General features: G+C 38.2%; 2 protein-coding genes and 1 long non-coding RNA gene across 7 annotated transcripts; 1 reads left to right on the top strand and 2 right to left on the bottom strand.

Moving 5' to 3' along the window:
- Positions 1-7,873: 7,873 nt before the first annotated feature.
- Positions 7,874-10,882, bottom strand: LOC148130725 (uncharacterized). The gene is made up of 2 exons (XR_015749251.1): positions 9,305-10,882; positions 7,874-8,570 (listed from the first exon to the last, which is right to left on the bottom strand). It is a non-coding gene; the product is annotated as an uncharacterized LOC148130725 (long non-coding RNA).
- Positions 10,883-21,619: 10,737 nt separating this feature from the next.
- On the bottom strand, positions 21,620-43,708 carry FBXO8 (F-box protein 8). The gene is made up of 6 exons (XM_026667209.2): positions 43,444-43,708; positions 31,819-32,152; positions 26,861-26,987; positions 25,400-25,518; positions 24,595-24,791; positions 21,620-23,961 (listed from the first exon to the last, which is right to left on the bottom strand). The coding sequence occupies exons 2-6, from the start codon at positions 32,142-32,144 to the stop codon at positions 23,774-23,776; spliced, it is 957 nt and encodes a 318-aa protein (XP_026522994.1). The 5' UTR covers positions 32,145-32,152; positions 43,444-43,708; the 3' UTR covers positions 21,620-23,773.
- Positions 43,709-43,805: 97 nt separating this feature from the next.
- CEP44 (centrosomal protein 44) lies at positions 43,806-56,298 on the top strand. Of its 5 annotated transcripts, none has more exons than XM_087963301.1 (11): positions 43,806-44,091; positions 47,118-47,248; positions 48,954-49,024; positions 49,465-49,611; positions 50,245-50,352; positions 51,511-51,665; positions 52,328-52,535; positions 53,638-53,707; positions 54,510-54,634; positions 54,748-54,785; positions 55,555-56,298. In XM_087963301.1, exons 2-11 carry the CDS (start codon positions 47,233-47,235, stop codon positions 55,628-55,630), a joined length of 1,014 nt encoding a protein of 337 aa, XP_087819427.1. In that variant the 5' UTR covers positions 43,806-44,091; positions 47,118-47,232; the 3' UTR covers positions 55,631-56,298. The 5 variants fall into 5 exon arrangements, with proteins under 5 accessions (XP_087819427.1, XP_087819426.1, XP_087819425.1 ...); XM_087963300.1 differs by having other exon boundaries at positions 48,877-49,024; positions 51,511-51,663; positions 52,338-52,535; XM_087963299.1 differs by having other exon boundaries at positions 48,877-49,024; positions 51,511-51,663; positions 52,335-52,535.
- The last annotated feature ends 15,791 nt before the right edge of the window (positions 56,299-72,089 follow it).

Below are 72,089 nucleotides of genomic sequence, written 5' to 3'. Positions count from 1 at the left end.
TTCTGCTTTGGTGAGAAGGGAGACTTTGGAGTCACAGTCTGAGTCTAGGGTTTGGAAGGCTCTCCTGTGCCGTCTCTGTAAGGATGGCATAAGCATGGTTAACCTTCCCAAGGTGCAAGGGCCGTTGGTGGCACTTGCAGGAAGGTATGAGTAGGCTTTTAAGCCATAAAGGAAAAACCACCCTGGTGGGAACTTCAGGTAACTATATGCGAATGATATGGTCTCTGTGTAGTTGCATTTTAGTTGTGTGTTGCTAAGGCTGGTGCATTCTGTGACCCTAGGTGTGCTGCACCCAGTGACATTAAAGCATCTCTCAGAGGTGGTTACTGCAACAATGTGTAGGGTGTACATGGTGTGGTCTTTGGTTTTTTGTAGAGTGGCCCCAGCTAAAAATGCTTTCATAGGAGTCAGGAAGGTTTCTAAATGTGGTGTAGTTAATGATGTTATGTGGTCTAGTTGCCACTCCCATTAGGTATGTAGTTAAGATGTCCTTGACTGGTTTCCCTCCTGCTAAGCAAAAGTTAGTGGTGTTGAGTATTTCCCTTGCTAAATATTCCCATACGTTTCCTTTCTCTGGGATAAGTTTTGGTTCCAGGAACGCAGTTGCTTGTGTTACAAGTGTTACAATTGTTACAGATAATAATACATAGTATATATTGCATTTCATGTTTCCCATTGCTAGATTCCTCCCCCCCACTTTTTAGTACAATGTAAAAAAAAGGTAACAATAAAATGTAAAAAAAAAAAAAGGTATAGGTCAAGTCTCAAAAATTACTAAAAGGTATGGCTGAAGACTTTTCCTTGTTAAAAAAAATACGAAGAAAAAAGGGAAAAAAGAAAAAAATGGAGAAGGTGAGAGAAAAAAATAAAAAATAGAGTTTTATAACTCAGCGCCTGGGAGTCCAGTTTTGTGAAATTCAACGTTTGCACTTGGTTCCTCACAGTTGTGTGGTTCAATGGTGTTGAAGAATGCTGCAAGCGTCCATTGATCTGTGTCCAGATTTTTCTTGAGTTTGATGGGTGAGATTGATTGTGGTAGAGTTTGGCTATGGTCTATGACTGCTGGCTTTGCATGTGTCCAATGTATCCAAGAGTCTCGTTTTGCAACCTTTATGGCGGTGTGTGTAGTTAGTAAGACTTGGTAGGGTCCTTTCCACCTGGGTTGTAAAGGTGAGGTTCTGGTGAAGAACTTGATCCACACCCAATCTCCTGGCTCATATGGATGCACGGCTTCTTCCAGGGGTAAGGTCTGTGTCAGCGCACTCTGGGTCCAGAGGGTCTGTAGTCTCTTTTACTGGGCTGTAAGATAAGAAGAGAGAACCCTATCCCCCCTATCTAAGCAAAGGGAATGAGGATCTAGGCCTTGTAGGGTATCGGGGGGGGTGACCAAAAAGCATCTCAAAGGGGGAAATACCTATATCTTGTCTTGGTCTAGTTCTGATATAAAAGAGGGCACTTGGGAGCACTTGTGGTCAGGAGAGGTGTGTCTCCTGACAGAGTTTGCCCAGTAGGGTCTTCACCTCTTTGTTTACTCTCTCCATGGCTCCTGATGGTGTCAGAGAATAGGGCACATGGAGGTTTTGGGTAATGCCCAGGTCCTGGAATATATGTGTGAGGACTTGTGCTATGAAGTGTTTTCCCCTATCCATGTCCAGAATGGTGGGGACCCCGAACCTAGGCACAATGTCTTTGAGGAGATGTCTGGCTGTTTCTAGGGCAGTAGCATGGTGGCATGGGAAGGCCTCTACCCAGTGGGTTAGTTGGTCCTTGCAGACAAGAGCATATTGATACCCATTTGCCTTAGGTAGCTGTATATAATCCATTTGGATCTTTTCAAATGGTTTCTGTGCCCAGGGTCTTCCTCCTTCATGAATTGCTTTTCTGGAGGTGGTATTATTTGCTTGGCAGGTTTGGCATATCGTGGCTATTCTTGTAGCCTCACTATAGGCTCCAGGTGCATACCATACCCTCCTGATGGCATCTACCATAGCTTGTTGTGCCACAATGTCCCTTTGTATGTAGTCTTTGGCAAATTAACCTAAGGAGATGTCGTGGGGCTATGGGTCTGCCATCTGGGACTCTCCAAAATCCTTGCTCAAAAACTGTTGAAAATTTTTTTCCTCATTGTTCAGATTCCCCTTTATCTAGAAATTGTTTGTATGGTAGTTCTGGTTTAATTGTTAAGGCTGGTGTCATGATGGTGTGAGGTAGATGTTTGGTTGCCACCCATTTGGCTGTTGCATCTGCATATTGGTTTCCTTTTGTTATTGTAGAGTCATCTGTTTGGTGGGCTTTACAATTGATTGACAGCTAGCGCTTGTGGTAATTGGATGCCTTCTAATAGTTTGGCTACTAATGGTGCATGTACTATCTGTTGTCCCGCTGAAGTTAAAAAAACCCGTTGTTTCCATAGAGCTCCTGTTGCATGGCAGACTCCAAAAGCGTATTTGGAATCTGTATAGATCTTAGTAGATTGGTTCCTTGCAGCTTCACAAGCTTTAGTTAAAGCTATAAGCTCAGCTGCTTGGGCGCTGTGGGAGGGGGGAAGGGGGGAAGCCCAGATGATTTCTTGTAGGGAGACTACAGCTGCTCCTGTTACTCTTTTGTTCTCATGCATGTAGGAGGAACCATCTGTGAAGAGTTCAATGTCGGGGTTTTGTAGCGGGGTATCTGTTAAATCGGAGCGGGGTAGTTCAGCGTCATGCACTAAATGGAGGCAATCATGGAGATTACCTTCCTCCTGTTCTGTGGGGAGCAGGGTAGCTTGGTTTAGAGTATTACATCTCTCAAACATAATGTGATCAGAGGTAAAAAGTTCAGCTTCATATTGAGCCAAACGCTGCTGAGTGAAGGCTTGTGTCTGGCTCTTTAAGAGAATCGCAAAAACTTCATGGGGGACTTTCAGCAATAGTGGATGTCCTAGTACTAAATCCTTAGATCGTTTCACAAGTTCGACTGTAGCTGCCATGGCTCTTAAGCAGGGGACAGCCCCTTGAGCCCCCCGTGAAAGGTCCTAGTTCTACTGTTATGTTGTGGGTAAATTCTACAGGGATTATTTCCCCCCCCACTCCCATTATGGTATCCCGAACCCCTTCAGCCACTGAAGCTTTTTATGGTGGTTCAGTAATTAATGAGGAGGTGGCTCCAGTGTCAACTAAGCAATTGTATTTTTTTCCTCCTATAAGAATGGTGACAATGGGTTCCCCTTCAGGGCCGTTTTTTTTTTTTTTTTTTTTAGGGGAATAGCCAGCCCGTTAAAGGTAGCCATGAATTCAGTGTTTTCATTCTCATGTTCTAGTCAGGAAAGGGGCAGGTCATTTTCCCTTCTTTGCTCCCATTGAAGTCCATTGTTATGATTTATTTGAGGAAAAGGAGCGCTGGATGGTGCATGATGATTAAAGCTTTGTTGTTCAGTGTAATGGACTGGATTATTGCCTGGCTTCATGTTTCTAGGTGGTGGGTGATACCGATTGCGGGAAAGGTGTTGCCTACATTGCCTGCTGAAATGCCTTTCCTGTCTGCACCTATAGCAATGCTGGCATTTGCCTTGCGACCATCCTGCTTTATCACAATGCCAGCATTTCCTTGAATTATAGGGGATTTTATCTGGCGTTTGTCTGGCATCATGTTGCATTACAGCAAACATTTTTAAGTCCTCATGTCTTTCTATCCTCCTTTTCCTATCTTTCTCCTTCTCTTTCAGTTTGTCTCTTTGATCATAGACAAAGTTAGCGATCCTGCGCAACTCTGCTATTTCTAAGGTTGGCCAGTTAGAGACGAAGCGGTGGAATTGCTCTTTGATATCCACGGTGGACTGGTCCATGAAGGCTGAAGCTAAAATCCTTTGGTCCTTCAGGCAGCTACGGTCTACATGGGCATATGCAATAGCTGCTTCTGACAGGCGGACCCAAAAGGCATCAGGGTTTTCCTTTTCTCTTTGTGTTGTTTTTTAAAATTCTGACCAGTTTAAAGGCTTTTTACCTATTCCCTCTAAAGCTTCTAGTAAGTTATTTTTTGCTCTTGTGTATTCATCCCAGTGATTGGTATCATTGTAGTCCCAGTCAGGGCGATGTACTGGCCATGCGATGCGGGCTGGGGCTGCCTGTCCAGGGATAGTTGGTAGTTTAGCTATTTAGTCTGTTTTTTCAAATGGTTTTAATAGTTCATCTTTAGTCAGAAAGACTTGTAGCAGCTGGGTCATATCACCCCAGGGTGGATTATGGCTGTCTATGATAGATTTCAGGGTTTGAATTACTGTTTGAGGATCAGCCCTGAAAGCTGGGGTATCCTTTTTCCAGATGACCAAGTCAGAGGCAGAGAAGGGAGTGTGGGTTAAAACATATTCTAATTGTCCCTTATTTCTGCCTGGCACTGGTTTGCTTAAAAGGGGAGTCATAATCCGTGCCTCAGTCTTTCCTTCCAGGGAATGGGTTTCAGGTTTTTCCTGATCTTTTCCCTCGGTCAGGTCTTTGGTCCTAGCCATTTCAGCCCAGCAGTACCAATAGGGTATTTGGCTGGGTTTAATGCGTGTTCTAAGTGCTTTCAGGGTTTTATAATCTAAAGTACCGCTATCAGGCCAAATTTGTCTACCCGTGTCATCTCGCAATAAAGCCCACTTTTTGCAAATTCTTTTTGCTTCTTTTTTATGCATTCCAGTCAGGACAGGCACTTGCCTTTCGTCCCAAGCCTCAAGTAATTTATCCAAGGGGGTCTCTTCCATTGCCCTCGAGCTACAACTTCCCATATTCCCTGCCTGATGTGGGGGTTCTTTTGGTTTAGCCAGGCTACAGCCGTCAGTTTTCAGACAAAAAAGGTTTCCCTACACACGGAGTACGGGCCCCTTTCTTTTAGGGAAACTCAGCCGTCCGTTTTAAGACACCCCCCCCCTAAAAAACAGGGATCTCGGAGGACCGTCTGTCCCCTAGCAGCTCCGGTACGGGCCCCTCCCTACACTCAGCAGTAAGTTTTCAGATCTCCCTTAAAGGTGGGGATCTGGAAGGACCTTTTCTGCTTCTTTTAGACAAACTATTTCCAATTTTGTTTGCCAGCAGCCGGTACGGGCCCCTTCTAAATGCACAGGGCTTTGCTTGCGGGATGCACCGGGACTATTTTTCCTCTGCTTTTTATTTATTTCCTAACGCCAGTTCCTTTTGGAGCTCACTTGGTTTTTCTCACATCCTTCAGAAGGACTCACACTCTGTGATCACCCCTTGCGTTCCCAAATCCAGCCGGTCACAGCTCGTGTTTGAGCTAGCAGCTGGCTGGGGTGCGGCTGGCAATCACGGAGAAGGTGAGGTCCCGCTGTTTCTGCAGAGAAAACCCACAATCACACACCTGGTCCACTCACGCTTCCACTCCCCTCACTAGTAAGATTATAAATTTGAAACGGTACTCACCTGCTTTCAAGCAGCTGTTGAGTGGAAAAGCCCAAGGACTCCCTTTACTACCCTATACCTTCCGGGCTGGGTCCGTGGATGTTGTCCCTGGACAAAGATGGTCCATGCCAGCTGGGTTTGGATCCGCGGGCCCAGTCCAGTAGCAGGGTTGGCTGGGAAACCTTCGTGGTTGCCAATTGTTGAAAGGTGTCAAAATGCCTTTCTTTCGAGGATTCAATTTTCCCGCTGGGAGAGCTCCGGCGCAAGGATACGGACAACTGCTTGAAAGCTGGATCTTTTTATTTTTCAGGAAGGTGGGGGACAGCAAGAAGTCTGCGTTCCTGGGCTAGCTAGCTTCTTATGGTAAGTCCCTGGTTTTTTATACCCTTTTCTCCCTTTGTAAGTTGATTTTGTGTGAATGTTTGTATTTGTGCTTAATGTTTCAAATCCTGTTTGAGTTTGTCTTTATTCCCGCCGGAGGGCAAACTCTGCGGGGTGCGGAAGGCAAACTCCGCGGGGTGGCTAGATTGTATTATTGGTTTTCTCTAATCTCTTTTAGCTTTAAGATAGTTTTTCATATTTGTTCTGGGGCAATTTCCTGTCTGTCCCTTTTGTAATTTATATTTTGTGTCTTTTGTCTGTTTGTTTTGCTTATTTGGTATGTCCTGTGTTTGTAAGGGTTTTCTAAATTATATTTTTGTTTCCTTTTCTTATTTGTCAAGTTTTCTTAATTACTTAGGCTTTTGTCTATAGGGATTCTTTAATACCTTTTTTTTATTTGATTCCTTTTCCTATGTAAGTTTGTTTTATGGCTGACCTGATGTTCCCCTTGGGCTTTTCCTGTTTTTGTGACACTACTGTCTTCGTGAAGTTCCCTTTCCACAGAAGCTTATATGAATGTGTAAATAAGGTTGATTTAAGGAAGATTTATTTTACCTCCATGAGTTAAATGAGGTGTGATGTTTCTGTAACCATTCTATATCAGGGAGTCAACTCAGTGGGATTTTATTTTGAGTACATGTACATCACCTCTGTTAGCCACAATTATTTCATCTTGATTGTAATAAACAAAATAGATGCAAATTCTTGATTTGCATCTATTTTGTTTATTACAACTTGACTCTGCTTTTCCTCATAAAAAGGATGGTCAAGATAGGTTTCAGAGGAAGGAAATGAAATAAAAATACAACAAAAGAATCCAGAATATAAATCTCCCTCTGTTTTGGATTGTGGACCCTTTTGCAGAAATCACTATTCACAAAAGTGATCTAAATCACAATGCATGTGTCATCTGAAAGAGCTAGAGTACAGAGAGCAGCAAAATAAATATTTTTAAATGATATCCTTAAATTTTACTAGATGTGCAGATTTAACAATAGTAGTAGTATTTTATAAGGGATAGAGCAAAGACTAATGTTCCAAAAACCAACTGGGTGGCTTTGGCCAGTCACTGTCTCTAAGCCCAGCCCACTTTCACAGGGCTGTTGTTTTGGGGGGGAAGAAGAAGAAAGGTGTGTTGGATATTTTTGCTGCCTTGAGTTATTTGTAAAAACAATGCAAGGGGGTGAGGGAGGGAGGAAGGAATGTACATCTGGAATTTATTATATAATGGATGGTTGAAGTAATTTTGTATTGTTTGCAAGCTAAGGGCATCAGCATATGCTTCTCCTCCATCCATCCAGGCCGCCCAGCCTCTCTCTTTTCAGATAAGGCATTTTCTGTTCCTTGGATCGATCCCTGGCTTTCAGAGAGCAGCAAGCAATGCATGTGGGAAACACACGATAGCCTTTTTTTCAGGACCCTCCAAAATCTCGCTCTCTGAGGCATTAATGTACAGCACCCTGGATTGATTTTTCAAGCAAAGTCATGCACAGTCCCCAGATCGCGATACTGTAATTCATATCCGTTCTGTTTTGTGCAGAAATACAGTCGGGGAAATCGAGGAACCACCTTCCCCGCATTAAAAATCCCAGGACGGATTTCCTGCTACAGGGAGCGGGGGCGGGAGGGAGAAGCAGAAGCGGGCCTTTTGTAGAAATCCTTTCGTCCCTTGCTCTGGAAGTCTTTGCAACACAGCGAAGAGGAAAGGAAACTCCGCGACGTTGTCTGCTAGCTGTTTTTCCCGTTCTGAAAGAAGATTGAATCGTCTGCTAGACTCGTTAAGGCTCATCACCTCACCTCATGGGAAACGCCTATCTCCGCTGTTTTAGTAGGACTGGCTTCGTATATTTGAAGAAAATGAGATCACATACTTTGGCATTTGAAGTCGGAAGGGGAAGGGGTAACATTAGTACAGAATTATTCCTCGGCGCCATGGCATCTCTGCGAATATTGGCTGTATGGGTCTTGAACAGCCCAGGGACACACCAATGCATGTTATATTTTGCAAAAGAAATATATCTGGATTAAAACAAACAAACGACGAGGAAGATTAATCAGGCAAAGAATTATCTGTTTTCAATATTTTCGGAATGATGATTCTGCTCCATTTGAAAAAATAATTTAAAAAAATAATTTTATTTGATGAAAAACTAGCCTTTCCTTCAGACAAATGCAGTATATCACAAATTAAACAGCAAGGATATTTATTTATTACAGATATGTTCTCCCCATATCTGAAACATAGCAAAAGGGACTCTGTACAGTGTTTTTTTATTCTCATAACAAGTCTAGTGCAATTGATCTAGCTGAGATACAATAACTGAGATATACGTTGTGAGCCCAAACTGAGTGGAAAAGATAAATTCAGTTCTTCCCCATCTTATTCTGATAGTTTAATCATGATAAGCATTTTTAAAGTTACTTTTTTAAAATAAATTTTCATTCTTAAACATTTTTAATAACATTCATAAACATTCATGAACATTTTTGAATAACAGTGCATTGTCAAGTTCCAACCTAATAATATCTCAACTTCCAAAATACATATGAAACAAATAACCCTGTGGTTAGTTTATAATATTGGCCTTGTTCTCTCAGAGAGTTGAACATTCATATCACCACTAAGCATCAGCAATGGTTGACCTTGAGTTGGCTACTTTCTCCCATCTTACATTTTATTTATTTACAGATTTACACCTCCAATATATGCTTCTGAATAGCTAACAATATTAAACATAATAAAAACATATACATAATTATCATGAGCTTGCTTCTGGAAGACAAAGGAGGGAGAAGGAAGTAAATATATGCCCACTTGAAAAGAATAGACAAAAAAGAATTAATAAATCAAAGATTAACAGCTCTTAATTTATATAGTCTCATAAAACTATCATTATTCTCTGCTAAACTATTCCATCATAAAGTCTAAATTTCACGCAAAAGCACTTCCCTATTAGTGGTTTAAAGTGGTATCTACCCATATTTATTTAGCAAAAAACAAACACATCCACCCACAATGGCATAATATTTGCTATCCTCATTGCGGATTCCTGTCCTGCCTCTATCATTTCTCTTCCTAGTCTCAGCTGAGCCATCTAACTTGCTCTCAAAGTCATGAATGGTATGGCATAGCTTTATATATTTTATAATATTGAGGCTATCATTGGATGGGGTTGGGATAAAGTGGGGGGACTTTTACTGATACAATAATGTTTTAAACCCATTTTAGGGACTAGAGAAATGCAAAATCATTGAATCAAGGGAGAAGATGATAAGTGTCAGGGCATAATTGTGCCATGAATATAAGTGGAGACAGGTCTAAATTCTGAAAACAGAGCTAGTCTAGAGTCACTAAAGTCAGCCTTGTCTGCAAACAATGAACTTAGAAATAACTGGATCCTACTGTTTAATTCTGTTTAATAATTAGAACATGTAAACACAGATGTCTTACAAGCAACAGTAAAGATGGTACTTTTATCGTAAAGATTGTACAGTAAAGATGGCCAATCAATATGTTGTGAAGAGCCCTGTAGATTTTTTATACTTACTAAAATTTTGCTTGACCCCTGCATGCCATATCTTTGATTTTTCGGCACATACTCTACCCACATCTGCAACTAAGTTCAGGCTCAGCTCTGAACTCTACATGCAATAAAGGAAATCTAAGTGGAACCAAATTGTAGAAGAGCTATGTTAATCCATGGACCCCCCCCCCCCAAATCAGAAGGAATCTTGAAGCGACTTTTGAGACATATTTTAATAAAAAGAATGCACATTTGTAAGCTATAATTCATTGTATCATGGTCTAAATAAAATTTCTCCGCTTTCCCTCTAAGCAAGACAACAAATAAAAACTGAAATTCTAGAAAGAATGTGTCCTTGTAACCACAATAAACTGCTCATGTGGTTGTGTGAATATAAGGTAAATAATTGGGGGTGGGGGGAGCCAGAGTTTTGATTGAAATACAATACCAATTGCACATATGAATTAAAAGATCTCTGGATTTTAAGGAATGGTCTTTGCAATTGGATCAGAGTATGAGGAGGGGAGAAAATCCCGTATATAATCCAAGAAATGGCAATCTGGTTGATAAAAGTGACTTCCCAGGGAGTAGCAACAGATAAGATACTGACTCATCAATGAACTCCCTGAGCTAGCATGCATGCCAGGAGCCATTAAAAGTGACATTACCTACTACCGCCTCTATCTCCTTCTCTTCTTCTTCTTCTTCTTCACAGTCAAATGACATTTATCCACAAATAACGCATTTGGCCATCCAGATAACAAGCACTTCCCATTATTAAGCCCAGGAGCACAAATACCTTGCTATAATTCCCTGCATTCAGCCGTGTTTTAATCGGAAGGAATTCAAAATACCGAAAGAAATAGCTTCTCCCCGCACCCCACCCCCCACTGCTCCTTCCCGCAAGTCAAAGGGAGCTCAGCTCAAGCGCTTCCTCCAGCCCGAGATCCGTCCAGAAAAGTCAAGTTACAAGTCCTCTCTGCTGCTCTTTGCCCTGCCGCTTGCGCCAGCAAACTGTAAGGCGTCTTGGAGATGGAATCGAGCCTTTCAGTCAGATTGACTGACTTCCGAGAGATTCTTGCTTTCCTCCAGTGAATCTGGGAGACTGGTGCCAGTCACGGCCAGTTTTTAATCTGGCAGCTGGCTCCTTTCAAGTGAAAGCTGTCCTCCCTCTCAGCTCCGGCAGTTGAATTAAGAAAGCGACCCCGAGAGAATGAGCTGGATTTCAAACAGATTCCCATCTGGCCCGGGCGCGGGAGGTTAAAAACACGAAGGAGGCCTTCCACGCGTGTGTTTTCTCCCCCCACCCCGTTCCCGGTTAACACCCACGCAGACGCGCGCACATCGTCTGTCAAATCCTCGTCCGGACGTGAAGGCTGCCCTGACTGCTGTAATCCGAGCCGAGCCTTTTTCAGGCCTTCTCCAAGCTCTTTGATCTTGTCCTTAGGTACACAAGGCCGGATGTCAAAAAGGGGAAGAATCGGGATCTCCCGGGGCCAAGGACGCAACTTTCTGCGCTTCTCGTTTGTTTCGCCGTTTTCAAACGAACGACGCAGCGGTTTAGTTAGTGTTGTAAAAACAGAGGTCCCCAAACTTGGCAACTTTAAGACTTGTGGACTTCAACTCCCAGAATTCTCCAGCCAGCTGGCTGGAGAATTCTGGGAGTTGAGGTCCACAGGTCTTAAAGTTGCCAAGTTTGGGGACCCCTGAAAAAAGGAGAGCTCGACTGTTCCTTCTCCTGCCTGTTCCCGCTCCGTCGCTTTGTTTATTTATGTATTTGCTTATGTATTTATTTATTATGTATTTGTTTATTAAATTAAGCTGAGAAATCATCCAGCCTGCCTGCCGCGTTTTGCTTCCAGCTATTTAAATTCATTCCCTTCAAACCGCCTCGTCGGCGTATTTACACCCGTATCCTAAATAGCAGCCGACCCACTCCTGAGCGCACAAGCGAAGGAAGCCCTTGAAGCAAAACGGACGGGCGGGGAAGCCGCGAAGACCTGCTTTCTACAATTCGGCCGACCTGGCGACATCCCGGTCGACGCTTCTTCAGTTTGGGGCGAATGGGGGGGGGTCGCCGTGGGGGCTCTTTTCCATCCCCTGAACTCAATGGGCCTGAGGCTGGTACGAAAGACTTTCCAGAGAAACAGCGAAGGTTCTGTTTGGTCGAAAGAAAAAAATCCCACTGAGTCTTATTCCTGGGCAAACCTGTGGTCGGATTGAGGGTCGAGATTCCAACCTATATCCTGAGAAGAAACCAACGTTTGCTGATTGAATAGAAATAAACTGCTAAGAAAACTTGCCCTTCAACCTCACCAGCACATCCCCCAAGGCTCCTCTTGCGCCATTTAAAGCTAACCAAACACTTCTGAGAACGCGAAAACGAGTTTCTTGGATTGTTTGAAAATGCCGCGGGAGCTGGGAATTAATCAAGTTACCTGTTTTAATCGGTTACAAAGTCAAGCTAAGTTTATTTTAAAATGTTGAAAGGCCCAGAAGCATAAAGGCTTATTTTAACACTGTCATCTGCCCTCTTTTATTTTTTTTGAGCCGCATTTTAAGTCAAATCATTTTGATTTATTTTACTCTGTTGTCTTTTTTATTGAAAGATTATTGAAATCCACTGCAAGATACTGGGGAGAGATGAACTATGTGATACTGTACGATAAGATTAGTCTGCTGTCTTGATTTTTGAATATTTTATAATTTCAAGTATTGAATAGACTTATTACATACATTCATATGTGAGGACATATGGGGACTTACATATGAGGACAATAACTGTCTTAAAAATCCCTTTGGGCTTTCAAAGCATCCAAAAATCTTGAATTCCTTTTGGAGAGACTGCACTGAGTCTTTAGGAAAGTTATTTTTAAAATTAGAACAGCAGCTCAGTTTATTGAGGGTGGGTTATAAAAAGATACGTGTGCCCCTTTTTAAACAAATAAATAATATTAGAAGTCCCTTATTTCAAGACTCTAACCAAAGTTCAGATACTGAATAATGTAGACGTGACATAAGCTTTTAAAGACTAGAGTTCCTTTTTCCTCTTTTTCAACCATATCCAGATTCTTCTTACCAAGAAGCTGTTGGGCACCTTGAGAACTTTGCTATTGTATCAAACTGGATATGATTGTGTCAGACCCCAACCTGCTTCAAATAACTAGTATGAGTCAGGGGAAGATCTAACAGTTGTGACTATTCTAAGTGGCCAAACTTGCTAGAAAAAATAGACTTTGAAATGGTGGCCATAAATACCTAAAGACAGAAAGGAGCTTTATTTCCATTTATTTGAATCCGCCTGGGGAATTTAAGATCTGCACAAATCCATCTTGAAGAATAAATTTCATAACCCATAGCTATTCTAAAGAACACATGGGGTGTTTTAGGATAGGTTGATTTTAAATCCACAGGGAGCTGCCTGCTGTCCTTCCTTGTGGTTTTAATTCAGTGATACCACTGGGTTTAGCAATTTCTCTAACGTATATCTAAGTATAGTGGATGGCATTAGGCCTATATGTAAGATTGGCCGAGTTAAGCTTCATTGCTATCTAGCTGAAAGAAGATTGGGATTGGGAGTCTTTTTTCCCCTCTTGCAAATAGCATACTTTGGTATAAATGTCACTTAAAATCATTAACATGAGTGCTCAATTGTTGGGAGTTTATTCAGTGGCAGCAGTCCTTGTAAAATTATGTTCTTTACTGAGACAAAATATGAGAAATGTCCAGTTCTCATAAAATTATGCTCTTTACTCAGACAAACTATGAAAAATGTTTAATAATACAATGGAAATAATTCTGCTTCCAGAGATGATAAATCATTATTTCTAGAAAAGCCTAATGCAGGGTAGAAAAAAGGCCTTTATAACCCTGATATAATTTAACCAGGTTAAAGTATGACTCATATTTGAATTACAAGATAATATACACACATACATACACACAGAGGAGAGCGAGAGAGCGCAAACCCATGTATACTATTTGTCTGGTGCACAGGATTCTGGATAACCAAATCACATTTATTCTAACTAGCCCCTTTCTCCAATTATTCAAATTGGGCAAACATAGTTATAATTCACATACAAATAGTACTTGAAAGATATAAATAAATGCTTTTTAGAACATACACATTTCACAATAGAAATTTTGGACTCAATTGTGGTCTTAAATAGAAGATTACATACAGACCAATACATATGCGCTAGTGATATCACATAAAATAATTTGTGAGCTGAGCTTATGCAAGGACTACAGCTATACAATTCGATTAATTAGACATAAAGTATAATTGACTTAATTCTAACATTTCCTCTAACAAGATAGAAAATGTAACATACGTTGTAGTACAATTTACAATAATCAAGACCACACATCTGTGGCACACAACTGGATACAATTTGAAGGGTATCTAAAATATGAATATATCAGTTGGTCAACTCTTAAGTAGTTACATAAATTTTCTGTATGCAGTTAAAAATACCACAACTATATAAGAGAACAAGATTGGCACATCCTTCAAATGTTATAGATGTACTTGTGGGGAAATCTAAAACAATTGGATGATTTAGAATTCTGGGTAACTACTGAGAGAGAAAGAGAAAAGAAAAAAAAACCTTTCCCTTTCTAGATAAGTCACAGAAAACTGGTTTATTTGTGGCCATTTTCCTCTGAAATAATAACTATGTTGGCATATAGCACATGCACCCTGCCTGGATGCTAAATTGTACATACCACAGGTAGGGAACTAACTAAATCTAATCTAATTTGGATGAGATTTCCTGTGGCCAATGCATGCTTGATGGTTGTATGAATCATTCCTAATTGTGCTGGGGGCCAAAGGCTTCCTCTGTGTGTTGGATTGATCAAAGTTTTAAAGTATCTGCTCTTTCCCACTGGCCTGCAGATAAGGAGTTTTCCTTTCTTCACCAGGGAGCTTCTTAAGTCAGAAGGCCCTTCCCAGGCTTAGAGTCTGTAGAACAGACAGAATGATTAATTTTCCTTGGGGCAGAGTTGCAATCCCTAGAGGCTGCATTGCTTAACTCTGTTTTATGGCAGTAAGGCATGCCCTTGATGCTCCTAGAGATAACTGGAAGCACTCTGAGAAAGGAAAGCAGACAAATGCCCCTTACCACTTTTTTTTAATGGAGACTTCAGGGCAAAAGATCAGTCAGAACACCAAGCATTTAAACCACATGAGAAGGAGGTAGGCAGATAAGGGAAAACTGAATAAATGATTTAATAATTATAAATGAATAAATCCAGCAGTTACTCTTCACAACTTGGCAGACTCATAAAGCTGGAGAAATTGGCTTGATTCCTATGGATTTTGAATTTCAGGATGACATGCCATTCATCGATTCCAGCACTAGCTCTGTGCTGGAGTCTCTCCACCTTGAAATTGCAGGTGTACAAGGACTGAAAAGGCCAACAGTCATGCAACAAAGCCTTGCATTACATCTAATAAAGGCTAACTTATTTAGGATGGGACAAATTTGGAAGTTCTTAAAGTTCACCAGGGAATCGGAGATACGTGTGGATGGCTCCCCTATGGAAGTGGATAAACTCATTCTCTCTGTCTGGGGTTTGTATATTTATTCTTATAAATATTTAACCTTTAATACTATTTTTACATTTTTATGATTATTTATAAATGTGTTGTTTTTATTTGATTCATGTAAACCACCCAATATAACTTTTTGTGAGATGAATGGCCATGTAAATTTGATAAATCAATAAATCAATACATTCCTTTAAGATTATAGTACATAAATAATTTTATTCCATTGGAATATATAAAGACATGTAAACTGATATTTATTATGAAATATAAAAGTTTCATCTTTGACTTTCATCTTAAACAATCTATACATCTTTAGTTCAAATATATTGTTCTTATGAAATGTACATCTGATTTCAGTCTTAGTATAAAGTACTTTGTAGCCCCACCTTTTAATCTCACATCATGTTTGTGAGTTGGATTGCTACTACTTTCTTCATTGTATGTTGCAAGTTGGGCACCCATACACATAATTTAAATAATAATAAAGAATATTGTCATGTTGCAGATACTGAAAATTGTGTGAAAATTAGAAATGCAGTGCATTTATATTTAGGTGTCCATATGAATCTATACCTTGTCATGATATGTCTTAGAGATTATGATTTAAAAATATACATGTACTGTTCTGCTTGCTTGCTTATTAATTTGCTTATGTATTAGAGACTGGCAGATTTTGAAGTCATTGAGTTGATTAATGGATATTACCAATTATATGTTCTGTGCAACAGAGCATTGCACAGTAGAGGTTTTTGTTATAGGCAAGAATGTCTACATAGGAGTGTTTAAGATGTAAGATGCTAAAATGAAGAATAGACTAAGCCTGTGCTGGATTCTGATTCAAATCAAGCTTCCCAGATTGCTTTTTTTGTTTGTGGGCTTTCAGCATATCCAGCTAAGCAGTAAAAACATTTTAACTGACATTAATATTATGAGAAAAGAGACCAATTTGACAATTCTCCCTACGAGAGCTTATGACCAGGTTGCAAAGGAAAGGATAGTGTTATAGAAGTCTGAGGAAATAAATTTTACAAAGTTGAATGTGTATTCTTATGTGTTAAAATCTACATTTATTTGTTTACATCTGTTGTTTTAGAAGAATGAGATGAAGCCAATTAAAGATTCATAATGCTTTAGGGAGCAATTTGGAAGGAACATGGCCAATTTGGGAGTTATGAGATTAATCCATTTTCAAAAAGTTCCTAGGGAGACATGAAAGAAGAAAATTAATGTATTTAGGCATATTGTTAGTCTAAATTATTTTGAAATTCTGGGGGGAAATTATATATGTGATTATATTAGTTCACTGTTGCCAAGTACAGTAAGTCCTCATCTTACAACCACAATTGAGCCCAAAATTTAGGTTGCTAAGCAAGGCAATTATTAAGTGAGTCATGCCCAATTTTATGCAATTATTGAGTGAACCATTGAGTCATTAAGTGAATGTGGCTTCCCCCATTGATTTTGCTTGTCAAAAGCAAGGCAGGGAAGGTCATAAATGATGATCACATGATCCCAGAACACGATGACTGTCCTAAATACATGCTGGTTGCAAAGTAGCCAAATTTGGATCATATGACCATGGGGATGCTGTGACAGTCATGAGAGGAAGAGGAAGTCAGTTTTTGCAGTGCCATTGTAACTTTGAACAGTCACTGAACAAATGATTATAAATTGAGGACTCCCTGTATTCATTTATTTCACTGAATACGAAGAATACTAACTATCCAGGTTGTTGGCTGGAAGTGGCTTGCAGTAGAGGTGGTATTCAGCAGGTTCTGACCAGTTCTGGAGAACCGGTAGTGGAAATTTTGAGTAGTTCAGAAAACCGGCAAATACCATCTCTGACTGGAGATTTTACAGTATCCTTCCCCTGCCACGCCCACCAAGCCATGCCCACAGAACTGGTAGTAAAAAAATTTTGAATCCTACCACTGGCTTGCAGAGATTTGTAACTATGTTGCAGGATAGATACCTTTTTATCTTCTCTTCCTTGCAATGCTTCCATTTCTCAATTTCTGTATTGACTGAAAAAAAAAAGTTCTTCCTCTTAGCTAGAACAACACATTGCAGGATAAAAGAGTTAATTTCTTTGTGCTCTAGGTCAGGTCCCTACATCTGATATTTTTGAGAGGGGGTGGGGCGAGCATGGAAAAGAGACTCTAGCTTCTCATTGGAACAAATTGAAAAAATTTTCCTACTGCAAAAATGCATGCACAAGGGTTTGTTTGGAGCATAATGAGCTACAACTAATTTCAACATACCCAACTCCTTTAAGGCAGAATAAATAACAACAGAAACTCATCTTGTCTACTTCTTAGTCTAATAGCTAGACATTTAAGTCGCCTGCCTCAAATTTCCAAGGCTTTTTTGTTTTTCACTGAATCAAAATATATTAGGAGGTATATGGATATGACTGCACAAATTCGGGCTGAATACATGGAGTAGTGAAGTAAGAACTGGCCTTTTAATTTAAAGTTATGTCTGTTCTTTTCAGAAAAGACAGGAAGATTAACATGAGAACAGAGCATGAACCTGGAATAAAACACTATCCAAATGCCTTGAAGAATTATTAAAGACATTGCTTTGGCCTTATGCCCATGTATGAATGCATGTTTAAATAAGGATTATGTTTTCAATTCTTAATCCAATAAATGTACCCCACTATTTCTTTAGTTATATTTCTCCAGCACTTATATTTATACAGTAAATACCATTAATAGAATCAGGGCCTGCTGATTTCTGTTTGTATGGAAATTGCAGCTCTAGTTATCTTTGTGAATATTTTTTTAACTGAACTAGTGTTTAAGGATAAAAAAAAAGATTTAAATTACAATTATCTGTGCGATAGACATTGTAAAAACAGAACAGTAAAATAATAAAATATAATCCAGTATGTATGCAACCATTATGCAACATATGAATGTATTGTGGGAAATCATACTTCTTTTCTCCCGGAATTATTATCCTCGCTTCCTATTTGTCCTACAGTCTTCCTGGAATGGTTTCCAGAAAAGCCACAATAAGTGTCAGGTATCTGCCAACAGCCCCCAATTGAAGGAGTTACCAACTAACATGGAAGAAGTTACTATCCTAGTAACTTTTCCCCTCCTGATCATTAAATGAGATTGAGTTCTTGTTCAAATACAGCTTAAATAATGATTGGGATTGAATTATACAATTAACAAATTTCAAAGTGCACTTCCTTTTTTTTGCTTTAACTTTTATGATAGACAATCCAAGTGCTGTTAATAATTCCAATGCCTTTGCACTTAAATCATAATATTTAATGAACTATGTTTAAAATTCTTACTGAACAGCTGAGTGCAACTATACTATTCCATCTATAGACTCTAAACCCCGCTTCTTGCCAATTTTTAACTGAGTGAAGTGGTGCATCATAGGGCAACAATTTTTGAACCGAAGACTTTCAGAATGTGTGCAAAATCTGGGACACATGATTACCAAGGGAATAACATTTCGAGATGTAGCTCTTCAGTGCTACTGGCTGCTACTGCAATCACTTTAACTTCATTTTCAACATTCTGTGACAGTTTCTCAGACAATCTTGCAATCTCTCACTCACTCCTATATCCAGCAGCCGCCACTTATCTGCCTGATGGAAAGGAAAGAGAAGTGAGGGAAGAAAAAAACAAAGGGAAGAACAGAGAAAGAACCCCTGCATATCTTTCCCGGCACATGCTGCTTTCTCCCACACTTCCTGATTCATGCTACCCTCTGCAAGCTTTCCCTGACTCATGCATACCCCACACCCTCAATATGCAACACAACCTCACGCTCCTTCCATATCTCATGGCAACTCTTGTGTACCCCTGCATTTCCCCCCTGCCTTTCCTGAGCCATGCAGCAACTCTTGGTTTCCCACCCCACCCCCATGCACTCTATCTGATCCATGATACATCCATACATCTTCCCTGACTTGTGTGGCAGCTGTCACATAGCCCTCCATATTCCACATACCCTTCTTGCGCTATGCTGCCCTCAGGCTGTACTCAACCCACATGGCATCTCTAATGCACACCCATGCACTCTTCCCAACCCATGCAGCGCCTTTTGCATATTGCCATGCACAATTCCTGACCCACACCCCAGTACATCCCCTCATTTCCTTCCCCACTCATCAGCAGATACTTACTTGCCTGGTTGCCTTGGATCTGTAACTTCTTTCTGGCTACCCACTGACTTTTTCCTTGCAAGCGCAGAAGCAAATTAAATGGGGGAAACCGGAAATAATTTGAGGGAGGGAGGATGGATTATCTAGAAATATAAAAGATGCCTTCCCAACCTGGTGTTCTGCTGCTGAAGATGCAATTGCTTCTGTAGACAGTTCCTTTGATCAGAACAAGTGGACATACATTAGTGACTTAATTCATGTTTTGGACTGATGATCAATGCTGAGTAATTTTTAAAATGTAATAAAGTAGTATTTTATATCTGTTTATTTCAACAAATTTTATATTTCTGCAAAAATAAGATTCTCGTGGTTCACAGCATTAAATTAATGATGCAGAAGATAACAGCCAGTGGTTGAGATGAGCTTTGTATAACTTTTCAGATGAAAAATGAGTGATCTGGTTTTAGGCTAAAATATACATCTAAGTATGAGACCTTCATGGTCTCTGCATCATTCAGAATGTGATGTTCTGACCATATAAGTATTGTGATTGAGCCTCTATCAGCAACCCTTGACAAGTACCTGGCAACAGCTATTCAACTCTCTCTCTCTCTCTCTTTTCCTTTTTGAAAAAGCTGTCTGGGGCGACAGAATGGCGTCCGGGTTTCCCAGGTTATTGGGCTGACATACTGCAGTGGCAGTGGAGGGCAGGAGTTTGACAAAAATCTCATTAATCATTTTAAATTAACCCCAACATTCTTCACTCAGTGGGCCAAAGGGAGACTAACTTTTATAAATGAAAATTCTTTTGCAAAAAGATTCAGTGTGAGTCTTGTGGCTTTCCAAATAAACAGATCTGAAAAGCACATATAGAAAGGAAATAATTATTTCTAACTGTACCAGTTAAAATTCTCTCCCAAATTTTATTTAATTATTTTGTGTCCTTAATATATTCCACCAAAGTGGTCAGGAAGGGGAAAAAAAACAAAAAAGTAACATAGGAAAACATTAACTACACTGTCTTTATGTAACTCATGTTTACTTAATCTAAGCTAATTGAGCAGGATTGTCATTCTGCTGCAAATCTTCAAATTTAAATTATTCTGATTCCCAGAAAAAAATTCATAGTTGTAAGAACGTATTATATGTATTCTTATCTCATGAATTTTGAATATACTATGGGCCAAGGGAACGTTGCTGTTTCCAAGATAGTATTTTTTAGGATAAAAACAACAGAATGTTTAATAAAACTTACCTGCTGTTTTTATATTTTCCTTCCTTTTGTATGCTATCTAGTGGAGTTGGGTAGCCAATAAATTTTAATCAATCAGGACTGCCAGATGCAGTAAGAACAGAGAATTAAGGAATCCACAATGACAGAACATTCACATAGACATAACCATATCCAGGCACTAGCAGTATGCTCATTCTAAGGCCTTGGCTGAACACATGGCCACAGCTTCAGAAAAAAAGAGTTCCATTTGAAATCTATTTGGGTCCGTAAGTTACATGGTGCGGGCTGAAGGAACAGGCTCCACTTCCCTGCAGTCATATAGAACTACAGAGCTAAGAAAGAATGCTCTGTCCATGGGAAGGAACTGTTAACTTCCTCCAATCCAGATCATAATGCCACCACTCTAAAATAAAAATTAAATCTAATGTGCAAACTCTATTATGAGTGGGGCCCTTGGACCAGGCCTTTGTTGCTATAGTGGCCATGGACACCCAAGCCACCACTAATTTTGAGTCCAAAGGCAGATTGAAGAACATTAAATCTGTGGAACTCCACTGTCAACTTGGCTACAGAGTTCAGGAGCTTGGGTGGGAATGCTACTACACTTCAGGGAGGAAGGCAGGTAAGCAGCAAATCCAACTGATCCTCCAGTCCAACTTCACATTGTCTCATATCTGCAGCAGAGTCTCAAAAGACACCAAGACTCCTGGATGACAATAGCCACTCCCCCACCTCTATTTTGAAGTTGCAGCTGAAACATCAGAGGGTATAGGACTGAAGAGAATCCCTCTCTCTGTGCCCAATCAGGTATGGTGATGCAAGCCAGGTTGGTCCTTTCATCCACCACCAAAACACACTCCACCCTATTTCTACTACCCAGCCACCTTGCTCTCACCTGGGCCACATCACATCTACAAAGCTGATGGATAAGTGGGCTGAAAAGAATGTGGCTCTTTCCAGTTGTCATAATGTTCATTTAAATATAATGGTTCATTATAAATTGTACAGGGATACAGGCAAATTTCATGTTCTTGTGTTGAGAATCTGGCTCATTCAAATCTTCAGAATGGCCAATCCATGTTCTATAGTTTCAGGGGGGGGAAAAAAACCCCAAGCAGTTGATACTTTATCTCTTATGCATAACATAGCTCCTGTATGCCTTTCAAAAGATGTGTCTACTTTTTATCTGCACATTTAAAATATAATCTTTATTTTCATACTGAAGCCCATCCATTTAAAGAAGCAATTCTAGGCATATTTACCCAGAAGGAAAGGTTAGGAAAAACTAACTTCTGAGTAAATATTTATAAAATTAGGTGGTAGTTGATTATTTACAAGTATTAATGATACAGCCTTTCTTAATGATATTTAGAAAGAAGTATAAAAACAAAAAAACTGATAACTGACTCTAAATTTTATTCAGTGAAATATTTATTTAAAGTAACAATAATATATAAGAAATGAGTTATAATTCACTAATCTGCATTTTAACCTTCATTTGCATTTCACAATAAAGTTAACCAAATAAACCCCAAACCCCCCAATATTTGCAGTGCAATTTTGATTTTTTTCAAAATATAATTATGTCAGCTGAAGAGTAATACCAATTTCAGATTTGTCAACAAATATGCAGAATTCAAAATGGAAAACAAAATATAGACATTCTAGTAATTGGAAAAATAATTGTGATAATTAAGTAACTTTATCCAGCAAATTTAAAGTCATTATTACATTGCATTTCAAATCCATCATTTAAAGCACAAGTTCTTAACCACTTTCAAGTCAACATATTAGTTATCAGATTTTCTTAAGTATTTCTTAAACTTTGAGAAATGTCCTAGTTAACCTTCTTCAAAAGTTACTGATAATTAAATTCAACTTGCTTTAAAAAATATAAATAGATTTGGACTTAGGAACTATGGCTGGAATCTAGTTGTGCACTTCAACTTTGATTCATGGTTTTAGAAAATTTTACTTAGTCCCCTGATATGATGAGAGGAGATGCAGAAGAGACAGAGAAATCCTGGTGCCCAACACCGGATTCTACCACTAGCTTTACTTTGTTTCACTTTGAACATTGGCTATATTATACACTTCTTTACATCTGGACTGCGAGATTTTTTTGACAGATAGTTGAAGCCAATGCAGATAGTCTATAGTCCACAATTAACTTTACTCCTATCAGCTTTTAAATGATACTCCCCCCACTCAAATAAAAGGTGTCTTAATCCAATCATATACCAATTCAGCAATTTAAACAAGGACAATATGTTATTTATATAGAAAAAATATCAGAAGGCATTCCATGGTCTTATAAATTACCATTTCTGTGGGTCTATAGAAACAGACCCAAATATACCTGATAGTGAAACAATGTTGGGGTCAGTGCTACATTTCCCCCACTATTCATTCAAAAGGCTCTGCTTTAGCCATGTCTGCTCAGGCCACTTCTTGTATTGCAAGTGCTGAATTAGAGCATAGCCAAGTTTCACTGCCTGTTAGACAAAAAATTATAGGATTGGCAGGAGAAAATTCTAGTGGGGAAAAAAAAGGGAAAATTATACCTACAGTGAACATTGGGGATATCATGGGAGCAGGAAGAACAGGCTGAAAGAGGTGGGAAGGCTTGTGCAGATAGATCCTTTGTATCCCAGTCTCTTAATCTAATTCACAAAGAATGTTTTCTGCTCTAGATATGACAAAATGAGTATGATTAATGCAAGCAAATAAATCTTGCCAAACCTTGATTGTTAGAAAGCATACCTAGACATTAACAATAATAAAAGCATCCAACCTTGACTTTTAAATATTTTAGGCACTAGATATTGAGGCACAAGGATAGACTGATACCCTGTCTTCCAGTTTGGTGGTTATGAATCAGGGTGGGGAACCTGTAACTCTCTAAGTGCTGCTGTACTATAATGCCTGACAGCCCCACTCGACCAATGGGGAAGACTGTGGGAATCATAGTTCAACAACAAAAAAGAACCATAGGTGTCCAAACCCATAGAATATTATAGTTTATAACTGGTTATGCATCTGTGAAGTAAACTTTTAAAGAGCATGCACCATCTCACTATGTGAAGAAATAAATTATCCAATATATCTTCTAGTAGGAAGAAAAGAGGAAAAAACAATTTTATTTAAAATATTTTACAATAAAATAATTATGGTTATAAATCTCTTTAGTCAAATACAGTATGTACATATTACATTTTTTTTAAAAAAATGAACTGGTTAAAGTGTTCAAGCAAATCAACTGCACAAGTCCACCATCTTGTCAGTTTAAAACTATAATGTCAGTTTAACATTCAGAAATGGTAATATGTCAGACTAATTGCAAAGTTCTGTGCAAACTGTAAGCAAAGTTTAAAAAAAATTTGCAAAAAATTCTTCAGCTTCCATAGTAAATTGCTAAAAAAGTTGCTTGTGTACATTTTGATTGCAGAAAGAGGTTAGAATAACCAGCACTAATTTAACCCTTATACAGTATCTACAACAGATAAAATTCCTTCAGTTGCTGACTTCTTCTAACAGCAGATGGTAAGTCTTAACAAACTGTGCTTTTTAGGCAGCCACGTGGCCTATAAGGTAGATATTGTCATACAGGTGCCCAACAAAATCTTCACTAATGTTCTGAGCAGCACGACGCGTGTTTCGGATAAATTCTCTCTTTGACATTTTATTCTTCACATGAGGGCTAGTAAGATCAATGGAAAGCAGGATCAAAGAGTAACATAATACATAAACAGCATCTAAGCATAAAAAAGAATAAGAAAATATTTTGTGAAGCCTGCTTACAATTTAAGAAACCTGCACAATATTTTACATTAAAAGGATTTAAATTCTTTAGGACAAGACTCTAGGAATCCATGTTCTTTATTTGTAAAATAAAAAAAAGAATACTGTATAAGAGCAAAAGAACTGCATTACTAAATAAGGTTAAAATGTATTTAAATTTTAGCCACATTTCCTTGGGAAAGTCACATGTCAGGATAACATACTATCATTCTAGTATATTATGTCAAAATTCTGTCTGTCTGTCTTCCTTCCCTTTTTTACAGCAATATGGACACTGAATCAATTTTCTCTGGTTTTTAATAAGCATCTATAAGACACATGCCAATTAATAATTCTTTCAAGCTTTACAACAAGAATGTACAACATAGAAGCCTAAGGCTTTTGCTCAACTCAGTGCTGTTATGTACATTGAGAGCTTATGCACCGGAAACAAATTCCTTGTGTGTCTTGGCCAATATAGAACTTAATTCAACTCTACTCTATTAGATTTAAACATGAATATCACATATGTTAAACTTTTAAATTTTACAATACAACATGGCATGTCAACCCATCAAGTAAAATAGATACATGCTGCTCCTCCTTACCTGGGCTAAGGCCAAGCTCTCTCATCAGGTCAGGGTTACAAGCACAAAATCGGTGTGAAAACTTTGTAATGAGAGTTTCAAGATATTCACCACGTTCCTCGGGGGCATGAATGTGTTTGAAAAATTCTCTCAGTGCATTTGGCAAGAACTGATTTCTGAAGTTGTGTAGTGTCACAAGATCATCTAAAACATCTCGCCTAATTTAAAGGAGAAAAATACTTTAAACTGCTTATATTTTAGATACATTGTAAAATATTCTGTTTTTTCTGGCTGTGCTTTTCAAAGTATTTGCTTTCACTGTTATACATGACAGAAACTATTAAACTAGACAAACTGTATGTAATCAGTCATTAATTTAATACAATGTGAACATATGAACAGCAGAACAGTATTATAATCCTTGCCTAACTTATAGTTAACAATAGAAACAATAGTTGAAAAGATGCTAAGGAATACTGTGATACAGATAGATAGATAGATAAATAGATATAGATATAGATAGATAGATAGATAGATAGATGATAGATAGATGAGGGAGGGAGGGAAGGGGAGAGAGAGAGAATATGATTTCAGATACAGATAGGCATGATCAGGTGTCTCCCATTTCAATTCCTTTGGGGATTCAACAAACAGTAGATTTATCCACAATGCGGAGAGTATAATTCTTGATTAATGAATGCTAGAAAAGGTGCTGATGAAGTAATACAGAAATAAGTAACAGTATCTCATTATTTCATAATGTTTTAATAAGAAATCCCCATATATACAAGGGAATGTGATGTTTCTCATTTTATAATCAAGTTACCTTTCATCAAGATATATTCTCAGTTTCTTCCAATTTAAAGTTCTTGTACAGAAGATAAACTTAGCTATTTCCTTTGGTGAATCATCCAATATTCCCTTGGACATAAAGTAGTTAACTCCCTGGGAGAGAGATTTTATATGGAACATTATATTTTTAAATACCCAGAGTATTTCATATGGAACAAATCTTAACAATTACAGAGTAATTCTATCTTATGAGATAGATTTCAACATGTTGAATCTAATTGACATGTAAATAAAACATGCGTTAGTATAATTATAGTTAAGATTTATATATGTTAAAGCAGCAGGGGAACAGAATCTTTCCACAAATAATTCTATTCTTTTAAATTGTGACACAAGGCTGCATATTTATGATGCCTATGGATCCACATATAATTTCCTAATTTGGCCTTCTAGAAAAGAAATTGCCAAAATATGCATCTTTTCAATGTAATTTATGATAGTCATTTTAATGTTTTGTTGTGTAAAGTCATTCTCTAATAAATGGGTGATTTTGCATGTATATGTTCAAATTCTGTTATAAATACATGTACATGTCTTGAAACTGCAAAACCTATTCTCAATGTAAAACCTACGTGCATAGAAATCGCACATTAGAAAGTGTCATACAATGTTATTTGTCTAGTTCTTTTATCATTTCCTTATTATACAAAAATATTTACTTTCTATAAACTTTCATGTTTATTTCAATTAACAAAAAAACCTTTAAATTTTCATGAACCTCACAATTCTATTAAAAAGGTATGGCTATGTAATTTTTCAGATAAAATAATTTTTAAAAAATATTTATGTTTTGAAATATAACTACCACACAAATGCTCATATTTTTTCTATTGTTGTTTTCAATTTTTGTAACTGTTGCATTACTGTATTGTATATTTCTGTATGATTCCTGCCCCTGAGCTAGAGCAAGGGATTCACATTTCAAATGTTTTACAACTTATTGGCTATGTTCCATATGGAAATTATGACTCGTGTGTGTATGTCTGTGTGTGTGTGTGTGTATGTGTATAATTCAACCATATTTATTCTTTATGTCATACAATACAAATTAAATTCTTCAAGCATTATTTTGAGGTTTTGTTTTACTCTCTTTTGATTTTTAGGTACTCTTTTTCTTTTTCTATCAACATAAATCACCCAGAAATTCTCAGACTTTGCATTTCATGCACTGCAGGTCTTTCAATAATGATCTGTCACAAAATAACATTAATTCAAAGTCTCTTTATGCACATACACCCACTAAATTTCAGTTATATTTGTTTGGATTTTAATCAAATTTATTTAAAAAGTTATATGCCATTTTTGTTCTTCAAAAGACATATTTTCCTTAGGTTATCACTTCTGGGATAATTTTGGGTTTGTAAAACAGTTGAAAAATAAACAATAGCATCATCACTATATGTAATAGTATCAATGATATATGAATTCTACTTACCTCTTCAGGATTGGCATTAAAAGTGAGGCTGCCTTCATCTAGTTGCATATACAGTTTTCTAAAAGAAAACCCAAGAGGTGGATTCTTATTGTATATGGAACAGTGACCCCAAGTGGATTTGCACAGTCTACAATGTAAAAAAAGTCTGTTAGCTATAAAAATGTAACGTAAGATTTTAGGATTGGATCCATTTCCTGAATATTACCATCAAGTAATTGCCTTACAAAATATTCTAAAATGCAGTATGTAAAATTCTCAAACAATGTAACCAATAGACTTTAATAGTACTTTTCTAAGATAGTAATTTGAGGAATGTGTTTTGTGTTTTCTTTTCCCTGACAAGCAATGGTATTATATATAATGACTCCTCCACGAGTCAAAAGAGTTGATTGTGTGACACACACACACAGAAAGGAATGCTACTGCACACAAACCAAGTAATTTCAATACCTTCTATTTGTACAAGTATAAAACTAACTATGATGTTTTATTTCAAATATCTTTTTCGGATTTCAGATTTGAAATTATAGAAAAAGACCAGCAGCTCAATATGCAAGAATTAAGAAATGCATGCAAAATAAAATGCCTGAATGGAAGGAAAGGAAGTTGTAACAGTTTGATTATATATGCCAATCTCATCTCATTAATAAGATATGCCATAAGGTTTTTTTAATTGTCAGGGTCTTCAAGCATTCATTAAATTACAAAGAAAAGGGACTAGAGTTTAAACTGTGTAGAATGGATGGATGGACATACAGAAACACAGATGAGGCAACAGAAAAAGCAACCACTGTAATCTTCAAGGCTTGTCTGGCATAAGTATTATAAAGTAGCTAGGTTGTGTCTAAGTCTTCTGCCAAGTGAAGTAAGGGCTTAATATGGGGTTAAATGCCCAGAGTTGTGATTTAATGCAGAACCCTGACCACACAGCTCAAAGTGGAAACAGAAGCAGAAATAAAACCACAAGCTTTTTCATAGTTAGTATAATATGTAGAGCTCCAGTGAGTGCAAATTTTGGCACTTGTATCTGGAAAGGTGGGGGGGGGGGGGGGACAAAGTGGTACCGTGGTACTCAACTGTTTTGAAACTCATTGGATTTGCTGATCAACGCATTTTGACCGAAAATTTTATCTAGGTACTAATCATTTCTTTAGTATTCGACATACAAGCTAGAACCTGTCTGTGTCGGCTGCCTTGTGACTCACTACATCATTCCTTTGGGGAAAAAATTCTTTGCCTCTCAGAGAAAGCCACTGTCAACAGTTGTGGGTGGAGACACATTCTCAGTTAGGCTTTTTAAGTACTATTAAGATAATCCATTAGAGGGTCAGCCACAGTGAAAAAGTACTAATTATCTAAACTTGATACTTATCTACTTTCAATTTTAATTAATTTAATCTCATTTAGATTTTTAGGACATGCAGATAGAATGTAAAGCACTGAGGCACAAACAGCTTCATCTGATTCTGATGCAATAGAAATACAGATACAGAACACTTCAATCGGATTTCTTATAATACGGTATTTGGCCCTTCTATACAGAAGCTTTATGCAGATATCAAAAAGTATTGGGGATAAGAAGCTACTGTCGGAAAAGATGTAATACAAATGTTGAGAAACCCTCCCTCATATAATGCTTCTGTAGTACAGATACCTTTATGTATCATCATCATCATCACCACCATCATCATCTTTTATATTATGTTTCACTGTTTTAATTTTATTAAGTGTCATTGTCAGAAAAGGTGTATATGTGTGTGTGTGTATTACACACACACACACAAAATTTATATTTATATTTTTATATATGTGTGTGTGTGTGTATAAAATGAAATGTGACTATCACATAATATACTAGCAATACGTAATTATTATTATATATCTCTTATATCACCATCTTATAAATAGCAATATAGCTATCACATTTTGCTGCTTTTCTAAAAACAAAGCAGTTTAGACATATCTCAGAATATATAAAACATAAAAGAGATAAGGAAAAAATTAAGAGGATGTTATTATTCCTGTCTTAATAGAGAAAGAGATTTCCCTAATCAGAACAATAAAAGTTGAAATTCAGATTAGCATAATGCTGTTGTAATCTTCCAAAATTGTTCTAAACTTTGGGTAGTGAACAAGAGATGCAGTATTGGCCGAAAAAGCCTAGCAAATATGCAATAACTCTAAATTCACACCCAGAAGTCTGAACATGAAGATAAGCATTGGGATAGTCTGTGCTGGATAAAAAGACAAATGAATGGTGCTATCTAGTGCTTGTATTTATATAATAACTGCATTAATATTTCAAATTACCTAAGTAAGTAAATCTAAAAATCAGTTCACCTTAATCTGACTTGTAAAAGTAATAAACCTACCAGGTATTAGAAAGCAGCTTACATTTCAGTAAATCAATCATTGTACAGAGAAAGAATGTGATCCCGTGTGTTTCTGAGTAAGTGTTACATAGGAGGGAAATACATGGTTACAAATAAAAGAACCATTTACTGTAGCCATAGATATGGAATATAATGCTATAGGGTATAAGCAAAACATACATTTACCTAGTAATAACAATCAATGAAGTCAATAAATTATTGTATCACATATAGTGGATATATGCAGGAATGTGACATTGGTGACTATGAATGATTTTGATTCATTCACTTATGATTCATTTTGATGATTTTTTTATTTTATTAGGCACTGAATTCTATATATTTACTGTTTTTAATAACTAAGAGCATCTTGGCACTAACCCAACTGAACTAAGAGGTGCTTTACAAGATACCTATTTTTATCTGCATCTGTGCTTTTCATTCAAACATGAATTTTTACAGGCTGATAGATTGTCCAAAGTTGTTATTTTTATAGTTTTTTTTAAAATTATTATAACATGTTTCATTCCCACAAATTCTGATTAAGGGAAACTAAATTTAACATAAATTTAAATTAAGATGTTTGCCTAGAAATAGGCTGAAAAATAACTTCTATCCCAGAGCAGTAACTATATTGAATTCTACTGTATAGTGCAATATTAATGCAGTATCAGGGGTTTTCAATTCAATTGAATAGAATGTGAAGAATGTGTGTTTGTGTTTATTTTTATAGTTACAATGTACACTGAAGATGGCATTTAATTTTGTTGTACAAGATGCAATGACAATAAAGTAAACTACTACTTTAGAAACCAGGAGAATGTAAGATCTAGTCTCGTCATAAAAGTTGGCTGGGTGACTTTGGGCTGCTCTTTCTCAGCCAGGGGTGGGATCCGAAAGGGTTAACTACCGTTTTGGTGATTTATGAGGTTCTGTGATTTACGATGTGCTTCCCTGCAAGCTGAGCACACACCTGTAAATCATCATCAGCCTGGTGCCTGGACAGCTGAGCAGCGCAGAGAAGCAGCCTTTGAAAAAGTACTTTTTTGCTTCTTTAACTACAGCTGTGCCTTGCATGGCAGCTGAAGTTGAAAACGCAGGAAATAAAGGTCAGGTAAGAGCCCCGGCAGGCGGGTGGGCAAAAATATCAGCAGACATAGAACTGGTTCTATGTCTGCTGTTCTTCAGAGCTACCGGTTCTACAGAGATGGACAGAACCGGTAGAAACCCACCCCTGTTCTCAGCCCAACACACCTCACAGGGTTGTTGTTGAGAGGAAGAAGGATTATTAAATATGTTTGCTACCCTAGGTTATTTATAAAAACAATACAAGTGGGATAAAATAAATAAATGCAAAGTACATTATATACCTATACTATATATTCAATAGAATAAAAGTATATTACAAGTTGATATGCCCCAGCATTAACTTTTATATACTTTTGTTGCTCTCTAGCCCCATCTAGTGGCCGGAGGAACAAATATGCCCACATACCATCTTTATATACTGTTGTTATGTTCTAGACCCATCTAGCGGCCAAAGAGACAAATACCAAGTATATTGTTTGAAGCTGACCCCATCCCATTACCCTGCACTCTCAAAACTAGTGCCCACTAGGAAGGCTGACTCCATTTCCTTTAGCATTTGGAGAAGGCAGAAGCACAAAGAAGAATCTATCTTAATCTGTGGCACATAGTCACCCAAGGACATCCCATACACTGATGAGATGATTGCTTGTATTTATTAATTGTTAAGTTCAGCACTAACCCAATACTATCTTGTATTTGGTTCTTATTGTATGTATTCCTATTTTCCCTAGTTTCACCATATCCTGTTCTTTCAATAAAGCATTCAGATCTACCACACTGTCTGTTTCATTGGAGGATAGATGGGTTTACTTCCATGTCGAGCTGCACACAGACTAACATGTAGTGAGGACAGAACACAAATAGTTCCTGCATCATGGTGTATAGATTTAAAAAATGCTTTTTAAAACATCCTACACTGAGTGATTCAAAGAAATCTATTTGTCAAATTGAAAAATAAAAAATTAGAGAAATTACTGTTTCTTCCTATTAATGTTAAACAAAAACATAAAACTCTTATTAATTTCAAAGCTCGGTGATTTATATAATCAATCAGTATCAACTGGAATTAGAATTTTCTTCAATTTTTTTCCTGAAATGCTGATTTGCACATTTTTACTACTTAAAGTGAATAAGATTATTCCCTATGTTTTATTGAGTAACTGAATGGTACTTGTTAATATTATACTGAATTGTTTTGAAAGAAGACACAATTGGATACTGATAAAAGCATTAAGGCCTTGAACAGCTTGTTGTCATTCACAAACTACTACGTACATTATTTTTAAAAAATCCAATTTTTAATCATCCAATTTTTATCTACCCTGGCAAACAACACAAGACGTATTATACCAGCCATCAGTTATCATTACATCATGAAACTCGAAGAGGGTGTCCTTTCTTTTTCATATGATTGTTCATAGTAATTTTTCACCTTATTTTTTAAAGCACACACAATAAATTTTGATTTTAATTGCCTTTTCTGCCTTGTTACCTTACCCCTGCCACAGAAGCTCATCATTAGCAAGATCCTGCCACACACATGAAGCCAGACAGAGATCTGTTGCATTCAGGTATGACAAAATGGTAAAACTAAGTTCAGGAGGTAACATTTCTAGGTTGATGAATCCTTCTTGTTCTTTTGACTTCCGAGTTTTCAACAAGTGGTAAATGTCAATTCCTCCTTGGGCATGTTTCCGGTGATTAGTATTTGAAACATTATTAACAGTCATCCTTCTACCATTCTCCCTGGAAAGACAGCTTTGTCCTCCGTATTCCTGTTGTAACTGCTGGTTTCTTGCCACTCTCCACAACCCTTGACCCATCTGCAAGCCTGTAGGTTGTAAACAAAAGGGAAAAAGACATACAAATTACTTCATTAAAAAGAACAACAGGATTTGTTATGATCAACTGCAAATATTAAAGATAAAGAAAAAACAAAACATTTCATAATATTAATTAAATGTAAACTAGTGTTTTAAAAACATGATTCACTATTTTCTAAACAACTTGAAGTGATTCATATGACATCATCAAAATCTACTAGAAGTGCATTTTGGATTCAATCAATTTCCTCAGTAAAACAATTCTTCTATCCATGAACTAGGAGGAAATGTTACTGGGTTTCTCTTTCCAGTACAGATACAGCTATAAAAATAATTCAGAGAAATATTTGAGATATAGATTCATAAAGAATGTGAGATTCTAAGTGAAAAGATCCCATGAAACTAGACAGTGTCTATGGGAATCTGGATGAGGCAAAACAAAACCAGATAGATTTCTATCAAGATGGAATCATTAGTAAATGTTTGGGGACTTCAATAATAGCAGTCCTAGTAGTTACTCACTACAAAGATGGGAATCTATGATTTGTGGAACTTATTTATTGGCTCTTGTTGTTTTTCCTTGGCTTTAACCAACATATCAGTTCATGATCCACCTAGACATGGATGCCCTGATGTCTGTAACCTACTCTCCACCCAAATGGATTACTGTAATAAGCTCTATGTGGGGCTTTTGTTTTAACCTATTCAGAAATTAAGAGTAGCAAGACTTTTAGAAGATTGATCTTACCTGGATAGAATTACAGCTATGATAAAATAATTGTATTGGCTACAGGTAGGTTTCTGAGCCCAATTCAACATACTGGTCATTCATTACTGTTAAAGACCTACCTAGCACAGCACTAGGATATATCAGGCAAAACCATGCCAGACTCAATTGTTTGAACATCTACAGGAGAAGTGGCAGGTAAAAAGGCTGTGAACCATATGGTAGCCTTTATTGTGTAGAAAAGTATTCCACCTCCCTAAGAACAACAGGTGGATCTCAGCACAAGGTTTCAAACATCTTAAAGTAGTTTTATTTCAATGAGCCTTCATCTCTAATGAAAGTTGTGGACACTTATCTTGAATTTTATCTTTGATTTTTGAGGGTTTTATTACATTGCTTTTCTGCTTTTTATTTTTTATTATATTCTGACAATATATGTATTGGCCCAAAAAATCAAAATATTTAAGTTATTGTACCTATCTTTTTCTTCAATGAATTATCTTGTTTAGTCCTGACATAACTTTATACACTTTATTTCAGAAACAATTATTTATCTATAAATCTGCATCTATATAGTCACTTTCTGTGAGATGGGCAGCCACATGGATTTCATTAATAAATACATTATCAACATATTAAATGTAAAAAATTTATCAAACAATTTCATGTGTTTTCCTTTTAATTTTTTAAAAAGAAAGTCATAGCAGTTCCTTGTTATAAAGATGCTATATTACGAGATCTACAATAGTTTAAGTGTATATGCCAAGAGTATATATTCCTAGCAGGGATATCCAAGGTGTGAAGGTCATTTCAGCTGCCCAGTTAAGCAAACAGGTCCCTGTACTGTTGACAGCAGAGATATAGGAAGATGTCAGAGGCAGATGATCACTTTCATCACATTAATAAAGACATCAATTCATATTGCGTAAAAGAATGCAATGTTAAATGACTCTTATATTTTTTACAAAGAAAACCATGACTAAAAAATACAAAATGATTCATGATATAATGCTGGATGATAAGTCTCTCAGGTCAGATAACATTCAATTTACTATTGAGTGCTAATTAATGTTTATGTTCAGTACTAATAGTGTTTATGACATGGCTAGATTTAAGCCTTTGAGATGTCTAGTTGCTGATGTTGCCATCAGGAAAAGAAAATCCAAAGCTCCAAAGATAGAATTACAGAAGGAACACAGAAAGCAGTGGTGGGATTCAAATAATTTAACAACTGGTTCGTCCAGGGTCAGGTTGGCTGTTGTGGGAAGTGTGGCCCATCCCCCTCCTCTGGCTCCGCCGCATATGCAGGACAAGCCTCCCGCAACAGTGTCAATGTGTGCAGGGAAAACAAGTTTCCGGGACTAAAAAAAAGTTCAGTCAATTCCAACTCCGCGAGATTTTTTTTTTTTTTGCAAGAAGTTGCATTGATTGATTGAACCCTTTTTTTAGTCCCACAAACTTTTCTTTCCCTACACATGACAGCAAGCAATGCGACAAAAAACCGCGATGGATTAGAAATCAGGTAGGCAAAGAAATGCTTGGGGGAAGCAAGGGCATCTGGTCGTCAGGCGCTGAAATGCTTGGGGGCCTGTCCCTCTCTAGCAGTTGCCCAGGCCCACAGGAGGGAAGGCCAGCACTTAAGTGCTCTGGCCAGGAAGGGGCAGCTGGCATGGATGCTGCAGGCTGGATGCTCACTCGCTTCAGCACCCTCCCTGACCCTCTGGTGCTTTGGCCCTGGGTTGTCGCCTTATGTGCAGGCCCTGTCTTGCCCCACCACCTGCTGTAAAGTAAGACAGTTTTCACCTGACTGATGTGATCAAAGGTTTCCATCAGTCCTCTCTTGGACTTTTGGGGAAGGGTTTTTTCCCTTTTTGGAAGGAAGTTGAACAAAAACAGACATGTTCTGAAAAACACAGATTTTCTGGAACATGTCTAACCTGTTCACCAAACTCAACAAAAAAATTAACTACTGGTTCTACTGAACCAGTGTGAAACGGCTGAATCCCACTACTGATAAGAAGCATGTGCACATGAAAGCTCGGCACAATGAAAGATGAAATGAAATGACTACAAATTACCATCAGAACAATCAGTGAATTGAGATGGACTGGGATAGGACATTTTCATTCAGAATATCAGACTGTTTATTACTCAGGACATGAAAAACAAAGAAATGAGTGTTACTTTTATAATGGCATAGCAATAACAATACTTGGCTACAATATAATCAATAACCAAATAGACATTCAAGATTATGTTCCAAGCACTGATGCAGAAGAAGAGGAGGTTGATGGGTTTTATGATCAAATCCAATTTGAAAATGACAGAACATGCAAGCAAATGCTGCTTGTGACTGAAGACTGGAAGGTCAAAGTGGTAAACATGAAAGACTAAAATGTAGTTGCACTGTATAGCTAAGGAAGCTGAAATGAAGCAGAAAACTGATTTATAAATTTCTGCACTCCAATAATTGATCTTTTTAAAAAATGATTTTATAAAACACATAAAAACTAATGCAAACAAAAAAAGGAGCAGTAAAGAAAAAAGAAAAGCGCAGAAAGAACAACAAAGTAGGAAGCTTTTAATTTCTTTTGTAGCAAATATAAATACAATTACAAAATTGTTACTCTATAATTACAAAAACATCTCACTTTCTCCAGTTTTTTCTATTCATCAACACCAAAACTTATGTGTGTTTTTTATGCAAAAAGTTTATAAAAAGGGTTATCCATTCAATTATAAAAATATTGTTTTTCTCTAATTAAAGAGGATATAATTAAAATCCTATGGATAATGTCAAACAATTCCACTGTGGAATATATAATGCTCTCACTGGAGTCATTATATAGAAAACAAAGTTCTGTGACTTATCTTCTAGTTGCTTGTCCATTAGTCCCAAAAGGAAAGTATATAGTTTGAGTTGTACTTTTATCTTTAAAATCTTCTGAATTAATGTATGTATTTGTATTCAAAATATTTTGGCTTTTTTTACATGTCCATCAAAATGACAAAAAGTCTCTTCAGGTTGTTCACATTTCCAGCAAAGATTCTAAGTATCTTTATGCATTCTAGAGAATCCTGAACTTTATTGACAGAAGAAACAAGGAATTATGGAAAGGATTTAAAGAAAGATAAATGTGAAAAGAGATTGCCAAAAAGGAACAGAGAGAGAGAGAGAGAGAAGCAGGAGGAGGAGGAAGAGGAGAAAGCGAACGACAAACAGCAAAGAGGAGACAAGCCAAGGCTAAGAAAGACAAACTCTCCGAAAGAAACTTAGCAAATTGTTTTAGAGGCCATTAGAAGAAGCAAGAAACAGTATTACAAAAACATATGTGAAGAAATTGAACATGAAAACAGACATGGAAAAACAAGGAAGATCTTTCAAACAATCTCCGTATTCAGAAAGAGGTTTAAACCTTGAATTGGTATGCTAAAGCAACAGTTGCCAACCGGTGGGCCGCGAGAAAATTTTGGTGGGCCGCAGCATGCTGAGGCGGGGCAATCCTGCAGTTTCCCGTGTCATGGCTGCTGTGTCCTGCCTCAGTGCATTGAGGAGGCCGAGCAGCAGTGGGAAGAGTGTGGACTTCATGAGCTGCAGGAAGCAGCTGCCTTCAGGTGAAGATGTTGAGAGGGGGAGGCTCGACCCCCTCTTCTTCCTCGCCAGAAGCGCTCACATGCTCAGCGGGAAGGAGGAGGCTTATTGGGGGCCAGAGGGGCACTTCTGTCGAGGAGGAAGAGAAGCTTCTGAGGGGGGGGGAGGCAAGCCTCCCCCTTGCAATATCTTCCTTTCAGGGCATCGCTGGCAGCCGCTCAACCTCCTCGATGCGCAGAGGTGACACCAATTCAGCGAATCCTTTCCCCTCACCCCCACCACCTCGCAGGCCAGGCCTATGCCACGATCTCCCATGCTTATATGAGTCCATCCACTGTATCACCCCGTTGCCCCACCTTCCCGACAGCCATCTGGTCTTCAGCACGTGGCTCATCAGCCAGAGCGGAGGTTGCCCACTCTGCTGAACCACGCCCGCGCCCATGCACGCCGCTCTTCCCAGCAGGGAAGCTACCCCTCTCGGCTTGGGCTCTGGATTTGTGACTGGTATGTCTTAACTGGGACCGGGATGACTTCGCCTCGCCCGCGGGACCACCAAGTAGCAGCTGCCAGCTCCTTTCTCCACACGCCAAATCTTACCACAGGAAAGAGAGCAGCTGTGGTATCAGTGTAGCTGCTCGGTTAGTTCGTAATTGCCCTATCCGGAGAAGGAGGTGCTGGAGGAGGAGGAGGAGGCAGTAGTGGAGGAGCAAGCCAGATGTTAAAGACCCAGGGTGGGGGGAAGCTTCCAGCCCAGCCTTCCATCCCTCCCCCAACTCCAGGCAGGCAGCCACACCTGGCAAAGGAGGAAGAGGTTTCCTCTGACTTGGGGGAGATATGAAATGACAGGAGACCACATATGAGGGGGGCCTCTGCTTTTCTTGTTATATTTTTTGTTCTAATTAAATAAGCAATATACTCTCTCTCTCTGTGTGTGTGTGTGTGTGTGTGTGTGTGTATGTTTTCTTAAGTTTTCGTGGGTACTTACATGTATGGTATTGAGCTTTGTTCAGGTATTTTCTCAAGTCATTATAGTTGTGCTTTTAAAGTTGTAGCAATTCTGCCGAAACATTGCTACAACTTTAAAAGCACAACGATAATGACGCGGGAAAATACCCGAACAAAGCTGAATGCCATATATATATATATGGCATTCAGCTTTGTTCTGGTATTTTCCCACGTCATTGTAGTTGTGCTTTTAAAGTTGTAGCAACGTTTCGGCAGAATATCATCTGCTATCATCAGGCTTCTGTATAGTGTTCATCAGAAGCCTGATGATGGCAGATGAGATTCTGCCGAAATGTTGCTACAATTTTAAAAGCACAACTACAATGACGTGGGAAAATACCAGAACAAAGCTGAATGCCATACATGTAAGTACCAGCGAAAACTCTCTCTCTCTCTCTCTCTCTCTCTCTCTCTCTCACACACACACACACACACACACACACATATATGTATATATAGGTGTGTTCGGGTCTTTTCCAGTGTAAGATTAATCTTACACAGGAAAAGACACGAACATACCTAGACCTACATACCTGTACCTGTGAAAATCTACGAATATATATATATATAATTTTTTTAAATAGTACATTTATATTTAATATAAAAATAAAAATTTTATATTAAATATATTATCTTTTTTAAAAAATTCATATTAGTGGCCCTCCAGATTTAAAAGTATGAGTTTGGTGGTTCCTGAGGTCCAAAAGGTTGGTGACCCCTGTGCTAAAGTAAGCAGAGTTAGTAATCAACTCAAGGGAGATAAAAGGAAAATCAAAGAAGTAAACTGAAATGCCATGAATATATATATATATATGTCAGCATTCAGGATAATTTATAAGATATTCTTTACTTACAAGCACTTTTAGTACCAGATGAAGTTAGATCAACAGTCCAGTCATTACCAAAATTATTGAGAAACAGCATGAGGAATCTGACTTTAACAGCTAAAAATAGCATTCATGAGACAGAAAATAAATCTTTGTCACTCTCCACAACCTTTCAATATTTTTAATGTTTCACAATTTGTGAATTCTATAACTTCTATTCTCGTGCAGAGTGTATAGTGCTGAAATAATCTTTGTTCAGGAAAGAGTGGATCCATATGTTAATGAAATTATAACAAACAGATTTCTTGATTGCTAATATACTTTGCATGTATCTCAGGTGCTAAGTGAACTAAGAAGTAGGTTTTCACTATTGTCACAGAAAACATTTTGAATGGAAAACAGTCCTTTTAGAGTATGAAATGTTTTGTTTTATTTAAAATGTTGTTTTGAAGCTTGAAACATTCCAAAATGGTTCAAATAGGAAATTTTCAACATGAAACAATTGTTTTACCGTATTTGCCGGCGTATAAGACGACTTTTTTGCCCTGAAAAACATGCCTCCAAGTGGGGGGTCGTCTTATACGCCGGGAGGACCCGACTCCCACTTCGAGCTTGAGTTGCAGCCGGGAGGGAGGCTGGGGGGAGCTGTGTGTGTGTGTGTGTGTGTGTGTGTGTGTGTGTGGCGGGTGTCACTCGCCACGCGCTGCGCAACCTTTCCCCTCTTCCTTCCTTAGCGGTGGGGAGGAGAGGATTCAAGATCCTCACGTGCGGCGTATTTTCCTTTTTTTCTTTTGCACGCAGGTTTTGCATGCGGGCGGCTGTAGGTTAAGGATGGGGAGCCCCGGGTGGGTTATCAGGTTTTACGGTGCTTCCAACATGTGCGAACGGTGGGAGAGCGGAGAAGAGAGCGAGCGAGCGCCCGTGTGTGAAATCCCGCCGCCAAAGCAACACTGGGGAGGCAGGGTATAAATTTACCAGGTTAATGTAGCAATGGTGATTAATGCCCAGAACATTGTTTGCGGGTATTGGGGTGAGTGTGTGTGTGGTGGTGGTGAGGAGAGGTTGTCCTTTGAATGCGGAAAAGTAGGTGTGACCTTGTGTAGGAAAATAAAGAGATCCTTTTAGCGTGTTTGGCTTCTTTGCCTCCCCTCGCTCGTTTTGACGTGGAGATAATGGCCTTCGGGCGGAGGGGAAGAAAACGGTAGCTGGATCATTTCAAATTTCACTTACTCTCCTGCCTCACTTCAATATGTCTGAGCGACTCCAGATACTGGAAGACTTTTTGAATGAAAGTGTTACCTCCATTTTTTTTTAAAGAGGGCCACTTGGGGGAAAAAAAAGATTCTAAGGAATTCCTTGTTTTTGATTAAAGAGAAGGCATTGAATATACTGTTCCTTGGCAGCCTTTTCAGTGTCCGGGTTTTTGTGTGTGTGTGTGTGTGAGAGAGAGAGAGAGAGAGAGAGAGAGAGAGATCAGTTGTATTGAGAAGAGAACATTTCCTGTGTTCTCATTTTATTTACAACATATTTTACGCTTAATGGTAAGCAATGAAAAATATTTTTAAAACTCATTTCTAAACTCCATAGCTATTTGCATATTCTTGGTTCAAAATTGGATTAGCTCATTTCAAAATTGTCCAAAGCAGAAAAGTGCCAAAAAAAAAAAAGTGCAAAAGTGGAAGGTGTGTGAAGAGGGGGTAGTCTTATACAGCGAGTATATAACAAACTCTATATTTTGAGTGGAAATGTTGGGGGTCGCCTTATACGCCCAGTCGCTTATACGCCGGCAAATACGGTATATTTGAAACAGTGTACATTAAAGCTATGACTATTTATCCATAGATTAAAATAGAGAGAATACTGCTGCAGAACAACACATTTCTACTCATAATAACTATAGGTCTACAATATAGATGTAACATTTACAAGTACTTTGAAGCATTAGAAAAGATGTTGGAAAATTTGAAATGTACTTTACAGATTTATTATAAATCATGTCATTTTGCATCTATATTTAGTGTGAATATAAGTTGATTTCTTCAGTTTCAGGAAACAAATAGAAAATATATCTTCCCAGTTTATTCTGATTTTCTTTTGCAGATTGTTATATTTTACTGTGAGCCCAGAGACAAAACTCAATTCCAAAATTTCATCACATTCATATTAGATTAAAATAGTAATATGTAGACCTAATATTTTTTATTTTGCCTATTACTGCAAAGGAAACATATATGCACAACTATGGTATGTACTAAAAAAGCTACTCTGAACATTTATCCATTAGTCCATTTTTTCCCCCATATACACAACTTTTGGACAGATGTAGGAAGCTGGCAGTAGAAAAAATGTGTTTCGTATGTCCATGTGTGGATCCCTGAAAGGCAATGTGCAAAAAAAAATTGTGCCCAGAAGAAGGGGTGAATCGGTACATATTATGAAATACAAAGCTTTGAAAGTTACTTATAAACAGGATTGATTTCCTAGCAAACTCATACTGAATTGCCTGAATGATCAAATTGCATTGACAAAACTAAAGCAGTGTATATTAGGCTGTAAGTTCTTACTTTAATAATTTAATTTAAATATCTTAATTGAAAAGATACCATAAATTTTGATTAATCAACTTAACTATTCTAAGAAAACTAGAACCATTTCCAGTTAAATATTTACTAAAACCTAAAAAAAAACCTTTTGTTTGCTTTAAAACCAAGAACTGAGATACCCAACTGCCTTTAAAAAAATTCTGCTAGGGCATAAGAGTGCAATTAAAAACTGTCCTCCTTGAAATCTAAATCAGTCGCCTTGTATATTAGGCAGTTAGGCATCACATTTTAACAACAATATGTATTTATAAAAGTGATGACGAAACCTCTTTATTTTACTGAATCTTGTATAGATAGAAAAGCTTGTACAGTTCCTAATTTCAAACCACTGATCCACTCCAATGTGCAACATATACACATTTAGAGAACTGTTATGGTAACAGTTGGAAAAATCTATTATGGTAAACGTATTATTTCATTATTGTAAAAGCATCATTTTTTCAGAGAAAAATTATTTCAGGAAAAAATAAAAAACTACATAACTTAGCTTACAAGTTATCTGAGCAACATTTATAAGTTAGTTAGAAGTGGATAGTTGAGACTTTGCAATAAAGTTGGCATCCTTATTTCAACCATTCCTTATCAAATAGCCAAAAACATTATAAATATGGGGACTCTATATTTTAGACAACAAGCAAAGTGTAGCTGGGTTATATTACATATCTAAAAAGAAACAGATTCCACAGTAGCATCAACATTTTAATTTTAATTTAATAAATTAATTTGTATTAATTTAATACTCAGTTACTATGCAGCTTTATTTTGAATAAACACATTCATGAGTACTAGTGGTAGCCATGCCTTGCAAAATTGGTGCTGAACTATACTATTGAAATTAGCACATTAGCTTACTATCAGCACATTAGCTTACTATGATTGAAAGGGAAGCAACATTGAAATGAACATAGTTTATCTTTCTTCAGTTGAAGATGCCAAAAGTACATATAAGATTATCCAGGTGTGAAAGAACAACATAAAAAATCCTTGTCTTTTTTATTCTATCTGCAAGATCATTATATGCAAAATATAATGGTTTGGGAGAGTATCGCTAACGGTTATATTTCAGATGAAGCCCCAATGATATAGGTTCTAATAGTAAGCGGAACTTTCTCTGAACACCCATACTAATGGGTAGTGAAGTCAGATAATTGGCAGAAATAATAAGCTAAGCAGCTACAGATATGAGTACATAAACAATTTTAAAATCAAGCTATAAATATGATTAAAGAACATGCAAGTTCTTCCTATTGGAAGAAGGGAACTATATTTCATTTAATAAAAATAATTAAATTTATATCCTGCCTGTTATTCAGGAACAATACTTTCTTGTTTCTAAAACAACCCTGTCCTGTAGACTTTGGACACAGAATAGCTGGTCTAAAGTCATCAAGTAATATTCACGAACTCAGTCCAACATCTTAACCAAACATTTTTCTAACTATTTAAGTTCATATATCTCTTATTCCTAAATGCACAATTTCAAAGAACAAAGGCAGTACACAAAAGGTAAGAGAAATATTTTGTATTTATACTATACCAGCTACATACCATAATAGGAAAACAATACTGGTAGAAATTTTTCATCAGTTTTCTCACATATTTTTCATTCAGAATTGTTATTTAAAAAAATCTATGTTGTGTATATTTTATACTGCAATATTTAATTCTCCAAGATTGAAGAACTGTTCAGATTTTATGAATGATCAGTAATGCCAGAAAAAGATCACCTATGTGGTCTTAAATTTGTGATGAAATTATTTATGGGATTTACAAAAGTACACCATTACAGAAGTGTATGAATCTCAAAGTAATCTTGATATACAGTATTAAAAAGCTAGAAATCCCATTTGTAATAAAAGGATATTGTCTTTTGCCTACACTCTTAGAATTCTTTCAAAAACTTTTGCTAGAGTGCCCCTTCAAATACTTTTGAAGCATTTTGCTTTAAAAATGGCTTTCAAAAGCAAATTTTAAAATAAAATGTCTGGAAGTAATTATTAAATGGCATATAACTAAAATAAAAAGCAAAGCAAATTAGCAGCATGAAATAAAAGCACTTAACTAAATGTTGCTTATTCCAACTTCATTGTCTCTTTTGCCATTTCTTTCTATCCTTGCAAGCCAGTCTTGCTTTGAACATATTCATACACTGATTTATCTTTTTTTTCTTTTTAATCACCGTTTCCAAACATGCATCTGTTTTTCTTTCACTTCACCCATTTTACTTCCCATCTTTTATGCCTCTTACGTTCCAAGTTGCAATTGCCATGGTCCACACAGAATAGATGAATGACATACATCAGTGAAAATTGTAATGTGGAAACTACTTTAAAAGCCAACATCTCACAATTAGGAAATGTAGCCTGTCACACTCATACTAGCGCTAAGAAACAAACAGCATCTTGCACCTGTTTACAAAAGCTCTTTAATTTCCTACAGGAGTGGAAGCAAAAGCAACAGACAGTGCCACCTTTTGTTGAGGAATATGATCTAGTAGCAAAAAGCCCCCAGGGTCACTTCCCGCCCGGACATTGACCCACATTACCTGTACGAGCTGAGGTCCCAACCGCCGCCGCGACGACTCGGCTTCCAGTCGGGTACGAGCCTTCGAAGCGAGGGAGCGCGGCGTCACGCAGCTTCTGCCAGCCGTTGGAGCAAACCACCTTCCCAGCGGGCTTCCGGTTCCATGCGCACAAACAGGAGCCGTCACCTCTTCCACGCCCGCCCGCTCCCGCAGACTCACTTTCGATCTCCTGGCGGCTACTAGAGCAACGGCCGCCGCATCTGTTTTTACCGGAAGTGACGCATCGGATCTTGCGGGGCGGGAAAGTTATCTGTAGATCCGCATCGGCACTTTCGATCGGCGCAACTGAAGCAATCACGAAGGCGACGTTGTTTTACCCTTTGGAGACGCCCCTGGAGGAGCCTCTGCTGGGGAGAGCATTTTTAAACAGGCGCTGGAATAAAGGGGTCAGGAGTCTGTGGACCCGAAACTAAAACTAGTTTTGGCTGCCCGCGGGAGTGCTTAAACTGCCGCTCGGCTTGGAGGTGAAGGCGCAGCCCGGCGCGCCAGGGCAAGGCGGGTCAAAGCCTTCTTTCGATCGAAGCGGCCGGACTGAAGGTATCCCCGGCCGCTTTCCAACGCCCTCCTTGGCCAGTCCTCCAGAAGGTCGCCAGCATCCTAAGTGCAAATGTAAGTACCGATGAAGAGTTAAAATTAGGGCTCCTTGGTGCTCCCTAAGCTTGACTGTTTTCTTGCAGACGTTTTATTATCCAAACTAGGTTACATCGTGGTAGTAAGGAGTGGGGTTTCTCCCTGCTAGCACTGACGATGATACCTAGTTTGGGTAATGAAACGTCTGCAAGAAAACAGTCAAGCTTAGGGAGGACCAAGGACTCCGCAAATTGAAATGTTGGGAGAATGAAAAGTGGTTGACTGTAGGTTGCTTTCCCCAGGCAAGCAAATGGAAAGAAGCGAATAGAATCTTAACTTATCCCGCTCTTTCTTTCCTCTTCCCGCCAAGTGTGGGATCTCTCTTCCATGAAATTTTGTGGGAACCAAACTATTTGGAATTTCGTTATCCAACTTTGGTCTTTTTTTTCCTACTGGCAACTGAATCCAAAGCTTCCCCCCTTTTAAAATAAGCAGTGAAAACAGTCAACCCAGCATGGGTTTAAAATTAACAGCATTGCTGTAGTTGGAGGGTTTTCCTTGGGGATAACTGTCAGAACTTGGAGAGTGGGAAAGGAGTGCTTCTCTCATCCATTTGGTCTTTGCAGCAGTAGCACTCTAGACCAGGGGTCCCCAACCACCGGTCCGCGGACCGGTACCGGTCCGTGGAGCACTCTGTACCGGGCCGCAAAGGAAAAAAAATTAAAAAAAATGGCGGCTTTCTTCGCCTTTGGTGAATGCTGCTGGGATCGGGGATCAAGGACACAAATGAGAGAAGGGGAGGGAGGAAGCAACCGAAGCCTGTCCTGCTCTCTGGCTCAGCAGCTTCGGTTTCCTCCCGCCTCGTTCCTCTCTCAGTCGCTCTCTCGCTCCTCCACCAGCCCAGGAAGAAACTGCTTCAAAGGAGCCAGCAGGGTGGCTTTTCCTGTCGGCCCAGCTCCTCTGAAGCGCCCGTTTCACCCCCACCCCGCTGCCAATCAATCCAGGTTCATCCAGTGCTCTTCTGCCTGCCTGCCTCGCCTTGTTTCTGGTAGTTTCGAGCAGCTTCGCTGAGAATAATAACTATTCGCCTCTTTTTCTCAGCCAAGCTGCTCCGAAACTACCAGAAACCAAGGCAGGCAGGCAGGCAGGCAGAACGGAGCACTGGATTGAACCGTGGGCGGCGGGGCGGGGGTGAACGGGCGCTTCGGAGGATCCGAAACCACCAGAAACGAAGGCAGGCAGGCAGAACGGAGCACTGGATTGAACCGTGCGGGGGGGGTGAACGGGCGCTTCGGAGAAGCTGCGCTCCGAAACCACCAGAAACGAAGGCAGGCAGGCAGAACGGAGCACTGGATTGAACCGTGGGCGGCGGGGTGGGGGTGAACGGGTGCTTTGGGGAAGCTGCGCCGACAGGAAAAGCCACCCTGCAGGCTTCTTTGAAGCAGTTTCTTCCTGGGCTGGTGGAGGAGTGAGAGAACGACTGAGAGAGGAACGAGGCAGACACCTGAGGGATGAGGCTGAGGGAGGGAGGGAGACACCTGAGGGATGGGGCTGAGGGAGGCAGGGCCGAGAGGCGAGGCTTCTCAGCCGTCCTGCAGGGTCTATCTGTCACTCAGGGTTGCAATGAGGAGGCATTGGCGTTCCCTGAACTTGGTGGTTTGCTGGCAGATGTTTTATTACCCGACTAGGTAACAACATCAGATGTTACCTAGTCAGATAATGAAACGTCTGCAAGCAAACCACCAAACTCGGACTCTTCCCCCCCCCTCCCCGTCCTTGAAAGAGTGTTTCTGAGTGAAACTGGTCCCTGGCACAAAAAAGGTTGGGGACCATTGCTCTAGACAGTGAGGCCATACCGTAAGAACCGGCATCAACACTGTGGCATTGTTTCTGCTCTTTCCTAAGTGGGTGGTTCTGGTAGAGGTGGGGAATAAGCGGTCAGACTGGTTGGCTGTGTCCTGTGGGATGCCCTATGATTCAGTCTACTCTCCTCTGTTTACATAAGCCTGTTGGGAGAACTTGTATGCTGGTTTTGGGGAAAGTCTGTAGAGATTCTTAGTCACCCAGGTCATGGTTGTCCCAAAGGTGCTTTTTCAGGAGGCAACTGGACTTTCTTGTTTTTTCTTTGAAGATGTTTCTCTTCTCATCCAAGAAGTTTCTTCAGCTGGAAGAAACTTCTTGGATGAGAAGAGAAACATCTTCAAAGAAAAAACAGAAAAGTCCAGTTGCCTCCTGAAAAAGCACCTTTGGTTTTGGGTTGGTTTTCTGATTTCTTTATTTTACATCTCCATCCTTGGCCAGGCTGGGGGATACAGTTGGATATCTATCTCTCTGTTAACTTTGGATAGGATGGCATTTCCCCTGAAGAAAGCAGATCTGTGATTTGGGATACTCTTGGAGTCATGATTGTGAAAGACGAACAAGTGGAAGCCCTAGTTAGAGCACTTTCATTCTGTGGGGCCCTTAGTGCTCTCTGAACTTTGATGCTTTCTTGCAGACATTTCATTACCAAACTAGGTAACATCATCAGTGTCAAAAAGGAGTGGGGTTTGTTTGTTTATTAGTGGCTTGCCTTGTCGGTTACTGGGAGTATTCACTTTACAAGGGGCTGTCTTTGAAGACAGCTCAAAGCCTATTAAGTGCCATATTAAATAGCCAACATAATGGAAGTGAGAACAGCTAAAATTGTACGATTCCAATGTTAGAGACACTGAAGTAATTCTCAGTATTCTTAAGGGTGCAATTAAAAGTGATGCTTTTAATTTTTACATGGCTTGACTTCAGAACTACCTTCTCTAAATAGAACTATCCTGTCTGATTTTATTGTCCCTTATGCAAAACTTTGTGAAGTAAAGTTCCGAAAAGAAAAAAATGGGAACAGAAAGAACTATTTTCTGTAATGTCCCACATGTCATGGAACAGTGTTTTCCAGAATTATATATTCTATTGTTATTTTACTTATATTGTTTTTAAGAATGTGTTGTATTTAATGTTAATTGAACCCGATAGATGAATGAATGAGTAAATACATAAAGTTTGTAATATAAAATTATTCTGCTTTCTAGGCAACAGTGAGCATGTATTATAATTAAAAGAATAATTATACCATGGCTACAGGAGATCTAAAAGGAAACTTGCATAAGATAGAACAAAAACTTCGGGTTATAAATTATCCTAGCGATGTGGATTATATGGGGTAAGTGGAAGCATATTAGTAGCCAATTTGTAGTATAAACATGGCTTGTTGGTGAATCGCCTATTGAATTTTTCTGGTCAGCAAACAACCATTCTATTCTTTGTTTTTAAATAAATGTACAGTATTATCTGAATGTAGCAAAGCAGTCTGTTCTGATCAAAACAAACTAAAATGGGAGCATGTGATTTGTTTAAGATTTTCCTTTCTTGAATTTTCTGGATGTAAGAAGTAGTATTATTTATGTGATATTGATCTAAAATTAAATGATGGGAAGATGTTTTGCTGCATCATTCTATGTACATGAAAATGAGCTTTTGGATACATTCATTGTTTAATGAAAAATTATTATATCATCTGTATTACTCTTTGTTTTAGGTTTCCAGAGAATCTGATTTAATGGAAACCTTGTGCAAAAAAAAAAAAATGCCTGCCCTGCCCACTCCCCCCCCAAACAGCCAAAACACCGCCATTGCTGCCAAATGGCCCTCAGTGGTGGCAGGGATGTGAAATTGGGATACATCCAGTCTCGGCCACTTCCCTGCTGCCCCTGAATAGGCCAAACTCAAAAGAGCTTGGTGCAGCGATGGTAGTGGTGTATGAAAAATGGAAGCCCCCAGCCGTTGCTGCTCTGCACTCTGATTGACTGCTTGTTCACTCACCTGGCTCTCCCTGGTGAGTTGTAACTGCAGCGAATTGGCCATGTTGAGTTATCCTGCGATGACTTAGAGGCAATGAGTTGGGAGAAGAGACTTGGTGGCGAGCTGCCCATACTAAGTTGGCTGCGCCAAGTTGTCCCATTCTGGTGCAGGAGAAAGTCTGTATTCTTTTAACAAAAATAATGTTACAATTATTAGGCAATTTGTCTGCTCTAGTGGCTTATAATTAGAAAAATAATTTAAAAAATAATTTTAATTATAATTTAAAAAATAAGAAATAATAATTTAGAAATAAAATGTTATTTGATAGAGTCTAAGGAATTCTGTGTTTTGTAAAGTGAAAAAAATTGTTCTAGCAGATTTGTCATCCCATTCACTTATAAATGAATCATAATAAAATAGATAATTTGTTTCCATGCCATAACATTTATTTTTCAATAAGTATTTAGCTAAGATTACATTAACTGCTAGATTATTTGAAACTGGTGATTATTATTGTTTAAACAGATTCCTACATTTTGTTTAAGATCCTAAACTTCAATGAAATTCAGAATACAATATTTAAAATAGGTGACAGCCCATATCAAGTGGACAGTGATTTATTGTTGCAATGTATCTCTCCATATAAAAATCACTTTTTGCAACCTTTTAATAAAACTTAGTATATCTTACCTAGGCAGTAAATGATTTGTCTAAAGTTAAAAAATAAATCCAGTCTTCTTTTGGGAAAGACTTAAGAAACAACCCTGTTTCAATTTTTGTTGTTTTTACATGTTAAACAGTAATGATGCACTCATTCCCAAAAATGTAGATTAATGATTCAGAAAACAATTTATTTATAAAATAGTCTTAATTAAATGTAGCCATGGTCTCCTGATAGTGTTTCAGAAATATAGAAATAAAACTACTGTGATAAAGGGGGATGTAAAGGTTACGAATTATCAGTAATATCTAGTTTTTTCCATGTTACAGGTTGGCAAAGGGTGATCCATCTGTATATTTACCAATCATTAGCTACTGTTTCACATCATTCTCAACATATATTGCAGAACTTGTAATGGAATCAGGGATGGAACTTACAGCAAAGAATGATTCACGTTTTGTTGATGCTATGTATAAGGTATATATCTTAAATATGCTAATCTGATAATGTTACCATTAATAGTACTGAAGAAGTAAAAGTGTCATTATACCTTGCAATTTAAACATTGGTTTAAATTTTACTGCATTATGGCATAGTGTTATAAGACCATTAACTTTGAATTTCTATATGCTGTCCTCTAGCTAACATTTCTACAAAGACGATGCCTTCTTCCGCAAAGTGTGACCTAAAATATTGGGTTGTTTATTCTTCATGCTCAAAGAAAAGTGGTCATTTTTTTGTTCAGAGAAAGTGAGGGTTAGAGCAATTCCTTTGCATCTAGAGAAAGGGTCAGGGAAAGAAGCAGGCCACTGAAATTTTATGAAAAGGAGTTTCCCCATACCTACTGTAGCTGAGCAGACATATAAGTACTGTTATTATGAAAATAAATTCCTTTTTTTTTAATCTATTCTCTGCAGCTTCTTCGTGATCAATTTCAGTACAAACCAGTCCTGTCAAAACAGCAGTTCCTTCAATATGGCTTTGCAGAAAGAAAAATACAGATTGTTTGTGATATTATTAGTTACATTTATAAAAGGCACAAAGAATTCAGTAACATGAATAAGGTATTGAAAATTAATTTTGTTTGCAATTTAAAGGAAAAAACTAGTTAATATAAAAAATGTTAGCATTTTTAAGAAAAAGCTAGTTAATATTGAACTGTTTAATTCACATTTTTATTTATTAATGTTTATAATAATTAAATCATTGCCTATCTTTTAATTTATATGCCACTTACTAAACACACTATAATTTAGAGGGTTTTTTCTTTCTGATGTTGGGAAAATTACAATTTTATTTATTTCACTCTTTCATTTCTTTTCCTACATGTGTCTTGCAGTTAAAATTGCAATAGTTTTAATAATTACTAAATTATTTGTAAATTTGTACGAAAGGTTAATTGCATTAATAGCTCTGTGTGTCAAAGTTTCCATGTATACATATAGGTTCCCCCAAAATTGTCAGAATATCTCATTTTCTCAGAACAGTTTTTGGAGAGCGTTGTCCTTCCTCCCATACTATCTGCTGACCCGTGGCATTCCACTAGTGTATTGATATGATTGGTATGAATTATGTACCATCCATCATGTACTTTTAAGATCCTGAATTTTAGTAGACTGATGTAATAAACATACTCTGTTTTGCATATAATGCAGTTCTTAGCATAACTCTGGATATTGACTTTCTATATTTTATAGATAAAATCCCAATCAGAAAAGAAAGCCCATGTGGTTAAATCTCTATCCCACACAGGTTTTTCCAATCAGTCTGTTACTGTAGCTATCAGTACTATGGATTTGCAGCAGGTAGGAATATTCAATATTTTTACTATAAGTGTTAAATATTTTTCATGACGTTTTAAAATATTTATCCTTATGGATATTTTGGTGTTCCCAGATACTATTTTTATATGTTTTATTTGTTTTCAGCATAAGTAGCTTTGTTATTAATAATAATGTTCAGGGAGGATGTGAACTGGTTTATGACATCTTATTGAACCGATTATATAATTTATTTTTAACTTTCCATCCTCGTACTGTAAGATGACTTTCAATTGTTCATAATATAATCATTAATCAATTTTTATTACAGTCACAGAGCAGAATTACAAACAAAAACATTAAAAATAATGATAAAAATAAAAAAAACAGACAAAATAATATATGATGATTAGTGGTGGATTATCAGTGGCTGTTCATAATATAGATCTGTTCTGTTGCATCTTAATCTGTTTAAGAAGTCTGTGTAAAGAATCCTTCAGTATATCAATCAATGATTGAGGTGATAGAATGAAGATCTATTTATTTTCCCCAAAACCACTGAATCAGACAATTCTGTCATCTTATCTCTTATATTAACAGCCTGCTAATGGATTATGTCTCATTGAATTAGGCAGTCATACAAAGATTGCTGCCTAGGAGAATTAACATTTCTATTCCACTCTACTCTGATTAATATACAGCAGAGATAGAGATTAAAAAAACCAATTACAATTGATATTTTTTAAAAATGGACTCTTTTATTAGCGCACCGTTTGTTGACTGTTTTTCAAACCCTAATATGAACAGGATAAGATATTTGGTTGCAGTGGATTTCTCAATTATGAATGAGTTTTTAAAAATAAAAATAAATTTTCTTAAGAAAGCATATTAACAAATCATATCCATCACTAACCACATACTCTGAAATTTATGAATGTATGAACCTGAATTTAAAGTGATTCTCACAACTATACAAATGGGATTGATGTTAAATCAAACAGAGGAAGTGACCTGGCCCCATCTTGTCCTTCAGGCTTGAGATTACCTGTCTGTGTAATATTAAAGAAAGCAAGTATTTGTTGTGAATATCAGTGCAAATATATTCCATAGATACATTAAATCAAAGTGCTTTTTAATTGAATCAGTAATTTTGTTCAATATATTCTTTACTGTTACTTTGGGTGGGGTCTTTTACATGCAAAGAAACCTCAAATAGAACGTCATGAAAGTGTGACTAGCGTGCATATCCCTGAAGATTTCATCAGTGAAACATTGCAGGAAGTGAAAGATTATGTTGTAAATAAAGTTGAAGTTTTGGACTATGACACTGATGTTTTGGATAATATAGATGTAGAGGTAAGACCATTCTTATTTTCTTAGGCAATTCCTGCTTGTTAAAATGATGTTTGAAAACCAATATTTGTAGTAGTACTAGGAGACAAATCATAATTGCATAAACATTAATATGAATGAAGCTATTTAGATAAAAAGCTTTTACATTACTATATTGAACTGAACGAATTGATTATGTCTAATGAATAAATATAAAAAATTGCTTCTAGAGTTGTATAAATGTTGCTGCTTTGACAAGGTAATCTTATGGTGTAGGAAAAAATGAAATATGACAAAATTAATCACCTTCCCCTCCCCCCTCGCTCCACTTTTGTCCTGTGGAAATCCAGTTGCACTCAAATGTAACTCAGCCATAGGATCAGTGAAAAGATATTTTCTATCATTTTATGTCTTCAAAAAATGCATGTCAGGTAATGAATGTTTTGCCAACTATCCTGCTTGCTTCTATAGAGGAGATCTAAAATAAAATCTGAACTGGCAACAGGTTCTATGTGAATTATTAGAACTTTCACCAGTCTTTCACCAGTTGTTATTTATACTTGTTTTGTGGTGTGAGTGCTAGTGCACAGATTCTAGTGAATGAACCAGCACTGTGGATATGCTTTCTGATTTCATGTGGGGGGATTTACATGTTTCATGTAATTAGTAAAAAATCTAAATTTGTGCTTTTAAAGAAGGACAATGAATTAGAAGACTTGAAAAGTCAACTTGTTGAACTGCAGCAAAAGTTTCATTCATTGAGCAATGTGGACGAAAAGTTACAGACTTTAGAGAAAAAACTGCAAGGGAAAATTGTTATAGAAGAGAATGAGTGGAATAATCTTTTGAGCCGTGTCCTCCTCCTTGAAACACAACTGTTACTTCATTCCAAAACAGTATGTTTTATTATGAACTTTCCTGTATTAGAAATATAGTAATCTAATATTTTATATTACATTTTTATTTTTAAGGGTTATCCATTCCAACTTTTATTTATACATTTACTATTACTTCATATTAATGAACCTAATTGTTAATGTGTGGAATACTGCTGTGTTAGCTATCAGTTTTCTATATTATTTGAATTTTTTCTATTTTAAGTAATTTATTTGATTTTCAATACATTTCTAATGCTGTGCTAAAATGACATACAGGCTTCTGCTTCTCAAAGCATTATGTTAAAATTGTAGATTTGAACTAGAGAATGTATAACGAGGCATTATTTTCATGTTCATGATAGGATCATTTTTGCTTTTCTTAGTGTTTGCCCTGCATGGTTTCAGGGTGTGATTGGTTTTGCAAGAGATAGTTTATCAGTCGGCTGGTCAGAGTCTGATACTATTAAAAGAAAATGACTCTCAGCTGTGCCTGACGGAGAATTAGAATCTGTCTTCCTGCTCATAGTCTACCATCTTAACCATTTTTACCCTTCTGGCTCTCTTGGTGTTTGAAAGTACATTGGGGATTTAATTAGTTTTTTTTTTAATGCAAGGATTTTGAGTTTATACCCAAAATATTCCAATAACTCTTTTGTACCATAGAAAAAGGTAGATCTAATCCATAAATGTTATACTATCAAATGTCAATAGCATAGTACTTAATTTTTGATAATGAGACATAAGCAGTAAGCTATGCAGTTGTTACTATATTTGATGTATTCCAATTTGAAACATGATCTACATAAATATCACTTTATCTCAGGTTAGATAGTGTTTGAATTTAGGGTTTCAAGATTATGTTAATCGCATAATGCCAATTCATGAATTGTGATACTGTAACTGCAGTAAAATAGGAAGATTGGATTTTTATTCCTAAGATTTTGATTCTTAAATTAATAATAATTTTTGGAAGTGAAGACTATTAAGTATGCTACTAATATGTTATAAAATGATTATAATATAACATCGTTATTGCAGGCATAAGACTGAAAACTTCAAAATAACTAGTTTTACAGAATAATTCATGAGTTATTAATGGTAAAATATTTTTCAATTTCAGGCTGATTTATCTACAAAATTAAATAATGTACGTGAAGATTGTTCTAGCAGAAACACAACTCTATCATCTGGTAAGTACTTGTTGCAATTTTTCTCAGTCTCTTTTTTCTTTTTCTAAAATGCTATCTGTTTAAGAAAAGAGGGGGGGGTGGGGGGGGGGGGGAGGGGGGAAAGGGTTTTTAGGGATTTGGGGGGTTGGGGGGATTATTATTTTTTTTATTTAGTAATTATGGGATTTTGAAAAAGAGAAGAGGAGAGGGGGGGGGGGAAGGGGATTGAGTTTTTTTTTAAAATGGGGGGGGGGGGGGGGGGAGAAGTGGATTTTGTTTGTTTGGGGTTTGTTTTTTTTTTTTTTTTTATTACAAAAATAGATTTTTTTTTTTCCCCAAAGTTTTTTTTTTAGTAGGATGAGTAGTTTTAGAAGTATCAACTTATAAATTAATTTTAGTATGTGGCAGTTGAAATTTTTTTGAAGTATAATAAAATACGCTTTCTCCCTTTAGACAGAATTAACTATTATTTTCTCAATATAAAAAGATTGGCATTCCCATATAGAGCTTGTTGTTTTTTAAAAACAACTTGTAGCTACCTCAAAAACTTTCTTAACATAGGCAGAAAAATTCACATCTTGTAAATTGTATTTCTTTGAACTCTGTAGAAAAGGTTTATGTTGGTAGTAAAATAATTTATCAGGTTGCATTTATTATAAATACTGTAATATTTTACATAATAATATTCACTTCTGAATTCACCTGAGAATATTGCTTTACAAGTTTGTATCAGCTTCTTTTATTAATATATTCTGTAAATCAGACTGTATGATTAAAATGTGTAAAGGTAATGCTGATCTTTAAAAAGTGAGTTTATTCACAGATAAAGAGAAAGCAGAATTGCCAGACAGTCCTCTTCAGTCATCTGGATATAGTTCATTGTTATCTGCAAATCCATCTCCCGAAGTCCTGGCTGATAATGATGATGATGTGTCAGAGATTTCAAAGGTAAATTAAAACTGGCACATATATATTTTGGCAGAGCTATAGAAAATCTGTGGTTATAGTTGTCTTTGGTAATGCAAGTGTACAAAGTTAAAATTCTTGCTTTTAAATTGTAGGAAACAACAATTCAAAAAATGGAAAGAATAAGCAAAATGTAAGTAAGATGATCCAGTATTATTTTTTAGCAAATAAAATTTCAAATGTAAATACAGAATATGGAAAACAATTTAATGGACCCTGATTTAATATCAGATGGACCCTGATTTAATATCAGTGAACAGAATCTTTCATTATGTGCAGGCAAAAACTTCTATTTGCTATTTTACATATGCATAAATGCATACAAATGCTCAAAGAAAATCTCATTTCAGTTTTACTTGTACACACTACTCAGATTTAGTGGATATTCCACTTTAACTGAAACTCCTTTTCCTTATCAAATTATGAATGAGCTGCACATGTTTGCCATACTCCCACGAGGTAGTATTTGCTTAAAATTGTGTTAGACAATAAATCAAACTAAAGTTCTTTATTATTAAAGCATCACATATTGTTTTCTAAAAACAAAAATGAGACATGTTTTTATTTTTGGAAGACAATATGAGATGCTTTAATGATAAAGTTTAAAGTATTGATTTGCAAAACTGTTTTTCTGGAAATGAGTTATTTTCCAACAAAACATCACTGCTTTTTCAAACCAGATTACTACTTAATCCAAGATTACTTTTTTCAGTAAAGCATTGCTAATAGATAAAAATTTAAAGTGCTAATGATTTGGAAAATTAATAACTCATTTAACTAATGAATATGTCTATTCAATCATATCTATAAATTTACCAATTTTTAATATAGATACAAAATTGCTACTATTTTTATTATTTGGAAGAGTCATTTAACTTTGTTTACGTATTTTATGTCTTAAGGGTTCAGGAAACTTCAGAATTGTTGAAGATTTCACGTAACACCTCTTCAGAGTATTCTACTCAACCTGAGAACTGAAACTAATTATGTGTGTCCATGAATTTTTTTAGAATTCTTTGGATCTTTTTTGTTGTGTTTGGGATTGAAATTATTTAAACTGTTCCTTTTTAAAAAATATATATTTTATATATATGTGTGCCATTGATATGTATATTACAAATAACTCAATATGTGGCAACATTAATGTACCCACAGTTCATTTTTGTAACAAACTTTGCTGACATTAGGTTAAATGGCATATAATTTTAAAGAACAGGCTCAATGAACAGGCTCATATTTTATACTTTGTTGGAAATATTTTAGCTGGGGCTTGCATATTGTGCCTAAGGAAAATATGTATATGCCATTAGTAAAGTGTGCACACATATTTTTACACATATACACATATATATTGTTTTTAACATACATTAAATACATGCAGATCTATTTTAATATTTATGTGATAAGAGAGGCAATATATTTCAGCTTTCATTGTGTGTGATAAAGTAAAAGATATTTTGATAAAAAGTTATTCAAATAAATAAGATTTTGAATTCTGACTAGCAAATGTCTTGAATATTTTAGTGCTAGATAACCTAACACATTTTAAGATCAGCAGAACAGATGGAGACCATTGAGTTGGTATATAAAAATACATGATTTGAAGCCATATAAATAATGCTTTGGAGATTAAAATTGATGTAAAACAGTTGTAAATGCGATTTATTTGGGTGAGAAATACCCAAGGGATTGGGGAAAGGAATTAACATCTTTAAATTGTTTCACACTCGTGTTACATTGGGAAGTTTTTCATTATATTAATCATACTTCCATATGTTAATATGGAAAAATCTTTAAATATCACATTTATCATTGATGGTCTTTTTAATGGTGGGATCTGAAAAATGTGAGAAAGCAGTTTTTATACAGTAATTTGGGGGGGGGGGTGAACTTAAACAGATTGATTTATCTCTTTAAGCTAGTTTATACTGTGTCTTAGCTATTTCTTAAAAGGAAGTTTCTCAAAAGTTATTCATATTCCCAGTTTGTAAAAGAACACAGAAGCATAATATTTCTAAGTAAATATATTTTTATTTAGCTAATCACACTATATTAAAGCTTGGTCATACCAGCTTTAAAGTTGTTCAAAAGATGGAACAATATGCAGAAGGGTTGCATGTGAAGGGATGTAAGGCATATTTGGATTGTGCAGTATGCAAATCAAAGTCCAAGACATTCCCAGTAAGCAAAAGTAGCACAAGGCAGACAACAAGAGCTCTAGAGCTGGTACATGCAGATTTGGTTGGGCCAATGCAAGCCAGTTTGGAAGGAGCAAAGTATGTGCTGGTCATTGTAGATGACTATAGCAGGTTTGAGTTCTGCTGTTTACTAAAGAGTAAAACAGAGGTGCTATAGAAATTTAAGCAATTGGTAAGCTTCATAGAAAGAAGATATAAACAATAGGTATGTCAGCTGCAAACTGACAGAGGTTCAGAATTCATATCAAAAAGTTTTCAACAGTGGTTGGGACAGTTAGGAATAAAACAGATGCACAAATCCTTAGCCAGCTGAGAAGGGTGTTGCTGAGAGATGGAATGGAGTCTTACAAACCATGAAGGACTCACTGCTGGAGGATTCTGGTCTGAGTAGGTCATATTAGGGTGAAGCCATGTTGACTGCTAATTATTTAATTAATAGGCTGTGTAGTTCCTCCATTAATGATACTCCATATGCAGTGCTATATGGGAGAAAGCCATCTCTGGCACATTTAAGAGTGCTTGGAAGCAGTGCGTGGGTGCATATTCCAAAAGCAATTAGAAGGGACAACCAAAGGCTAGAAAACTCAGGTTTATGGGCTATGAGCCAGGTGCTTTAGTGATGGGAACAAGAGAATAGTGACTTCAAGATCTTCAAGCTTTGCAGAGCAAATTTGGAACCAAATTGATGCAAATTTCTGGAATGATTCACTTAGTGATGATGATCCACTTAGTGATGGTAACTCACTTGTTTTAATCCTGTCCCTGGATCTTTGTCTTTCCTATCCTGGGGATTAATCCTGTCAGGGAAGAGGAAAAGAGGAGTTCTTGGTGAGCTATTTTTAGCTGGTTAAGTATTTTCAGCTCTGCTTTTTGGTCAGGTTTTGTTATTTCTGTAGCAGCAAATTTATGTAGAATCCAGAAACATCAGGTATTGCTCCACCATGGCGTTTGTCCATTCCATGTCCCAGTTCGTGCTTGGATGAAAAGCAGAGCTCAGTCCCTGAGAGGACCCAACAGACCGTAGGAATTCCCTCCAGAACTTCACGGTAAATTGGACTCCCCAATCGGAAATAATCCATCGTAGCACTTCATGCAGCCTGTAAATCTGCTTGATGAACATTTTTGCTAATCTCTTAGCTGATGGTAATCCAAAGCAAGCAGTGAAATGTGCTTGTTTAGAAAACAAATCAACATTTGCAGAAGATAGGCTCAAGATCCAGATGGATCTGGGCCGTATCTAACAAAATGAAATTCAATGTAGAGAAAAGTAAAGTCCTAAAATTAGGCAAGTAAAACCAAAAGTACACATATAGATTGGGTGAAACCAGGCTCAATAGCAGTAACTGAGGGATCTTGGAATCTTAGTGGACAACCACTAAATATGAGCCAGCAGTGTGCAGCAGCAGCCAAAAAAGCTAATGCAATCCTAAATTGCATTAACAGGGATACAATCGAGATACGTGAGGTATTAATACCACTCTATAAAGCCTTAGTAAGACCACACCTAAAGTACTGCATCCAGTTTTGTTCACCACTTTATAAAAAAGATGTTGAGACTCTAGGAAAAGTACAGAAAAGAGCAACCAGGATGATTAGGGGACTGGAGGCTAAAACATGAAGAATGGTTACAGGAACTGGACACGGCTAGTCTAGTGAAGAGAAGGACCAGGGGAGACAGGATAGCAGTCTTCCAATATTTGAGGGGCTGCCACAGAGAGGAAGGGGTCAAGCTATTTTCTAAAGCGCCTGTAGGCCAGATAAGGAATAATGGATGGAAACTGAACAAGGAAAGATTTAACCTGGAAATGAGACTTTCTGACAGAACAATCAACCAATGGAACACCTTGTCCTTGGAAGTTGTGGGAGCGCCATCACTTGAGACTTTCAAGAAGAGATTGGACTGCCATTTGTTAGAAACAGTGCAGGGTCTCCCGCTTGGGTGGGGGGGTTGGACTAGATGACCTATAAGGCCCCTTTCAACTATGATTATCTGTTTAACAATGTCCAAATGATGGTATTGCCGCCACTCTTTGGGAGTTCGACTATAAAGTCCATGGCTATTTCTTCCCATGGGCAGCAGATATCAGCTACTGGCTGGAGCAAACCAGGCAGTTTCCCTGGTCGCATTTTCATGGCAGCACACATGGAACAGCTTTTTAGTCTTCCACATCTGCCTTTATCTTGGCTACCAGAACTGCCCCCTCACCAAGTGGAGTGTTTTAAGAAATTAGGAATCCAAAGTGACCAGCCAACCGGGAATATGCTGAAGTACAGGCTGGCAGGAATGTACAACTTAGGTCCCTGCCAAACTATCCCATTTCGTAGGGATAGGATGTTGGGGTTTCTGCTTCTCTTGATTGTTTGGATCTATAGTCAAACTGCTCTTACTCTTTGGAATTTCTTCAAGGCATCATCTATCAAGGTCATCTAAAGAGTGAATGGTCCAAGGTCACCCAGCTGGCTTTTGTGCTTACGACTGTACTAGAACTTTCTGTCTCCTGGTGATTGGTCCAAAGACAGTTGGTGAAAGTAACCCCGCCAGATTTTTTGCCTAAGGAAGGACTAGAATTCACCATTTCTTGATGATTGGCCCAGAGTCAGACAACTCCTTTCATACCTAAGATGAGATTAGAATCTACAGTCTCCCAGTTTCCAGCCTGATGCCTTTAGTATAAGGTTACTTTATCAGAAATTTGCAAGCCTGAAAGTAAACTACTCCTCTCTTTTGTCTTTATAGCGCAAGAAGCTTGGCGTCAACTGTCCAGTTGGCGAATCCAGAAAAAGAACTTCTGGGACATTATTTTACCAAGAGTATAAACTTTAGTGAATAAATCCACATTTGGCACTGAAGAAACAAAACCAGCTCTGGGTTTCCTGCACAAAAGCATGCATAGTCCCTTCCCCCTTTCCCCATAGACCACCCACAGTCCATTATATCCACTAATCACTTCTGTTTTGGGAACCAGCCGATGATGCTGTAGCATCTGCTCCAGGTGTTCTTGAGGCAGGAAGCAATATCTCATGGGAACTGACGAAGCTTGGAGGCCATTCTTGCCACCCTTGAATTCCAATCCAGCATTTACCCTATTCTTTCGCACTTGGGTTACCTGCATATGGATTCCTGCATTCACTTTAAATAGACTAAATCACCTCCAATATTTGAAATAATTGGAGAACTCAACTCAGTTCTAAGTTCATCTAATTAACAATAGCTGTGGCTCATGGTAACAGCAGAAATTCTATTATTCTGTTAATTATGTTCAACTACTAGAGTATTCAAAGTATCTAGGGTCATAACTGGAAATCTCTTAAATGAGTCAGCAGTGTGATGCAGTGACCAAAAAAACCAACACAGTCTTAGGCTGCATCAACAGAGAGATAGAATCAAGATCATGTGAAGTGTTAAAACTTTGGAAAGGCCACACTTGGAATTCTGCATCCTGTTTTGGTCACCACGATGTAAAAAAGATGTTGAGACTCTTTAGAGTGCAGAGAAAAGCAACAAATGATTAGGGGGATGAAGGATAAAACATGAAGAACGGTTACTGGAATTGGGTATGGGTAGTCTAGTGAAGCTTTGCCATCGTCTTTGCTCATCAGAACGTTGCAAGGGGGATCATGTGTCCCCAGAACAGTGCAGCCATCATAAATACATGCCAGTTGCCAAGCATGATGGGCTCAGTTCAAACATGTCTGAATGTTGGGCTCAGTTACCAGGGAGCTCAGCTCCAGAGACGAGACAGGCCCCCAGTCTCCTGACCTTCCAGAAGACCATTAAGACTCAACTCTGCCAGCTGGTCTGGGAGTCGAAGGGTGCCCTGCAAGCCAGGGGGTGATTGGTGGGCCAAAGTCTGCCTTGCAACTCTGAAATTGTTCCTTTTAACTTTTTTTTTTTTTTTAAAAAAAAACCTATTTGGTTTTTTCCAAAAAACATTGTTTTCAACTGCAGCTTTTATATCATTGTAGTGTTTTACCTAAACTACGTGGGCACTCCAGCAATGATGGGCAGTGCAGAAATTTGACAAAAACTGTAATATATTACAGGTAGTCCTTGACTATGACAACTGAGACCAAAATTTTTATTGCTAAGCAAGACATTCAAGTGAGTTTTGCCCAATTTTATGACCTTTGTTGCCACAGTTGTCAAATGAATCACTGCAGTTCCTAAATTAGTAAGAGTTAAGTGAATCAAGCTTCCCCCATTGATTTTGCTTGTCAGGTCGCAAAGGGGATTGTGTGACATCTGGGACACTGCGACCATCATAAATGTGAGTCAGGTGCCAAATGTTCACATTTTGATATGACCGTGGAGATGCCACAACAGTCATAAGTGTAAAAAATAATCACAAGTTACTTTTTTCAGTGCTGTTGTAGCTTTGAATCATCACTAAATGAACTGTTGTAAGCCAGTATAGTATAGTATGTGTGTATAGTATAATAATATAACATAAATAAAACAAATTAAAAACAAAACAAGCTCAGTGGCAGACTTAGCTAATCAAAGAATAAAGCTGATCAGCCCTAATCTTGGTTAGGTTCTTTTGAGATTTAGCAAGTTGGGAGACACTATCCCATTGGATCATTCCGTAGGGGACCCCTGGCTTCACTCCCCATGTTATCACGAATATTATCAAGGGGGTTATCAAGGGAACCATATCCCATCCCCATTATTTTGGGAAGTAAGAGCCCCTTGGGTCATTACATCAGCTGTCCCCCATGAGAACATAAATAATGCTGTGACATCATGGCCCCTGGGAGCAGAGATATAAAGGCAAAAAGGAGTGGAGAGCTGTGGATAGTGGAGGACAGTTGAGAGCAGAGCGGAGAAGAGCAGAGTGGAGCGAACCAGAGGGGGGAGGGGAGAACAGAGTGGAGCAGACAGGAGAGGAGAGTGGAGCAGAGCAGTGCGAAGCGGAATGGAGAGCAGAGTGGAGTGGAGAGCAGAGTGGAGCAGAGAAGAGAAGAATGGAGAGGAAGATGAGCTTTTTTATGTGATGCTCACAAAGTTTGGAATATTAGAATTTCAGGTAAGACTGCACATTTATTCTGCAGGATGTGGTGGAATGGGATGGAACAGAACAGAATTGAATTCTTTATTGGCTAAGAGTGATTGGACACACACACGGAATTTGTCTCTGGTGCATTAGCTTGCAGTATACCCACAAACAACAAAGTGATAGGTCATAGTTCATAAATCATGAGTTATAATATAGTTACAATCATTAATCATAAGATACAAACAACAAGTAATAAATCGTAAGATACCAATAGGAGAAGGTAGTAGGAAAGATGAGGATAATAGCAATACAGCCCTACTATATGGGTAAATATCTTTAGGCCTAACACAGAGCTGCAGGAATTAGGATTTCAACTGAGTGATGGCACAGGGGGAAAAAGCTATCTTTGCATCTAATTGTTTTGGCACACAATGCCCTATAGCAGTGTCCAGAGGGGAGAAGCTGGAACAGATGATTATATTATAAATGATAGATGGATATAGATGAGAGAGAGGATAAATAGAGGAATAGGTAGGTAGGTAGATAGCAGGAAGGCAGGCAGGCAGGCAGGCAGATAGGAGCACCAAGACCCCTCCTTTCAACCTAGAGTTACAAACACTCTCCTTTATTGATAGGATCTGCTTCCAGGTCATTCTTCACGGCAGGATGACTCATGCTGAAAAAGTTGCAGTTCCTAAAGATGGACAGCAATGAGGGGTCCGTTTAACCATGGCAAAAAAAAAGCATATGCATAAAGCCAGGCACAAGTCACTTAATGACCACCTTGCTACGTACAAGATTGTAACTTTGAATAGTCACTAAATACCAATAGCACTTAGACTTATATACTGATTCATAGTACTTTGCAGCCCTCTCTAAATGCCCCCAACAACCTGGGTCCTCATTTTACTGATTTCGGAAGGATGGAAGGCTGAGTCAACCAAATTGAGCCAAATTGGTTAATATGATTTAATGCTCTGATATATACAGTTTATATGGGAGCAATCCTTTGCACATTTCCACATTCACAATGTCCCACTATTCCCCACAGGCATGTATCAGTTCACAATCACAACAACAATAACAACAACATTCAGTGATACAGTTACAATCACAGAACCAACACAATTGGTAGAGTACGAAGTTGCACAGCATCTTTTGGGACCTTCAGATAGAATAAGAGAGGGCGGAAAGACCAAAAGGTTGCTACTCCTGCAATGAGAAAAATAACAAATAAAACCCATTCTTACCACAATGACCACAACAGTTTTGGGGAATGTTTATTCTTAGCAGGTCTTCTCCAGGAATCACTTTCCATTCTTTAAGTTCTTCCACTGGTCCTTTTACACATGTGTAGTGGTCCATCCTTGGTCTTGGTAGTTCGGACTGCTGTTTTAGTGGTCAGCAGAATTTGGTCGGATCTTCCCAGGCTTGGCTAAGTTTTTCCTCACATCAGGTTTTCTCAGGGCCCAATCACCAGGCTGGAACTTGTGAACAGCAAATTCTAGAGGTAGGGCTTGAGCTATTAGTCCTTTATTTCCGAGGTAAGATAAAGAAGAGGAGAAGCCAAACATACAGTTCTTTACAGACATATCTTTAATTTTATACTTTGGATTTTTCCCCATTCTGTCCAAGTGTGGTAATCCAAACATTTCAGAAGGTAAAATACCAGTAACCCTTTTTGAGCAGATTCAAAGTTGGAGCCAGGCCAAGGGTAAAGATTTGGTTCACAGCATAGACGATGTTGCATTCCACAGAACATGACTTTTCTTTTATGTACACAGAAAGCACTGCACCAAGACAAATTCCTTGTGTGTCCAATCACACTTGGCCAAATAAAAATTCTATTCTATTCTATGACGTTCCCACTGAATTCCCACTGCCTTTATGACTGATTGAAGCAGTAAAATGAGTCCCTTGGTTGCTGTCTATAGCTTCTACTATTCCATATCTAGGTATAATCTATTCCAATATAGTGCTGGTGACTACTGCTGCAGTGGCTCTCATGGCTGGATAAGCCTCAACCCATCCAGTCAAGTGACCCACTATCACCAATAAATATTTAAGTCTCCCCACTTGAGGTAGTTTAATAAAATCAAGTCAAATGCATTGAAATGGTCTCATGCTATTGCCCTCCCTTTTTATGTGTAGAACTTGTTTACTAACTCTTTTACATACTATACATTTTTCACTACTTGTCACAATCCACAGCATCCATAAGCTTCTACAAACAATTCACATCATACCTTAGTCCCCCAATGACTACTACCCTGATGTAGTACTTCCAAACTCAACATTTGCCTTCCATCAGGTACTACCCATTTATGGTACCTCTCCACTTTCTACTGCTCACACTTTCTCTAACTCCTTCTTCTCACCTAACATTAAACATTCAGTTTCTTCTGCTGCTGCCATTCTGGTTTCCAAGTCAGCAAAATTATTGCCTCAAGCTTCAAAGGAATTAAAACATTGATTTAAGACATATAATTCACAAGTAGTTTCTACCAAAACTCCTTCAGGTGTTTTTTTTTTCCATTAATCAAATGTCCTAAGTATTTTAACTCTCTTTCTACATATTGTAATTCCTAACTCATCTCTGTAACAATTCCTAAAAGGGCAACAACTTGTGTTGCTGACAAACAAACACACCATAGAATGGAACACCTTGACTCCTAAGTATTCAAAATGCACAGACATAAAGACATAAAAGAGGGAGGTAAGAGGAACAGCTTCAAAAATAAAACAATCTAAATGAGGTATTTTGGATCAATGCTCTGAAATATATTTGGGTCAAACTTTAGTGTCAATTCTCTGCTTTTAGTAAAATATGAGTCAGATTCAGATTCCATTCAGATGGATGCAAATTCTCATTAAGTAGGTTAAAAACTTTAACAAATGTTAACTTCCGGTTTGGGCTTCTTCGGCAACGGACCGAAATCCACGATCGTGCATGGTTTCGATCTGTGCTTGCCGCTGGAACGCCCCAGTCCTTTGGATTTGGAGCTGAAGCCATCCCATAGAGGTGGCGAAGAGGGGGGAGACCGCCAGCTGAGTCGAGGGGAGCCGCATCTCTCCTCCTTGGCTAGTCATTACTCCCTTTCCCGAAGGCGGTTGCAGCGACGGTCAGAAACGGCCACCTCAAAGAGGAACCCAACCGGACAAGATTGAGCAGGAGGGAAGACAAAGGGGAGAGCTTGATAGACCGGGCTAAGCAGAGATAACATCTAAGCAAGGTAACCTGGAACTAAAATTATTAAGAGTGTTATTCCTAAAAGAAGATTTTTAAAGCGGTGAAGAGAGGGAAAAGGAAAAAATATTTTTTTTCTGTCTCACATGGACAGTTGCAATTGGCTTTGAATGCTAAAGAGAAGAGATTTAAGTAAGAAATTTGTGTTAATTTACTTTGACACTACCAGGCAATTTTAAGCTAAAATTAAAGTCTCAAATGGAAAATAAAGACTTTCTGGATATTCTAAAGCATTCAAAAGGAGGAAAGTAGAGGGAAAAAGAAAGGGTGGAACTTGGAAACAACAGAGAGTACCACCTGGAAATAAAAAGAATTAACTGTGAAATCTTAACAAGACTTCCAAAAGGTATATTGTAACTGAAGCTTTGTTACAAGATAACAGCCCCCGGAAAGGGAAAGTGGAATAAAGAAACAAGAAGAAAGTGTTTTGGATTATTTGGTGATTTTTGGAATTTTGGGTGTTGGATTTTTAGTGGTTTGAATTAAAATTAATTGGGTGGTTGTTTAAAAGTGGTTAAAATGGCAGTACTCCTTGAGGAATTAAATATGGAACTTAATAGAAAGAAAGTAGAGTCGCAAGAGGGAGAAGAATCCTTTGGTTTCGCACTTCAATTCTTAGAAATGGGGATTATGAACAAGAAATGCTTGAAGAACAAGAAGGGCTGGACAAAGAAGAAGACATATTTGATGACCAAACAATTCAATGTGGGGTAAAATGGAAAATAAAGGGGGGGGGAGGAGTTAAAAATTCAAGATCTGAGGAAACAACTAAAAAAAAGAATAGTCTGAAAAGTAAATATAACATTAGGAAGAAGCAGAAGAGAGGTTTACAGAGGAGAGAATCAGAAAGAGAGGGGGACAAAAAGGGTGATGAGAAAAAGAGGGGAAAGATAAAAAGGAAAAGAAATTATAAGGGACAGAAACAGGAAATAAACAGGGGAAATGTACAAGGATTAAAGGTATTAGCCTATTTAAAAGACATAAAGATAATGGTTAAAAATATAAATTAAAAGAGAGGATTTTCTCAGTAGGGGGGGATGTTGGGCCTTTCCATAGGCTCAGAGTCTGACTAAACTCTCCTTCTTTTCCTAAGGGATTTCTCCGATAACCCCTCCCCCAGGTTCGAAGTTGGTCAGGACTCTCCCCGAATCTAAAAATTCTTATTCCAACAGTCACACTCCTTTCAAAGTGTAGGCAAACCTCTAGGAGATATTTCCCACATCTCAGTCATTCACACACACAAGGCAACACTCCCCTTCCCTTCCCCAAAGAAATTTCTACTCACCTAGAAGAGCTCAGTTCCACAACCCCTGGTGCAAGCTTCTTTTGTTAGGGTGTTCAGGGTAGGCAGAATTGGAGCCTGCCAGCAAATGACCATGTCAAAGTCACGATAAAATTTTCCAGGAGTAGTCTTGACTTCGCCATTGGTCCCAGCTGGTTTCTTCCATTTGTCATAGTGAACGCCACTCTTGTGAGAAGCTGAATGCAGCACCTCAAATGAACGATGCCTTTGAGCCTCATGTTGAGGTGCCAGAAAATGGAAGGTCCCAAAATGTACTTGAGTCATCAGAAGGCCAAAGAGAGAGACTCAAGAAGAGGCTTGGAAAAAAATATCTGCTTTAATTTGTACAAAGAAGAGCAGGGTAGACATTCCACAACATACAGACAAAGAGCATGCAGTGAAAGGCCACATCTATGGCGTCCTTTTTTAGACATCAGCTTAGTTCCCAATTCTGGCTCCCTGGTTTCCTTTGGCAGTGCAGCAAGGAACGGGTGGTGGTGGTTTGAGTGCTTAGCAATAGAGGGGCTGGGTGCTTTGCAATACAGGTATGTGCCCAGTGTTAACCTGCCAAACTATGACAGATTCTGTTCCATGCACCGAGTGATACAAAACAACAAGATAACAGAAATAAAGCAATTGTTACAGAAGCGAAATTGCAAGTTATTATTATGTCCCACTAATTCTACCTATTGTATTATTATCATGTTCCTACACCTCCTTCCCATTTTTTTCCTAGCAGCACACGAATACTTGGATTGAATCTTCCAAGAGTCATGAGAAAGAGGGCCATTAAGAGCACTAGGCATCTCCTGAAGTTTGTTTCTGAACACTTAGATTCTGACATAAGTCACAGTTTGGGATGAGAAGTGAAATGTTTTCAAAGAAAAAAAACAAAAAGGGAGGGAGTAGGGTTTGCAGATAGGTGGAGGAGAGGGAGAGAAAGAGAAAGAAGAGGGAGATGAGAAGGAGGAGGAGAGAAGAGGGGGAGACGGGAAAGAAGGAGGAGGAGGGGAGAGAGAAGAGGGAGATGGGAGGAGGACCATGGAGTTTTTGGTGCTCTGAGCTTTGTTGTTTTCTTGCAGACATTTCATGACCCAACTAGGTAAAATAATCAGTACCAGAAGGGAGGGAGCTTTTCTCTGTGTTTTTATATAAGTGTTTTGCCCTGTCAGTATTGATGGTCATCATCACTGATGTTACCTAGTTGGGCAATGAAACATCTGCAAGAAAACCACTAAGCTCAGAGATAACCAAGGACCCCTCATTTCAACCCTGAGCTACAAATATTCTCTTCTATTGGAACTGCTAAACCAGCGGTCAGACAAAGGATGTTCAGAAGTTCCGAATGCCAAAATCTAACATTGTGGTTCTTTTCCTCCCTACAAAGCTAAAGAGATGGAGAAAAAGCCAAAGAACAAGAAGGGGAATATCGTCAAATGGCTTAGAGATTTCTTAATTTCGGGTCCGGCCATCCTTTAAAAAAAACATATCCAAAATGGCTAAGGTATGTCAGCATTTTGCCTTGCTTCTTGTTGATATTCCTTTCGGTCCTCCTCATGACCTGAAAATGGTCAAAAAAAATCAATATAACAGTGGGGATGGAATGATCCAAAGGCTGGAGTTTGGACATCCATCCCGCACAATGTCTAGGAGCAGGAAATTGCAGCTGCCATGTTGGCTTCTTTGACCCACATCTGAATATCACGATACATGACATAAAACAGGGATGTCAGTCTCAATTTCAAACAGGGCTGCATCAGGCTGTGGTTGACCCTGGGGAGGGGCTGCGGGCGCGGCCATCAATGCATCTCACTGTGTGGCCAACTGGGTGGGCATGGCCAGCTTGACACCACTCCCCAAACTGTTTGCATATTTCTTCTTTGCATTGGGTAGAACAGGCCGAAGTTGCATTGGGTAGATTGGGCCAAAGCGACACAGGCCAGCCCCTTACATTTTCTAGGTTGGCCTTGCAGGCCAGATTCGACCATGTCACAGGCCAGATGAGGCCTGCGGGCCTTGTGTTTGACATCCCTGACATGGAATAAGTCTTACCTCTCTACATGGTGTGCTTTCTCCAAATCTGGGTCAAAATCTCTTAAGGGCCCCCTTGGCTTGAATGGAGAAGAGTCAAAACACTGATGCATCTCTGCATGGTCTCCTTTTCTTCTTTCCAATAGACCATTGGTGAGCATCTTGCCCCCCCCCCCGCAGATCACAGACCTGATGCTGAAAATCCTTGAGACTCTCACAAATAAAAATATTTCTCAGGCTGCTGGGCTGCTGTTGAATTGTTTTCTAGAGGAATGCAGGATGGACATGGAAGAAGAAAATGCAAGGTTCGGAGCAAAAGGGATATAGGAGATTTTGTAGAAAACAAAGATGAGAATGGGTAAGACCTTGTTGTCTTTGTGACAAGACTTCAGTTAGTTTTAAGAGAGCTAGGGCTGAATGGGAGACCACCAGGTGATCTTAGGGCTGTCAATAAAGTTGGGTAAACCTTCTGGAAGAAGGTAAGGACAAAACAAAAAACCATATTGTTTTCATGAAATCTACATTTGGAGAACCAATTTTACTTTGGGTTTGTGGTTTTGTTGTTTTTGTGGTTTTTTGTTGTGGGTTGGGGGGGTTTTTTTTTGGTTGTTTTGTTGGGGGGGGGTGGGGGGGGGTGTTTTGTGGGGTTTTTGGTTGGGGGGTTTTTTTTTTTTTTTTTTTTTGTAATGGTTAAGGCACCAGGAGAAGTTCAAGTCTTACTTTAAGCCATGAAAGCCTCATCAATGACTTTGGGCCAGTCACTCACTTTTTCTCAGCCCAACTCACCTCACAGGGTTATTGTGAGGAAGGTACGTGTTAGATACATTCTCCACTTTGAATTATTTGTAAAAAGAATAAAGACTGGATATAAATAAATAAATAGAAATGTTGCCTTCAGGCATCACATCTGGACTTGACTGGGGATAATGGAGGTGGTAGTCCAAGATACCAGAAGGCAGCCTCAGAAAAAGCACAGAAGTGGGGAATTAGTGGCTATCCAAAATTTGAACTATGAATCTCAGGATATCTTGCCAGTGACAGGGGTGGTCATGAGTTCCAGATCAGTCTTCTTGGATGTTCCTCATCTTTTCCTGGATCCATTCCAGTTGACATTAAAAAACAAATGCCAAGCTTGGTTATAGAATTCTAGGTTTGAAAGAGCTCTTGAGGCTATCCACACTCACCCTCTGCTCAGGGAAGGCCCAGTTCAACCATTTCAAACAGAAATAATCGTCATCTTTTCATGACCCCGTAATCTGTTGTGGGGCGGAATCTGGGAAACTGAATGGCACTAGCAGAGTTTACTGGCCAGATGCTTTCCCTGTCACCAATGCAGAGTTTTGTTCAGCAGATAAATTTTCATTGTGCCCAGAGAGAAATATCTGCCTCTATCTAGGATCAAACTCACAGCCTCCTGATTGTGAGGCAAGAGCTCCACTTCTAGGCCACTACACCACTCCTAACCACTTCAAACAGAAATATATTAAGATATTAAGCATCCCCATGGTCACATGATAAAATTCAGATGCTTGGCAACTTTTTCATATTATAACAGTTACAGAGTTCCGGGGTCATGTAACACCCCCCTTTTGCAACCTTCTGACAAACAAACACAATGCGGAAGCCAAGTTCATTTAATAATTGTGTTATTAACTTAGCAACTGCACCGATTCATTTAACAATTACAGCAAGAAAGAGCATAAAATAGAGCAAAGCTCACTGAAAGGCTGTCTTGCTTAGCAACAGAAATACTGGGTTCAATTGTCGCAAGGCGAGGACTACCTGTATATGTCGGATAGATTGTTTTTGGGGCCCACAGTCACAATTCAGTGATGATATTTTGCCTCATTTATAGAGGGCATCTGTACATCTATCACGGCCAGTGAGAATTCGGTTCAGTGTTGTCCAAACCGAGTGGCTCTGGGTTTGGGGTTCTTTGGCACAGGGAGAATTGTCACCTTTGGTCTTGGATGGGGTGGCACTACGCCAAACAGACCCTGCGCATAATCTGGGGGTTCTCCTGGACTCATGACTCTTGCCTTTGGCAAATGCAGGTTGTGCGCCAGTTACACACTTTTCTGGACCGACAATCTCTACTCAGTCTCTCATACCCTAATCACTTTCTGCAATGTGCTCTACATGGGCTGCTCTTGAAGAGCATTTGGAACCTCCACTTAGTGCAAAATGCAGTGGCCTGCATAGTTTTGTGCAGACTTCAGTGCAGACTTGAGCTCTCCTGTGGGAGCTGCAATGGTTGCCAATTTGCTTCCGAGTCCAATTCAAGGTGCTGGTTGTCACCTTTAAAGCCCTTCGTGGCTTGGGACAAGGTTATCTGAGGGACTGTCTCTTGCCAGTCACATCTACCTGACCCATCAGAGGGGGGAGGCAGAGAATGTTGCAGGTCCCATCCCCATGGGAGATACACCTGGTGGGACCCAGAAGGGTCTTCTCCGTGGTGGCTCCCTCTCTCTGCAATATCATTCCCCAGATATTAGAATGGCCCCCACTCTTGCACTCTTCTGGAAGGCACTGAAGACCTGGTTCTGCCAGCGGGCATGGGGAACGCAAAGTGGGATGGAGCCCATTAAATGGCTCATGTGAGATGTTGTCGCCAGGGTGGATAGGGGATTATTTAATTTTAATATTTTATTTATTATTTTATTATAGGATTCTTTTATTGGTTTATGGGATGTTTTTATATTTTTGTAAGCCACCTTGAATCGCCATGTGTGAATAGGCAACAATATAAATCTCCAAAAATATATAAATGAATATCACACGGGGCTGGACAAATCAGGTGGGGTTTTTTGAAAATGTAAGGCAAACTTTGACATTATGGGGGGCCAATTCTTTCCCCCAATGGGTGGGAGTCATCAACTCCACTGGATCTTAACCCTCTGATCTGTTTTGCCATTAGCTGCCCATGATCCTCAGTGAAATTTACCTGCATCTCCCAAACATTTGTGAACCAGAAACCAAAGGACACTGAAATCTGTGTGTCACCTGGCCACAAAACATGCGACCAGTGTGGTAAACATTCTGCTGGAGTGCTCAGTGGACTGCGATGGGTAAGAACCTCAAGGAGATGATAGTGGTGAATATCTGTAGCTCAGGTGGAAGATGAGGATGAGGTTGGTTCTCCCAGCTTGTGGGTTGGTTTCCAAATGTTTAATTACCAGGCTAGGTAACATCTTCAGTGGAATTTAGGGAACACCAGTGTTGGTGGGTTTTTTTTGCTTATAAGGGTTTTGTGTAGTCAGTAGGTCTTGTATGGGAAAGTCACATCAGATGAGGGTCGCATCAGGTGAGGAACTGACACCACTGGCAGGCGAAAGAGCACATTAATCATGCCAATTGCGGTAAACCATCAACCAGCCACCCTTTTCATTTTATCTAGAGGTGGCCACGCACGCCTGATGGAAGAGAGGAGGGTTGAACAGAAGAGTCACCCCTCAGAGGTCTCTCCATCAAGAGGTTTGCCCTGGTTGAAGGGAAGCAGTAGGCAAACTGGTGCGGGCTAAAATTGGAATAAAATTTGGCGTTAAGCCCCACCCCCACTGAAGGTAGAAGTGTCTGTGGGCTTCCCTTGCCAGAGGAGCTTTTTTAAAAAAAGTTTATTTTTATATTTTTACATCACATATGTAAGTGCTTAGTAAACAGCATAGTCTGGATCAATTTATTT

The sequence above is a fragment of the Notechis scutatus genome, chromosome 4 (assembly GCF_049901735.1).
Source record: "Notechis scutatus isolate UNSWTSFEM ecotype Mainland chromosome 4, rNotScu1.2, whole genome shotgun sequence".
In the NCBI taxonomy this organism is placed as follows: domain Eukaryota; kingdom Metazoa; phylum Chordata; class Lepidosauria; order Squamata; family Elapidae; genus Notechis; species Notechis scutatus.
The sequence above is the reverse complement of the archived record's forward strand: the minus strand, read 5'-3'. Positions and strand labels throughout refer to the sequence as shown.

Excerpts from the sequence above, each read along its gene's own strand:
- CEP44 (XM_087963296.1), top strand. The coding sequence starts at position 47,160 with ATGGCTACAGGAGATCTAAAAGGAAACTTGCATAAGATAGAACAAAAA. Across the intron at positions 51,666-52,327 it reads GATAATATAGATGTAGAGGT|TTTAAAGAAGGACAATGAAT; the intron begins AAGACCATTCTT and ends TAAATTTGTGCT. Across the intron at positions 52,536-53,637 it reads TGTTACTTCATTCCAAAACA|GCTGATTTATCTACAAAATT; the intron begins GTATGTTTTATT and ends TTTCAATTTCAG.
- FBXO8 (XM_026667209.2), bottom strand. The coding sequence starts at position 32,144 with ATGGGTCAAGGGTTGTGGAGAGTGGCAAGAAACCAGCAGTTACAACAG. Across the intron at positions 25,519-26,860 it reads TTAATGCCAATCCTGAAGAG|GGAGTTAACTACTTTATGTC; the intron begins GTAAGTAGAATT and ends TCTCTCTCCCAG. Across the intron at positions 24,792-25,399 it reads AGAATATATCTTGATGAAAG|GCGAGATGTTTTAGATGATC; the intron begins GTAACTTGATTA and ends CCTTTAAATTAG.